Source organism: Haliotis rubra, unplaced genomic scaffold, assembly GCF_003918875.1.
Source record: "Haliotis rubra isolate DU_JTF1 unplaced genomic scaffold, ASM391887v1 Scf670, whole genome shotgun sequence".
In the NCBI taxonomy this organism is placed as follows: Eukaryota; Metazoa; Mollusca; class Gastropoda; order Lepetellida; family Haliotidae; genus Haliotis; species Haliotis rubra.
The window spans coordinates 84,955-157,043 of NW_025767380.1; the positions used below are offsets into that span (position 1 = coordinate 84,955).

Here is a 72,089-nt window from a genome sequence, read left to right on the forward strand (position 1 = left end):
TGTACTACAGTACAAAACTCTTCCGCAACCTCTTTATGAAACCGGTTTCGGTTTGAAACCAAAAACATAACAAAAAATACTCTATTTTGTCAATTTAATGCATGTAAGACGTGGGTAATAAATAAAATACCACACTCGGTCTCATTACATACGAATTATACGAAACTCGTGACCTTCCTATGTTATCTGACCTCTCTTTCGCTCGGTCAGATACCATAGGAAGGACACTCGTTTCGTATAATTCGTATGTAATGAGACCTCGTGTAGTATTTTCTATATATGAACTATCTTGTGTATTTCAGATAAAGGTTCTGCTGGTTGTGTGTTGTTTGGCCGTGGTTGCCATGGCGGCACCTGAATATTATCATATGGACATAGACACCATGATTGCCACAATCAACTCAATGCAGAAAACATGGAAGGTCAGTTTTAAATCTTGCAGCTGACTTTTAATTGCCGACACTTTGGTTAGCATGGAAGGCAATATAATACATTTCTTGATACATCAGAGCCCAGTTTTACACACTGAACTTGGTGCAAACATTATCATAACTTCAATACTTTACACTTTCTAAATAGCTTTATGTGTTCATAGCTTCATAGAGTGTTTCAGCTATTTCACTGCTGCTCCACTGCATATTTTTTCAGGTTGGTAGAAACTTTCATCCTTCTCTGCCCCAATCCTACTTCAAGCGTATGTTGGGCGTTAAGGACATCAATGGTGGGAGTCAGAGACTCAACCATATGCTGCCCAAGAAGACACATGACCTGTCCATTATCAGTCTGCCAGAGAACTTTGACGGTCGTGAAGCGTGGCCCAACTGTCCCTCCCTAAGGGAAGTCCCTGATCAGTCCAACTGTGGCTCTTCCTGGTTAAGACTGTGTAGTTCCTCAGTGCAGGGATTGTCTGACCTGGTAATACATACGGTCAAAATTAAGATAAAACATTTCAGAAACATGATTTCCTAAATTATGGCCAGTCAGCATGGTTAAGTGAAATTGAGAAAGTATGTTTTTGAAAATTTGTCCAAGGATTATTTCAATCAGAGACCATAACATTTTTATTGTTGCATAAGACAGGCTGTTGGTACTGTCTAAGCCCAGGTAAACTTCATTAGGAAGAATAATATTAATTGTAGTCATGATAAAATAAGGACCTTTTCTACAAACATAATCATCACAATGAACAATAATGGAAAAAAGTACATTTATTTTCAACTGATTAGACTTTTGTAGAATGATTTAAATATATATTCGGGTCATATTAACAAACAAAAGGAATGTTATGTCGTCTGCTACAAGGTAATTGAAATGTTCAGTATACGGCGCAAATATGGGTTTACGTCAAAAATCATAAAAAAATAAGATACTGATCGTAGCCATATAAATTTGGTACCAAGCAAAAAAGGAAATCGCCGTGAATGTTGACATGTTTATTTTAAAAATGCTAGTTGTAAACTATTCTTGTGAAAGCGTGCGAAAATCAAGTGTTGTGGAGTAAATATTTCGGAAAACATCATATTTCGTCGCATTGCAGGAGTCAAATTAAGGAATTACGCGACCGCCACATACTTATAAATACCACTAAACCAATCTTCATCTATCTGCTTTTATTACACCCCGGTAACTAAGGATTTGTATTGAGAATTAGTAGCCGTTATTGAAAATCAAAATCGGGACTTTCGCCGATTTTACACCTCCGCCATTGTTCTCACAGAACAACGAGCACACATGACAATATTTATCAAATACAAAGACAAATATATGCTTTAACACCCCTAATAAACCTCAGAAGCACTGTAAATATAAGTATATACATGAGAATAAATGAAAAAAAATTACATCTTACCTTTGCAATGAAAATACGCGAAATCGATGACTGTAGTGAACACACGTTTTCGCCAGCTTCCGGATAGGCTGCGCAGTACAAGCCGTAGCGCTGATGGTTTTGCGCATTGGCTCGAGGGCCGTCCCTCTATTATATGGTCTCTGTTTCAATTACCATGTGACCCTTGAGAAACTTGAACAGAAAAGGGCTGCCCTCATTTTCCTTTATATTTTTCTTGTTACAATATTTATTTCTAGATCTGTAGCCAATACCAATAATTCACCGTAAATTGTTGCCCTGTAATATTTATCTGCTGGGTGTTTGAAGTTATCTTTGTTCTATCACGAACCAAGGAATGGCTTAACCTTTTGTGACATTTGGCTCGGCATAATTTAGGAACTGATGTTTTCTTTTCTGTGGCTACATTTTTTAATTTTTATCCTTAATGCAGGCTTTTGGTGCAGTGGAGGCAATAACCGACAGAATCTGTATCCTGTCTAATGGAACAAAGAATTTCCACATCTCAGCAGAGTACCTGTTGACTTGCTGCAAGTTATGTGGAGATGGGTAGGTTTCATCACACACCCCACAGGTAACTTCAATCAGCAAGAGCAATGGACAAGTTTCAACACATTTATCTACATGTACGTCGTTTCATGTGTTTTGTCACGGTGTATAGAGTCATCTGACTGGGTTGATGGTGTAGTCCATTTTGATTTACAGGGTGTCATCCTTTGTTGGCAGATGCAACATTGGCTTCCCATCAGAAGCGTGGAACTACTTTGATGAAGAGGGCATCGTCACTGGCGGTCAGTACGGCTCCAATATGGTCAGTGATGCGTTTAATCTCTTTCTACATTGAGCTGTAACGAATTTATGAACAAAACTAGTGATGGTGGTAAGCATGTGACACAAAACACAACTGCTGTGAAACGTTCAAAATTGTCGAAATATTTTTAAATGTTAGTACAATTCTTGATGAATATTTTCACTGATAGCTGTGTATGTGATGTGAACAAACACTTTTTGCTCGTACTTTATAAAGAATGATAATAGCATTGGTGTGTGTCAGGGGTGCCAACCCTACAAACTGCCCCACTGCGATCACCATGTTACCGGCAAGTACCAGCCCTGCACCGGAGACTCCAAGACCCCCAAGTGTAAGAAGAAGTGTCAGGCATACTACACCATCACCTATGAAAATGACAAGCACTATGGTAAGTTTTTCATTCAAAAATCCTGAGCCTGTGCATATTTATTTTGTGACTAAAATACACAGTGGTTGTCTCCCTTGTGCAGGGTCCAGATCCTACACCGTGCGTGACGTGGACCAAATCATGGCCGAGATCTACAAGAATGGACCAGTAGGAAGCTTTCACTGTGTACAGTGATTCCCCCACCTACAAATCTGGTGAGTGGATACACCATATCATCACATAGAACCCTACTTTCATGATATAGAATAGGTTAGAACTAAGATGTGGGCTTGAGATTCTGTGGTTAACTAGGGGGTGGTGGGTGGTGGGTGGTGGTGGGTGGTGGGTGGGTGGTGGGGTAGCCTAGTGATTAATTTAGCGTTGGCTCGTCATGCCGAAGACTCAGGTTCGATTCGCCACATGGTGAAGCCCATTTCTGGTGTTCCCCGGCGTGATATTGCTGGAATCTTTTTAAAAAGCATAATTTTTCCTTTTCCTGACTCATGCTTAATTGCTTGTCTCTTTCTTCTTGCGAATGATAGTGGAACACTTGAATCCCCTTTTGAAGCTCCCTTAAAAAAAGCGGACGTAAAATCACTCACCCAGTGTTATCTCCCTTCAGACTCTTTTGGCGGGAAAATGTGTCACATGATCCGACATGCTTCGCCCTTGAGGACGGTTGTGAGAGCGCCTGGGTCCCCTATACGGCGTTATATCCTTTAATTTTTAGGCCTTTGCTACTAGCTGTATACGGCTTTAGGATTGATATACCAACATTATGGTTTGAAATTTTGTCCAAATTAACTGTATTTAATCACGTTGTTGACATGTTTTTTCATCTTGTTTACATTTGATGAAAACTTGCAGTCGTTGCAGATACCGGTTGTCGTTTGCTGATCCGCATTTAATATGTCCTAATTGTACTTCTCCATGTTCTTCCAGCTTTCGCTATCAACTTTGTCAGCATTTATCTGAATTTGAATTTAATAATTATTTATATTCCATTAGTAGGCGTGCCAAGGACAGGTCTAGACGACTTTAACAAGTCATGTCTAAACCAAATGATTGCGTTGATAACCGTTTGTTGTTGTCTGCTGACCATTCCAGTCTACGGAGCAGGTCGCTGTGACTGATGCCAGCTCCGGCTCCAAGAAGTGGTCGTCTACATCAACTATAACCTCATCGCAGTCGAAGAAGACTAGGGCATCGTCTTCTCAGAAGAAGACGTTGTCTACTAACAAGAATCCGGCGAAGTCTTTACATGGAGCAGCGCTTAAGATGAGGTCTTTCGCTACAAAGATCATCCCAGCAGATGAAGTAGACGTATATGATGAGCCACCCATCATCATCCCTGAAGTGCCAGTAAGGAAGAAGACGAGGTCTTCATCTACAGTAACATCAGCAGTTATCTCAACGCAGTCAGACATTTTATCAACGCAGACATCAGATAGAGATGGCAGATCGTCACAAGTGCAGCAGTCCTTGGTAGAAGCCTCGGTACTCTCAGATGCGTCGTCCGCAGTGCAGCAGCAGCAGTCGTCGTCGCAGAGGTTCAACCCCGGGGTCTTCATGCAGCAGTTTACACAGCAGATGTTGGACCTGATGGAACAGAGATTCGCGCAGGAGAAAGCAGCGACGGAGGACCCATCTACATCGAGCCTGCGCGAAGGACAAGCCACCTGCAGATCACATCCCACCGAATATAGCAGCCTGTGCGAAGGAGGGAGCCTGCGCGAAGGATTACACACTCTCCGACGTACAGCGACACCTTCACCTGAGGAGCCTTCATGAAGGAGCAGAACCAGACGTTCACCGGAGCATAGCAGATCATCCTCCTCCGATATGGACAGCCATCAGGAGCCTTCACGAAGGCACCATAGAAGAGAATCTACACCTTCGCGAAGGTACAGAGATACATCTCAAGACTCCAAGGAGGATCCTTTTCCGAATTTATCGCTTTCACGAAGGTCTCCGCGCAGGTCTCCACAAAGGTGTCCACGAAGGTCTCCACGTAGGTCTCCACGAAGGTCTCCACACAGGTCTCCACAAAGGTCTCCACGCAGGAAAGAGACAGAATGGCAACCATCTCCAGAACAAGAAGCCTCTAAATCCGAAGATGATAGGGAAATCATATTTTCCGATACAGAGATTAAATCTTGGATAGCAAATGGATTAGAACTTGCATCACCTTCTAAAGAGGATAATGAAGCATTTACGTACAGGATGTCTAACAAGGACTTCGATCCTGTCGCAGATGTACCAGGAAACCTCAGCACAGCCTTCAGGAAGACAACGAAGTTCCAGAGTCAGAGCGTCCCACCATTCAATGCCAAGAAGTTCTCTCTTCACCACATGGAATCCTTCACGAAGGCCCCAGAGATAGATGAGAACTACAAGATCATCAACGACTCCCGAGCTAGGACTTACAAAGTGGTGGATAAAAAGTTGGCACAACTAGACACAACTACCAGACGTACCTTCTTTGGCCTAGCCAGGTCAAGAGCCATCAACGAAACTCTCATCACGAAGTTTAGGAACTCGACCTCGGAAGAAGATGGAATGATCTTCTCGGCATTACTAACCCAAAAGAAAGATCATCAGTTCATGTCCGAACATCTGGCATCTACATCAGCAGGACTGACACTATTGAGAAGACAAGGATTGCTATCTTCCTGTACGTGGAGTGAACGCTTCACCAAGTCACTATACAGAGCTCCATGGTCAGCACCATCTATCTTTGCAGGGGAAATTGAGGACGTGGCCAAGGAAGTAACTAAAGAGTCAAGGGAGGTAATGATGATCAAGTCCATCGACACACTAGCCAGTGTTTTCCGTCAGACCTCGCGCAACGCTACTCCAGCAAGTCGAAGTTTACAGGAATACAAAGAGCTACGGAAAAGAAATACAGCAGCTCCAGAGGAGGCAAGGATTCTTTTCGTCGCCCAACCAGAGCTCCCAGAGGTTACCCCGGAAGAGGCAGGACATCCAGAGGTGCCAGGAACTTTAGATGCTGGAGGATGTGTTCGGAATGACTGGAATCTTCCACACCCAGCCATTCCCATACAACCTTCAACAGTGGGTGGACGTCTACAACGCTACTGGAAGAATTGGGAAATTCTTAAGGACGACTACGTATCCCAGATCCTACGCAGAGGATACAAGATAAAACTACAAGCAGTACGACCATTGACAAGCAACTCTCTGGCCCATAACTATGCTGCCGACCAGATGGAGAACCTACTCGATGCCATCACAACTCTACTTGAGAAGGAGGCGATCGAAGAAATAAAACAGGAGCTCATCACGCCCGGTTTTTACTCCCCAATCTTCTTAGTACCAAAGAAAAAGTCCAGGGAAAAGTTCCGACTTATATACAACATGAGGAAATTCAACCAAGATTATCTACGCAGCCCCCGAAGTTCAGAATGATACATCTGCCTCAACTGCGACAACTCGTACGTCCATTAGACTACCTCGCCAGCATAGATCTACAGGATGCGTATCTTCACATCCCAATACATCCAGACTTAAAGAAATACCTACGATTCCTCTTCAACGGAGGTCACTTCCAATGGAAGGTCCTACCATTTGGAATATCGACGGACCCCTGGTTGTTTACTCAAGTGACAAAGCCAATCATCACTTATCTACATCATCGAGGTCTACGCAGTGTGCTTTACCTGGACGACGGAATTCAAGCTCATCAAGATCCCAGTCAACTCAGACTTCAACTAGACTTCACAATCAGGCTACTCACACAACTAGGATGGCTAGTAAATCTCCTCAAATCGGAACTAGAACCCACACAGGATCTGCAATTCCTAGGAATACGGTTCATCACATCGCAAAATCGCATAAACGTCCCAGAGGAGCGTTGGGTCAAGATACAACATATGATATCTCAAGCACTACTCTCTCCGTTACCACTACGAAGTTGGCAGAGCGGACTACCGGATGGACTAAAGCCATATCTCCTATGCTGGACTGGGAAGTCGAATGTTTGTGGAGGAACTTACTTATCAGAGCCGGAGTACAACACTCATCTCTACGTAGATGCATCGCTTCAAGGATGGGGTGCCCACCTAGACAACGAAGTGGCAGCAGGGAAATGGTCGAATCAGGAGCAAAGTTTGCACATCAACATGCTCGAGATGAAAGCAGTAATAAACGCCTTACTACACTGGTCCAGCATACTAAGGAACGCACAACTGATGATCCATACGGACAACTCCACAGTGGCGTTCTACGTCAACAAACAAGGATCAACAAGGTCAAGAAATCTTCTAGATCTTAACTTTCATTTATTCAGCATAATAGACATTTTGAACATCGATGTAAAAGCATGTCATATTCCCGGAGCCAAGAATGTGATAGCAGACGCCCTATCTCGTCCAACACAACCATCCCTGACGGAATGGATGTTACACCCAGAGGCATGCAGATGCATCATACAGAGGATAGGATCTCCTCTGATAGACCTGTTTGCTACAAGGTTCAACAAACAAATACCAGCATTCGTCTCTCCGATTCCGGATCCACAAGCATGGGCAACAGATGCTCTAAGCATCTCCTGGGAAGGACTAAACGCATATACGTTTCCACCTCCAGCTCTAATACCGCAGGTATTTCAGAAAATCAAGCAGACGAAGAACCTGCAACTGATTTTGGTCGCGCCCTACCGGCCAGCGAGGGTGTGGTTTCCCATCCTCATACAAGAAATCCAACCCTACAAGTTCCAGAGTGGCCGAACCTACTAATTCATCTGCAAACCAAGCAAGTACACGGCAATCAAACAGTATTCCAACTACACGCATGGAACTTATTAAAACTTGCTTGAAGAAAAGAGGAAACTCCGCCAGAGCAGCGAACGCAGTCACATTAGCTCTCATTAGATCAACCCGAGCAAAGCATGCATGCGGCTGACAAGTGGCAGAGTTTTGAGAAATACGCTTTAAGGAAGGGCTTCATGGCAATGGAAGCAACACATCCTCAAGTGGCGGAATACCTTTGTCATCTAAGACAAACAAGGCGGTTAAAAGGTTCAACACTCTCTACATACCTAGCGGCCCTCAGTACAGTTATCACCATAAATGACGGGTGTGAAACTGACTAAAGTACCAGAGATACTAGCTCTACTACGCTCCTATAAGTTGGAAGACCAACAAAAGAAATTCAAAGCACCTGCTTGGGATCCCAACGTAGTCTTACAGCATCTCACCAGTGATGCTTACGAACCACTAGGAAGGACATCCTATGAGTTTCTAACACATAAAACTATGTTCCTGGTCACCTTGGCAACAGCAGCTCGGATGTCAGAAATACATGCTCTGGACTTTGAACGAATACGATTTGATGCACATCGCAATATCATACATCTGGGATTGAGATGGGATTTCATAGCAAAGAACCAATCGCCCGGTCAGCAAGACAGGCAATTCCACATCCCAATTCCACATCCCAGCACTTTCGTCAGTCCTTGGACGACAGGATACCCAGGATCTATCCTTATGTCCAGTCAGAGCATTACAAATTTACCTACAAAGGTCTAAGATGAGGAAACGAAAATTCAAGCGCCTTTCATCCCTTTATCTACGGAGACACCTACAGAAATCTTACGTACAACAATATCAATATGGATGAGAGCCGTCACATTGAGAGCCTATAAAGCAGCAGGACTTGAGCCACCACGAGCCTCCAATCCTCATGAAGTCAGAGCACTGGCGTCGACACTTGCTCTACATGGATATTGCTCAATCTCGACAATAATGGAAGGCTGCTATTGGAAGTCGGAGACGGTGTTTGCCAACCACTACCTCAGAGACATTGCTACCGAGGATGTCTCTGGTATCCACCAGTTTGGGCCTCTGGTTGTAGCACAACAATTGACGGTTCCTCAAAGACGCTGAGATGAATCTCACCCTTTATCACATGACACTCGGAAGAGTTGGAGCTTAGAGTCCGAGCGCACGTCTATAGATAGGCTAGCATGAGTGACAGACCCTATACTTGTAAGGACTTACTCGTATATGAAGAAGGGTCACTTCTCCATTGATGTGGAAATCAAGTCATGGAGTCGTATAAATCCACTTTTACTGTCAGGAGAAGCGGTTCCAGAGAAATCTGACAAGGACAAATCTGAAGGATCAGCATAGTACTATAAGAAGTTCCCTCAGGTGGGTATGCAGGACGTAAGTCAGCATGGAATCCAGAGTGGCTTGACCCACCACTGTTTCCGTTGGATTCTACAAGCAATTAAGCATGAGTCAGGATGAGGAAAAGTATGTAATTTTTTTATTAAAATTGATATTTTATACTTATCCTGACTCATGAGGAGAGAGTGAGGGGCATGTCGGATCATGTGACACATTTTCCCGCCAAAGAAGTCTAAAGGGAGATAACACTGGGTGAGTGATTTTACGTCCGCTTTTTTGAAGGGAGCTTCAAAAGAGGGATTCAAGTGTTCTACTATCATTCGCAAGAAGAAAGAGACAAGCAATTAAGCATGAGTCAGGATAAGTATAAAATATCAATTTTAATCAAAAAATTACATTATCTAAAAACCCATTCACTTCCTGTTGGTGGTGCTGCTGCCTGCAGATGGTGTCATATCCTGTGTGATGGCCTGGTGGTGGTGTGATGGCCTGGTGATGGTGTGATGGCCTGGTGATGGTGTGATGGCCTGGTGATGGTGTGATGGCCTGGTGGGATGGTGTGATGGCCTGGTGGTGGTGTGATGGCCTGGTGGTGGTGTGATGGCCTGGTGATGGTGTGATGGCCTGGTGATGGTGTGATAGCCTGGTGATGGTGTGATGGCCTGGTGGTGGTGTGATGGTGTGATGGCCTTGTGGTGGTGTGATGGCCTGGTGAAGGAGTGTGATGGCCTGGTGGTGGTGTGATGGCCTGGTGATGGTGTGATGGCCTGGTGATGGTGTGATGGCCTGGTGATGGTGTGATGGCCTGGTGGTGGGGTGTGATGGCCTGGTGGCCTGGTGATGGGTGTGATGGCCTGGTGATGGTGTGTGATGGCCTGGTGATGTGATGTGTGATAGCCTGGTGATGGTGTGATGGCCTGGTGGGGTGTGATGGCCTGGTGATGGTGTGATAGCCTGGCCTGGTGATGGGGGTTAATGATGGCCTGGTGGGTGTGCTGATGGCCTGGTGGTGTGTGATGATGCCTGACAGATGGTGTGATATCCTGTGTGATGGCCTGGTAGGGGGTGTGATGGCCTGGTGTGAATGGTGTGATGGCCTGGTGATGTGTGATAACCTGGTGATAGTGTGAAGCCTGGTGGGGTGTGATGGCCTGGTGGTGGTGATGGCCTGGAGTGTGATGGGTGTGGTGTGATGGCCTGGTGATGGTGTGATGGCCTGGTGATGGTGTGATGGCCTGGTGGTGGTGTGATGGCCTGGTGGGGGTGTGATGGTGTGATGGCCTGGTGATGGTGTGATGGCCTGGTGATGGTGTGATAGCCTGGTGATGGTGTGATGGCCTGGTGATGGTGTGATAGCCTGGTGATGGTGTGATAGCCTGGTGATGGTGTGATAGCCTGGTGGTGTGATGTGTGATAGCCTGGTGATGGTGTGATGGCCTGTGTGATGCCTGTGATGGCCTGGTGGTGATGGTGTGATGGCCTGGTGATGGTGTGATGGCCTGGTGTGATGGTGGTGATGGATGGATAGCCTGGTGTGTGATGGCCTGGTGATGGCCTGGTGATGGTGTGATGGCCTGGTGATGGTGTGATGGCCTGGTGGTGGTGTGATGGCCTGGTGGATGATGTGATGGTGATGGTGTGATGGTGATGGTGATGGTGTGTGATGGCCTGGTGGGGTGGTGTGATAGCCTGGTGGTGGTGTGTGATAGCCTGGTGATGGTGTGATGGCCTGGTGATGGTGTGATGGCCTGGTGATGGTGTGATGGCCTGGTGATGGTGTGATGGCCTGGTGGGTGGTGTGATGGCCTGGTGATGGTGTGATGGCCTGGTGATGGTGGTGTGATGGCCTGGTGGTGATGGTGTGATAGCCTGGTGATGGTGTGATGATGATGGCCTGGTGGTGTGATGGCCTGGTGATGGTGTGATGGCCTGGTGATGGTGTGATGGCCTGGTGATGGTGTGATGGCCTGGTGGTGGTGTGATGGCCTGGTGATGGTGTGATGGCCTGGTGATGGTGTGATGGCCTGGTGGTGGTGTGATGGCCTGGTGATGGGTGTGATGGCCTGGTGATGGTGTGATGGCCTGGTGATGGTGTGATGGCCTGGTGATGGTGTGTGATGGCCTGGTGGTGTGTGATGGCCTGGTGATGGTGTGATGGCCTGGTGGTGTGTGATGGCCTGCCTGGTGATGATGGGTGTGATGGCCTGGTGATGGTGGTGTGATGGCCTGGTGGGGTGTGTGATGGCCTGGTGATGGTGTGATGGCCTGGTGATGGTGTGATAGCCTGGTGATGGTGTGATGGCCTGGTGATGGTGTGATGGCCTGGTGATGGTGTGATAGCCTGGTGATGGTGTGATGGCCTGGTGGGGGTGTGATGGCCTGGTGATGGTGTGATGGCCTGGTGGGGGTGGTGTGATGGCCTGGTGGGGTGTGATGGCCTGGTGATGATGTGTGATAGCCTGGTGATGGTGTGATGGCCTGGTGGTGTGATAGCCTGGTGGGGGTGTGATGGCCTGGTGATGGTGTGATGGCCTGGTGATGGTGTGATGGCCTGGTGATGGTGTGATGGCCTGGTGATGATGTGATGGCCTGGTGATGGTGTGATGGCCTGGTGTGGTGTGGCCTGGTGGGGGTGTGATGGCCTGGTGATGATGTGTGATAGCTGGCCTGGTGATGGTGTGATAGCCTGGTGGTGATGGTGTGTGAGGATGTTGAACAGCCTGGTGGTGGTGTGATGGCCTGGTGATGGTGTGATAGCCTGGTGATGGTGTGATGGTGCAATATCTAGGTGATCACCACCGTGTGTCAATAATCAAGAATCAATATCTATAGGAACTGGATCACCATCGTGTAGTTATGATATCAATAATCAATAAGATTCAATATCTATAGGAACTGGATCACTATCGTGTGATTATATCAATAATCAAGATTCAATATCTATAGGAACTGGATCACTATCGTTGATTTACAATAATGATTTCAAACTGAGTTTGACAATGAAACAGCTAATTTTCAACTCAATCATTTTTAAAAATAAAAAGCCCAAACAAACTCAAATTGTCTAATATGTATATGAATAATCAAGATCAATTTCAGTTCACCTGATCTGCTAAATGCATTTTCTCTATTTGAGTAAAGTCAAAACTCAGACTTAAGTTTGTTTCGAGAAATCGGGGCCTGATATCTGTAAAATCTGAGATAACACACGCAGTGATGTTTGCATTATCAAACATCCGTTGCAAACTGAAGTGAACAATTACCAACGAGCCGTATTAAGAAAACGTGAGTTTCTTCAAAGATAATAGTGACCCGACCCTTTCGATAAGTCCATTGTACGATTCCGACTATATCTGAAGAATGTGCGCATGACTTGCTATCAAATAGTGATGCCACAAAGTGTTCACGAAAAGGGGGAGTGTAGCCTAACCCCTTGGCTACATCAGTAAGAAACACATGCCAAAGAAAGTCTACAAACAAGAGGAACAATATTGTAGTTCATATGGGAAACATAATCATGTTTTCCGATGACACTCGTGTTTTGTTTTCAACAGATAAATGTTGTGTTGTGACTACTGATAGTGAGTGTCCCTTTCTGAAAAGACATCAGTATATGTAAGATTAAGGAAATAAAACTGTTGTGGTATTTTGTTAGATGTTTTAACTTCGTCGCGAGTATCATGTTACTGGGAGATTTCTGCAGTATATTAAACAGATGGTCATTGTGTGGACACACGTAGATGTTTGAATAGTGACCATGTAGCAGTGATGCTGATGTAGTGTGGCGAAGCTGTACCAGTGCGTATCGTCAAATGCCCTGTCTTTTGTAATTTGTACCCGTGAAGGTCCAGTTTAGAATGAACCTTCAGTAACCTATGCTTGTCGTAAGAGGCGACTAACGGGATCGGGTGGTCAGGCTCACTGACTTGGTTGACACATGTCATCGCATCCCAATTGCGTAGATCGATGCTCATGCTGTTGATCACTGGATTGTCTGATCCAGACTCGATTATTCACAGACCGCCGCCATATAGCTGGAATATTGCTGAGTGCGGCGTAAAACCTAACTCACACACTCACTCACTCACTTTTGTAATTTCGTATCAGACAGAGAGGTCATAATGTCTGATATTCCCATTCTTCTCTATGGCTCCGAAATATGGGGAGTTAAAGATAATGATTCCATTGAAAAAATGTCCACGCTTTATATTTTAAATATTTTTTAGGTGTTGGTAAATATGCCTCTAACAAAGCTATTTTAGGAGAAACTGGTCGCACCGGTCTCTTTTTTTCATCTCAGTTAAGGGGTGTCAAATATTGGATAAAGCTACTTCGTATGATTTCAAACAGATTTACCGTTCAATGTTATAACATGTTAAAAAGATTGGATGAAAATGGGAAAGATTCTTGGGTGTCTGATATAAGAAATATTCTTTATGTCTGTTTTCTTCCCTTACTTGGATATCTCAAGATGTTGGAAATGACAAGTTATTTACCCTTATCCTTAAGCAGAGATTAAATGACATATTTTCACAAAACTGGCACTCTCAAATATCATCCTCAAGATTTCTGTGTCATAATGCAAATACATAATCATTACTTGTTCCTGAAAAATATGTATCCGAACTACAGGATAGAACTTTAAGAAGCGCATTCTGTAAATTACGAATATCCCTCAACAAGGTTAATGTGAAAAATCTAAGAAAGAAAAATGTACATGTTAAAAATAATAGTTTATGTCATTTTTGTAAAGAAGCCTATGTCGAGGATGAGTTTCATGTTCTTTTCATTTGTAAACATTACCAGTCTCTTAGAAGCAGATACCTCCCTATGATCTCAACTGTGTACACAGATGAACAACAAATGTGTTAAACTCAAGAAATATCAATATTATATTATCTGTTTAGCTAAAAAAATATTTGATTAGACGGTAACCTATTTCCACGTGACTGTGCAATGTAAAAAATATAACAACAACACAACTGTACTATAGGTCAGGCGAAATATTGAAAAGATGTTTGAATAGTGACCATGTAGCAGTGATGCTGATGTAGTGTGGTGAATAGTGCGTTTCGTCAATTGCCCGTCTTTTGTAATTTCGTATCAGAGACGTCATAATGTCTGATAACCATTGCTCCATCACATGTGTAATGGGAATATTTTCCAGTTTAGAATTTAGTACCCGGAATAAATTGAAATGCAGTTAAACTCTGGGTATATGCGTTGATCACCCATATCCAAACACTTCACTGGTAATCAGTTTTGCTTTAAGCAGTGGCGTCAACTAAGGAAATGTGCATAGTAATTCCTGACAAAAAGATACCTTTGTGTGAGTGGAGGCCAATTTCACCAATAGGATGTTTACATCTGATGTTAATATGTTCTTCACATCCTAAAAAAACTGATATCTTGCGAACTCCGCTTCTGAGTATTTGTGAAAAACAATGATTAACTTTTGCAAAAAAATTATAAACGTAATCTCTCAATCTGAGAAGAAAGCATGAATTAATATCACTATTGATTTTGGTACAGTCACCAAGTCATACGCACGCACGCACACATGCACGCACGCACGCGCGCACACGCACACACGCACGCACGCACGCACACACACACACACACACACACACACACACACACACACACACACACCACCACCACCACCACCTTTGCCATATTTTATGAACGGTCCCTAAGATGGGTTCAAACTACCCGTGACCCTTTTGAGTACAGTTTCATATGCATGTTATTCACTCCAAAGCATTCTACCTTAACTAAAGGGTAATAAGATTCCTTAAGTAAATGTGATATACTAGTATATAGTACAGGTTAAATAAACCTGTAGATGATGATATTCATTAAAATAAAAACAGGAGTTTGGTGAGTTTAGTTTTACGCCACTTTTAGCAATATTCCAGCATGACGGGGTACACCAGAAATGGGCTTCACACATTGTAACCATGTGGGGAATCGAAACCGGGTCTTCGGTGTGACGAGGGAACGCTTTAACCACTAGGCTACCCACTACCCAGCCAACCCAAATGCGTTCCAACAACTATTCCATGATTGATCCTATTGCCATGGCAACACCAAATGTATTTTCATGTAAATCCTGCGATTCATTCAAAACGTTACAGTAGACACAGTTTAGGCTTTATGGTCAGTTAGGTCAATGGCTCCACTTGTCCATGGCATGTCAAGGGTCGCGCGAACTATTTATCATTCTTTGTTTGTTGTTTAACGCCGCACTCAGCAACATTCCAGCTAATTAATAGGGCAGCGCAATATAACCGGTTTACCGGTATTTACCGGTTCAGACATGAAAACGATACGTATTGCGATACGCTGATCGAAAACCGGTATTTTGACATGCATTCGGAAAACGTCGTAACACTCGGAAATCTTCGGATATTTCCTTGTTTCATTTGTGCCAAATATTATTCACATTTTTATTTTATCATGATTAATATTTGTTATTAAAGCTTAATCAAGCATAGTGATTTTGCTGTGTATTTGCTCTATAAATCAAGCAGTAACTCGATTATAAGTAGTTTTTTGTTTAAAAAATACTTCATGCAATATATTGCAATGCATATCGCAATACATGCTTTCGCATCGCAATATATCCCAATATGAATATTCTCGGCAATACCAACCCCTACTAATTAAGAAGATAACGTCTTTGAGAGGCATTTTGGAAGATGTAAAGATGAAGGAAAACCAGATTCTATGGATAGTTAACTTCTTTATTGCAATGAGTGCTATGTTTCGGTATAGGTGTAGGTACTAACACTGTTTTCACTTGCATGCACGTGCGGCGTAGAGTTCAGCGTTACATGTATATAAGTAGCCTTATTATAACACCTCATAAGTAACAAGAAGTTGTTATCCATTAAATCGTTTGCTTTATTATTGACTGTCCAACTTCCAGAATGCCGATCAACCATCAAGATGGTCAGTGTAAGGGAGGCAACTCCAATACTAATCGTGTGCATGGTTGACTTCACAACAGAACACGCAGTACAATCCCCATGGATCCGTCAAGTTCAACGTTTTTCGAATCAAGTGGCGAGGTAAATATGTGAAGTGTTATTTTAATTGCCCTGCACTATTCATTTCATTCGTGTCGTGTCGTGTTAGTTTCATGTCCAACATGGTGAGGTGAGGTGAAATTGGGTTTTACATCGTGCTTGAGAATATTTCGCTCATATGACGACGTGCATGCGTGTGTATGTATGTGCGGCTGCTTGTACAAGCCCAGACTGAAGCTGGTTTTATAGTGCTAGCTCACTGAGATACCATGCCGCAGTGAAGCATGAATACCCCACTCAGACACATTATACTGACTCCGAGCCGACCAGTCCTTGTTGTACCCATTAATGCCGAGCGCCAGGCAGGGACCAACAAGTACCATAGTTTAACGTCTTTTGGTATGACGCGGTCGGGGATCGAACCCGCGACCTTCCGCTCTCCGGGCGGACGCTCTAACCACTACACCACGGAGGAGGTCATGTCCAACATGGAAGCTGCTTTGGTGGTTCACGCGGTTGTACGAAATACACAGGAACAAGGGTCTTCAGAGGTGTGTCATCCAAGTCGCTAGTCTGAGTCGAGTGAAAGATTTGACACATTCTTGATCCATTGTCCATCTGCTGCTCGTAATTACAAGTGGAATTTATACTTGTGTTTTTTATAATACGGCCCCTGGTGATTTGGCGACCACTCGATCTATGACGTCGCACAGATCATCATTGGCTGCTTAGGACAGATTATAAAAAACATGACGCCCCAAATGGCGAAACAGTCACAAACCTGTTCCACAATGCGATCCTATCGCTACGGTGATTGGAAGAATATATTAAAGTATAGAAGTCGAGGCCACCTAACGCTAACATCGCTTTGTGGAACTCGGCCCTGTCAGTGTTCTCAAATGCTTCTTTACTCCCTCGTGTCAGTAGCAGCAGCAATCCAACATCTCCAGCTTGTACAAAACAGAGCTGCCAGGATCATAACCAGGACAAAATGTCAGGAACACATCACCCCTGTGCTGAGGTCGTTGCACTGGCTCTCAGTAAAGAGAATACAGTACAAAATAATTTGCATCACCTACTCAACCCTCTATGACATCAATTCACCAGCTTACCTCAAAGACATCATCGGAATCTATCGTCGAACTCGTGTCTTGAAGCCTGAGAAAAGAGGCAGCCTGAAAATGTCAGCAACAAAAAACATCCATCGGAGACAGAGCTTTCAGTGCTGCTGCACCAGCTTTGAGGAAATCTCTGCCAGTTGAACTGAGATCAGTATCTTCCCTGGAAGCATTTAGGAGCCAACTAAAAGCTCACCTTTTTTAGCTATAGTCCGTTTGGCTCAAAAGCGGACCGATGAATTGCAATCTAACTCCAAAACCTATAAACATATAATACTCAATGAAACGCTGATCATAATCAAAACATCAGACCAACTCTGTGATCTGTTTGCAGAATTTATGTCCTAAAATTAAAAAAGTTGTTTAACAAACTATCATTAAAATTTTGACACAGTTCATTATTTGTTACGAGGGAGGAGTGCAGAGAAAGGGACAGCCAGGTGTTAGAGAAGCACGTGCACAAGTGCCGACAAAGTTATTGATTCATTAACCTGTGCTGTGCCGTCTCCTTCCATTCTCGCACACCTGGCTGTCCCATTCCCTGGTAACAAATAGTGAACTGTGTCAATATTTTAATGATAGTTTGTTAAACAACTTTTTTATTTTTAGGATATAAATTCTGCAAAAACCTCACAGAGTTGGTCTGATGTTTTGATTATGATCAGTGTTTCATTGAGTATTTTATGTTTATTAGTTTTCGAGTTAGATTGCAATTCATCGGTCCGCCTTTGAGCCAAACGGACTATACCTACTAGTTTCTCCACACAGCGCCACTGAGCAGCATTGGTTGGACATTAGGCGCTTAAACAAATGCATTATTATAGTTAATGTTTATTTACATGTACACCCAGGCTGAAAACGTTTGACAAGACAGGAGATCCCACAAGGTGCTCCAGACTGTACTAGTTAAGTGGAGCAGTAGGAAAAGAGTGAGTTTAGTTTTAGGCCGCTGGAGCAATATCACGGCTGGAGACACCAGAAATTGGAAAGGTTAAACGAGAAGTTTGACCTACATTCTGCCAACCAGTCTGGAGTGCGGAAGAGGGGTCACATGAGATGACAAGTGCGCATGCGCTAGTCAGACTTGAACACACTTGATGCCACGATATTTGGAGTGCCAGGGGTCACATGAAGGGGAGGGTCCCCAGGTACAGGCATGTGACCCCATCGGCACTCCAGACTGGTTGGCAGAATGTAGGTCAAACTTCAGCTTTGCCAAGGTAACTCTCGTTTAACCTTTCCATTCTACCAACCAGTCACGTGCCGAAGGTCACATGAGACTTCAAAGCAATATCGTGTCCAGGCCTTAAGTGAGCCAATAAAACAAGATCGACCAAGATCTGAGTAAGCTTTTGGCTTTATTAGAGTAAGCCAAAAGCTTTAACTCACAACCACATAAGACATTGTCCCTTGACAAATGTTCCAACCAACAACATATGGTAAAATCACTCAAAGCCATTAGCATACTATTGTGCCTGGACTGACCAGTTCACTTACTGTTTCTTGCTAGACAGAATAGCCTGTGAGAAATACTCTGAACTGCACTTAGCCAAAGGTGTATTTTAATATTTGGCAAAAGTTTTAGCTGATGACCAACCAGCTCTCTGCAGAATGTTTGAAACAGGTACGCTTGACCTCATCGCAGAAGACATTGAAACTGATCTCGTACTATGTGCTTTAAACCTATTTGTGTCTATACCAGCACGACTAAGACCAAGTTTAATCCATCTACTGACGGTAAAACTCGAGTATGAGGCTTGATTGTACTAATCAAAAGTCTTGTTTCTGAGCCTCTCAACTTTCCAGTTCTAGCAATGTACTCATTGAGAGATGTGATAGGACAAATGCTCCTACTCGGAGCATAAGCATGTACATCCACTTTGGGAAACGCTTTCCCACATCTTAACTGTTTAATATGTTCTTGCAAATAAAATGTCACTCTTGAACACTTGTTTCTGATATCCATGTGATCAATATCAAATAAATGCAATGTTTGCCCTCTCTGGGCGGTAGTTAATGAGACAGTAATACCAGTTTGATTGACAAATTCACTAATGAGAACTTACGCACAGGCGTCAACTTTCTCAAGTAATCCAATACATTAGCGTCCCATATGTCCGAATATCTAGAGGAAACGGGACGAGCTTGGTACACGCTCTTCATATACCTCTTCACTAGTGGGTGTTCTATCACCGGTACAACAGTAGAAACAATCAGCACAGATAAAGCACTTCTGGCTGTATTAAGGCTGCTATAACTCAAACCTTCTGAGTACAGTTCATACAGGAATTCCAACACCATTTCTACAGGGGGAGAAACTGATTCAACTTGTTTCCTAGAACAAAACTTAATCCATCTGTCCCAGTACGTCTTGTACTGTTTGCAAGTACTTCCTCGCCAGGACTGCAACATAACGTCGGCAACTTGCGGAGATATTCCTCTCTCTTGATTTCCTGACACTGGAAAAACTCATAGTATCATCTGATTCAACTGTGGATGAGTGTCCCGACTCCATGGGAGGTATAGGGCTTGGTTTCCCTGGGGATCATCCTGGGTCTGTCAAACAGAAGGTGCAGTACATGAGAAAACCAAACCTGCGTTGGCCATACTGGGGCTACAATGATACCAGTAGCATTATCAGCAATGACTTTCTAAATGCAACATGATATGAGAGAGGAAGGTGGAAAACAATAGAAATCTTCAGATTGCCAGTTCAACGTAAATGCATCAACATGAATTGCTCCAGGGTCTGGATGCCATGATATATATCTAGGGAGTTTATTGTTCAATCTTGTAGCAAACAAATCTATTTTGGGCACTACTGTATCAATAGACATAATATTTTCAAACACTGACATTTTAAGGGACCACTCAGTCCTGTCTGACAACCATCTAGAAGCATTATCTGTTTCACATTTTCAACACCAGCAAAATGAGATATGACAATCTTGACATGATTATCAATGCATTGCTGGGCTATGTCCCTTGCAATTTGATCACACTCACGTGATACCATACCACCCATTTCTCTTACATAACTAACAGCTGTAGTGTTATCACACTGGATGTGAATAACTTTCCCTGAAATTTGTTTTTGGGAGGACATAACAGCTAAAAGAATTGCTTTCAATTCCAACACATTTATGTGATTGTGACTTTCTGGTGGTGTCCATCTGCCATTAGTGGTGGCACCATTATAACAGGCACCCCAGCCTTCTTTACTTGCATCTGTCTGCAATGTGACACTTGGTAATAACATTACAATGTCTTTTTGTGAACCCTGGATAGTTTTAATCCACCACTGGATTTGTTCCTTACTAGCAACTGACAGTGTCACCAATGTATCAAAATTCCAATCATTCTGTCGCAAAGCTCTTACTTTATCTTTCGCAAGTTCTCTGTACTTTAATTTTCCATATTCGACCGCAGGAAAAGTAGATATCACCTTTCCAATAAAGACTGCCAATTCTCTAATTGTAATTGTCTTGTCATGTGGGACCTTATGTCCTAAAAACACCAAAGTGCTTGCCTTCTCATCATCCATGATTACTTTCATTCTGACAGAGTCAATGGTAAATCCAAGAAACTTGATCTTTTGACAGGGTGCATGTTGGGATTTGTAAACATTCACTGTGAACCCATGTTTTGTGAACAATGTGATGGCACTGAATCCATTTTCTCTACAAAGTAATTTATGTTCGTTTGAAATCAAACTGTCATCTATATAACCTACGCAATTTATGCCTTTCTGTCTCAGAGATGAATAAATTACTTTTGTCAGTTTTGTAAAGATACGAGGGGCCGATGCCAAACCATTTGGCAGACAGGTAAATTGATACAAATTCCCATTGAATCTAAATCTCAAATATTTTCTGTGTGAGTTGTGTATGTTCACAGAGTAATATGCATCCTGTAAATCAACAGATACCATGTATGTATCTTTCGTGACAAGTGACACAGCTGTTTCCAGTGAATCCATTTTGAAATGATGGTATTGTACATGTTTGTTCAATTCTTTAAAATTCAATATCATTCTAAAAGAACCATCTCTCTTGTCTCTCAAAAATATATTTGAACTTGAACAAATTACCCAGTTTCAATGTGAACTTTATCAATAACATTACGATAAAGAAATTGTGTTATTTGTTCAGAGACAAACTTTCTTTCTTTCTTACTGAATTGTATTGGTTTTGGTTCTGATTTTTGCACTGGTAATTCATTATCAATAAATTCCAGTTTTACTCCCGATACAAACTGTAAAATTGTCTTATCACTTGTCAGTTTAGCCCATTCATGGGTAAAATGTTCAAGCTGCCGGCCATATTTGTGTTATTCTGGCATATCCGAGGTACACTCACCTACCTGAGTGGCTCTATCCTCCAGCTCGCTGGGGTCGTCTACTTCCCCCTCCCCCTTTTTTGAAAGTGTTTCTTGAACCGGGACGAATTGAACTGGTTCGTTCCGTTCTCTAAAAAGGAGTTTGTCTGGGAGGCGTCCTGAGGGAAACTGTCATAGCTCTGTAGCCGTCTAAATCCTCTACCTCGTCCCCGAAAACCGAAGTTATAGGGTCGATTGCGATTGAAACCACGTACGGGTCCAACGTCTTCTCGGAAATCTTCCGGCTCTGACACCAAGACGATGTGCGATACCGAGATCTTTGAGATTTTTCACAGCTTCGTCACCAAACAGTAGTTCGGGTGTGCTGCATGATGCGGGCGAGCAAACTTGCAAAGCCCTGTATAATCCGCCGCAATGTCAAATCACAAAAACTCTTTGCGTTTCTGAACTGTAAGTTGGTATATCCCATAATGTTCAACACGTCCCCGAGTAAGGTAAGCATCTTCTCGAAGTGGGGTTTAGGAAGCTCTGATTTGTTTGTAAACAGCAATTCCATCGCGCGGACCGTAGCCGTCGAACTTTTGATAACACCATTTTGTAATTTTCTTCATTTTTTTGTCAACCGCAGCACGTGCGTGGCCCGAAACATTGTCCCATATCAGTTTATTGAGTTCAGGAACTTGCAGTTGCGGGCAATTCGCCGGCTTCAGGTAAGTTTTCATTCGCTCATTCACGGTAGATTCATTTTTGACTTCCTTGTTCGGTTGCAGATCAAATAAAGAGGACACAATGTCAATACGGTATTCTGGGATATTATAGTATGACCAGAAATTATTGAGAATTTTAGGAATATGTTTAATTGGATTTCTAGTATAAACAACCTTGACCAGCTATCAAGTGCTTGGTTTCATTCAAGAGAGACAACTCCGTTAATCCTTTTTCATAAGTTTGTGAAGAGTTATCCCCCTTTGTTTACTTGCTACCAGACGACATATGGTATGACATTGAGCACCAGGGAGGCCCAGAAAATTGACTGTCGGTGACAAGAGGCGGTTTGGTATTTTCTTGTTTCTAAAAACAAAAGAAGGAGTTTAGAAAACTTAAGGCTGGATATGATTGATAGAGGAACTGTGGCTGTCTGTAAGGAAACAATTAGAACTGAGCTGCATGCAATGGGTTGGCAGAAAAGTCGAGGAATTCCATCACCGATCATGAAACCTGAACAAAAGGATCGAAGGTTGTAATGGTGCTTACAGCATAAAACTTTTAAGTGGGACAATGTGATTTTCTCAGATGAAAGTTCTGTGTGGCTGTTTCCTAATACACTAAAATTCTGGTTCAAACAAACTGAAAAACCTTTGTATCAGCGCCAAAGTACAGTCCGAAATTTAACGTGTGGGGTGGCATATCTGTGTTAGGGGCAACGCCCCTCTGTGTATTTGAAGGGAATATGAACAGCGAGCGGTACACAGATATTCTCGAGGGACATTTACTTCCATCTGCTCACGTGTTCTATGGAAATTTTTGGATTTTCCAGCAGGACAACGACCCAAAACATCGTTCAAAGCATTCACAGGCCTGGTTTCGGACCCAAAATATGACATTATTAGATTGGCTAAGCTATAGCCCTGACCTAAATCCAATAGAAAGTGTTCAGGGACTGATGAAGGTAAGTGTCAATAGGAAAAATCTGGCAAATATTGCTGAAATGAAAGAAGAGGTGGTCCGATATTGGGACAGCATGGACCACGACTTTCTAACTTCTTTGATCAGTTGTATGCTCCGCCGCATTGAAGCCTGCATTGCTGCCCATGGTGACTTGACAAAATACTAACTGTTCACCTGTCTTTGAATCTGGAGTTATGTTCTGCTAATATTCACATTTAATACGCGAGTAATGAGTGAAATTTTTTTTTAAAAATTACAATCTTAAATTCTCAATAATTTCTGGTTGTACTGTATCCCCTTTCTCTGCAGCTAAACCCAGACTTTCTTTCAGAAAGCTGGTCAATGCCATTAGTATCACTATTTCCACTGCACATTTTGTTGGAATCAACATCATCATTGTGTTTGTCAAGGAAGCAGTAAAAAGGGTCTTGCGTGGAAGAGTTGACAGGTACTTGTCCCGAATCTAGACCATAACCATCATCATCATCATCATCATCATCATAATATTCAACTTCGTCACGACAGTTGTTGTTATAAAGTCCCTCACTCAGTTTAGTGAAATTATTTTCCATGTTACCACTGAGCTGGCTCAGACCAGAGTTCATTTTATTCATTTCCGACATGGCCATCATTGTCGTGTCAAGTGACACGGGGAGTGAATCGTCTTTAGATTGTTTTGAGGTGAACGCCTCTCAAGGCTCTTCGATTTCTCGTCAGATTTGGCGCTTTTCTTCCCACGTGGGGACGAGAGCATGGCGTCAGCCATGGTCATGAATCCGATTTCAAACGAAATACTTTCTCTGAATCTACACGATTCTTCCAAGATTCAAGTTTTGTTATGACACCTCGGGTCATAAATATGCTCGCTTCAAATACGTGATTATTTGAATCAAATATAAAGTCACCTCAGGTTTTTTTCATCCAAATACCAGCTCGCTCAAAAAGCGTCTGACCATAGCGCGAGTCGCGAGTGCTCTGACTAGCGTATATGCACTTGCCATCTCATGTGACCTTCGGCATGTGACTGGTTGGTAGAATGGCTTCACATGTTATACCAATGTTGGGGATCGAACCCGGGCATGAGTGAGTGAGTTTAGTTTTACGCCGCACTCTGCAATATTCCGGCTATATGGCGGCGGTCTGTAAATAATCGAGTCTGGAGCAGGCAACCCTGTGATCAACAGCATGAACATCGATCTGAGCAATTTGGAACCGATGACATGTGTCAACCAAGTGAGTGAGCCTGACAACCCGATACCGTTAGTCGCCTCTTACGACAAGCATGGGTTACTGAAGATCAATATTTAATGGACCGTCACGGTTTGAACAGTGCATGACCCAATCCAAATTAAAATTCCCCTTTAACAAAGTGAGACTTTCCTGTTTCCTGTTGACAATTCATGAAAATTCATTTAATACGTGTTTGAACAGTGCATGACCTAATCTAAAAAGTGACTGGCTTGAGCATGTGTTTATAAATCACTCAAAAAAAGAAAGAAAACAGAATAACATGTAAAAAGATGAGCCTATCTTGCCCCACCACTGGCACCAATCGTGACCAAAACGAAGGCTAGTCAAATGTTCACCTGAATCAATTCGGAACGTATGGCACAAGTCGAAGTAGGGAATTGCTTCTGACATCATCTTTGCGGCCGATACACTTTGATCGAATAACTTCTTAGTCGAATAAAAGAGCATGCTCAAATGTACCTCAAAATGAGAACCTGAACCCGGGCGTGACAGGCGAACGTTTTAACTACTTGGCTAACCCACCGACCTTTGGTACCTGAAAAGTGAGTGAGTTTAGTTTAAGACCGCTTTTAGCAATATACCAGCAATATCACTCTGGGGGACACCTGAAATGGGCTTGACACATTTTACCCATGTGGGGAATCGAACCCGGCTCTTCGGCGTGACGAGCAAACGCTTTAACCACTAGGCTATCCCACTGCGTTGGCTCATCACGCCAAAGACCCAGGTTTCATCCCCCACACAGGTTCAATGAGTGAAGCCAGTTTCTGGTGTGCCCCTCCGTGATATTGCTGAAAGTGGCCTTAAACCATACTCAAGTTTTGCACACAGGTCAAATGTAAACAAAACCCCTAAATGATGTGATTGTGGACGTCTTAATACACTCAACATCTTTAACAGACTTCAAGTATACAACACAAACCAAAAGATTTGGGATTAAATCAATATGTATTTCCAATTTTCTTCACAGAAAGATCAAATGGACTAAAGATTTACTGGTACATCCAAATATCCCTCAGGTGTGGCCATGCAGTTAACCATTCTGCTGTGAACAAAGCTGCGAAGTGGAACTGAAACCATTCCCACTCATTTAAACCAGACGTGGAAAACAGTCTATTCCGTTTCAGTTGATGAGTGGCATTTTATTTATCTTTTCTTTAACTGTTTGACAAGACTACATACAAAATGGAAGTTTTCATAATGGCATATTTTTATATTGTGATCAGATGCAGAATGTTCACTTCCAGGCATGAATATTACAGCTTCCGTTTTGTTAATAATCAAATCACTCAAAGAGTAGGATTTAACCCTGATTTGAACAGTATTTAAGTTAAAACAAGGCGTGTCAGCTTAATGAGGGCGAAAGCTCAAAGAGAAGCAGGTCTCAGGCGCATAACACTATGGAGAAAGCAACAAGCATAGGCATGGTGCTACAAACCAGGAAACAAAGATTCAAACTCAAAATCACAGGTTCCGAACTAGACTGCACTTGATTTCTGGTGCCTCATACTGGGAGTTCATCTTAAATGAGAAAAAAACACACAAAAAAACCTGTGCGCACCAGTAAATTTAGTGAAAAATACCACAAATTAAACGAGTCATCTGAAGTTGACAAATCTTCCCTTCTCCAACAAATGTGAAAGAACAAATCATCTGACAGTTACTTAACGTTCTTGATTTTTATAGACTAAGTCTATATCATTTCCATGGAAACAGAAAAAAATAAAATGCCAAAAATCCGCAAATAGCAAAGGCACCACTATGGGATCTATCTCATATCTACCAATTTCTGTTGAAAGACATTGAACAGTTCTTGACTTACGCTCCAGACAAAATGATTACAGACATAAAGACGAGGCGTTGACTATATTCAATCACATGCCTATCTGTATCACTGTAAAAAATATATATCTCAGGTCAAAGTACAGTCATAAACTCTGTACTAATTCGGGGGAATGATTTTTGGTACAAGGGAAACTTCAACCACAAAGCTAACCTGAAGTCCCACCAAAGACAGTCTCTTTAGATTTGTTCCCTGAAAGAACAAGTAGCCAGTGGTTACAACTACAAGCGAAAGTGGCAATAATCCTTGCCTCGGATAGATGAGATAAAACAGTTCCAGACTGTAACAACTGTATTCGGGACACATATCCTCCCTTGGAATCCTCATGGTCTCATCAGCATAAGGTTTACACCAAAACTTCACACAACATAACATTTTAAGCTTTATTGATCTTCCCAAAGCTTGCCCGTTGTGACATCTTTTGGAAATCGCATAATGTGAAAAGTTATACTGATTGCAATGTAAGATGTTCAAAATGTATGCACGGCCAAGGCTTGCATACGTAAAGCATAAAAATGTAGATCCCTTACAATAAATTATCTGTACAAATATTCAGTGACTTATATTTTGGCACATGCGATTTCTAAAAGATATGAGAGATAAAAGCAGACGACTGTGTTGGGCTTAAGTGTTCGCATGTCCAATGTCTGATGGCAGCTCTTCTGTCAGGGCGGCCATTGATGAGCTCCTTTATTTAAACACTGTCCTTGGTTACTGAAACATAAGGAAAAGAACCATAGGCACCTGATCAATGTCTGTGAAACATCACCTTGTAAGCTACATACAAAGAGCAACAAGCAATGATGTTTGACCTAATACTTTCCCCTACCATGCTAAACCACTGAGTGAATAAACAACACAAAATGGCTATCATTGGTGGGTATACTGTTTGTTGTTTAACATCCCTAATAAAACAATATCATAGCTGCAGTTTATTTCTCAGCAGCATTAAAAGTGTTATCCAGTGATTGGTATGACACCAGTTTACCAACTGCTTGACCCACACAGCCCACATCTCAGATACAGCATTACTTGTAGACAATGAGGTAGTAGGTTACAGACAAAGTACCCAGTTTGAGATTGAGAGTATTAGTTGCATGAAAATGGTGCAAATTGTAGTGCGTTTAGTTTTACGCCACACTCAGCAATTGTCCAGCTATATGGCGGCGGTATGTTAATAATTGCGTCTAGACCAGGTGATCACACAATAGGGATACAATGATGAACAGCGTGAGCCTGACCGATGAGCATTTGATCTACATATTTGGGATCACAGAATGTTGCTGATGTCAACTAAGCTTCCAGTCCGAGCCTGAGTGTAAAATACAAACACTGTTTTCCCATCAGTCACCTTTGGGAAGCGACGACAAGCAGTCCAGCTGTGACTGAAACCAATTCTAACCCGGATCTTCACAGGTGGTGCAAATTGTAAATTTCATCGCTTTACTTTGATATTTTATAATGGAGAAGACTGATTGTACACTAACACCCAAAGGGGGCACAGTTACATTGGAAGGTTATAAACTTGTTATACATAAAGTAACTCAGTATTGCTCTATATAGGACAAGAGATCAGATGCAAATTGTGTACTTCAACCATCAGAGAAAACACATTGCGAACAACTTCTAAGTTGATCCCTGATTCTACCAGACTTTCAAAATTGCTTATTAAAGTGGGCTGCAATGATTCACCCAGATCGCGATTCAATTTTCGATATTGGACCCTCGATTTGATCATTTTTTATTCGATTCTTCATACAAGTAAAAACATCAAATAATTTTCTGTGAAATCCATCGTCAACTTGGTGATGTCACTAACAAATGCATTGGTGGAAATAACCCATTGCCCGACGTCCGAATCCAGTGTTATTTTTTGTCGGGCAAGCAAATTTGTGTATCACACTGTACCAGCGTCCAGTTGACTTTCCAATGTTAATTATGCTGTTTATTGAAAAAATCAACAAGAAAACGGACAGTACAGTGGAAAAATTATCAGGGCAAGTGATTTTACATGTGCCAATGTACCGAAGTACATTAGCAATTTTAAAGTTATTTCCACCCCTGATTATGTCGTCCAATGCTGCAAACAAATCAAATCCTAAAAATAGAGCCCCAAAGGATAGAAAAGTACCTGTTCAATGTCTGTGAAACATCACCTTGAAGCTACATAGAAAGAGCAACAAGCAATGATGTTTGACCTAATACTTTCCCCTACCATGCTAAACCACTGAGTGAATAAATAACACAAAATGGCTATCATTGGTGGGTATACTGCTTGTTGTTTAACATCCCAATAAAACAATATCATCGCTGCAGTTTCTTTATTTCTCAGCAGCAATAAAAGTGTTATCCAGTGATTAGTATGACACCAGTTTAGCTAATTGCTTGACCCACACAGCCCACATCTCAGATACAGCATTACTTGTAGACAATGAGGTAGTAGGGTACAGACAAAGTACCCAGTTTGAGATTGTGAGTATTAGTTGCATGAAAATGGTGCAAATTGTAGTGAGTTAAGTTTTACGCCACACTCAGCAATTGTCCAGCTATATGGCAGCGGTCTGTTAATAATTGTGTCTAGACCAGGCAATCCAGTGATCAACAGCATGAGCATCGATCTACACAATAGGGATACAATGACATGTGTCAACTAAGTCAGCGAGCCTGACCACCCGATCCCATCACTCTCAGCTTTTTACGACAAGCATGTGTGACTGAAAACCAATTCTAACCCGGATCTTCACAGGTGGTGCAAATTGTAAATTTCATTGCTTTACTTTGATGATTTTATAATGGAGAAGACTGATTGTACCACAAATGAGTGAGTGACTGAGTTTAGTTTCGCGCTAAGCTTAGCAATATTCCAGCACACGGCGGGGCAGAAATGGAGCGATCGTGGCGACGGCGAACACCTTAACCACTAGGCTACATATTGTACCACAAACAAGCAAGCACAGTTACATTGGTGAGTGAGGAGTGAGTTTAGCTCTTCACGCCCGTCAGTTAATACTATAGCTGTTCAAATAATCAGTCTTCGACCAGGACAATCCAGTGCAGCATGATTCGTCTGCGCCAATTGGGAACCGATGACATAGGTCAATGAAGTCAGCGAACCACCACCTGCCGATTCCGTTGAGCCTTTTATGACAAGATAGTGCCTTTTATGGCAAGCACATGGGTTGCTGAAGACCTATTCCACCCGGATCTTTCGCAGGTAGGGGACACCAGAAATGTAAACTTAACACATTGTGCCCATGTTACTTCGAGCCGGGTTTTGCGTAAATGCGAGAACACCTTTAACCACTAGGTACCCCCACTGTTCCTATTGTACCACTAACCCCCAAAGGGGGCACAGTTACATTGGAAGGTTATAAACTTGTTATACATAAAGTAACTCAGTACTGCTCTATATAGGACAAGAGATCACATGCAAATTGTGTAGTTCAGCCATCAGAGAAAACACATTGCGAACAACTTCTAAGTTGATCCCTGATTCTACCAGACTTTCAAAATTGCTTATTAAAGTAGGGCTGCAATGATTCACCCAGATCTCGATTCAATATTCGATATTGGACCCTCGATTTGATCATTTTTGATTCGATTCTTCATACAAGTAAAAACATCAGATTTTTTACTGTGAAATCCATCGTCAACTTGGCGATGTCACTAACAACAAATGCAGGGGGTGGAAATAGCCCATTGCCCGACGTCCGAGTCCAGTCTTATTTTCTGTCGGGCAAGCAAATTTGTATATCACACTGTACCGGTGTTCAGTTGACTTTCCAATGTTAATTACGTTGTTTATTTATTAAAAAATCAACAAGAAAACAGTCGGTATATTGGAAAAATTATCAGGGCAAGTGACTTTACATATGCCACTGTACCGGAGTACACTAGCAATGTTAAAGTTATTTCCACCCCTGAAATGTCATTTTATAATTAGCCTGGCGTCAACCTATCACATTTCGCCTTATATCAGCGCTCGAAACTGCTTGATTTGGGAGTCAAAGTTACGTACAGGCTGTGCGGAAATAATTTAAATCGGTATTCAAATATCAAATCGAAATAGTGATAATGGTTATTGAAAATCAAAACTAAGGCGTCAGATTTGATTTTTGATGAATCGAACTGAATCGTTGCAGCCCTATTTAAAAGACCATTCATTGATAGCCTGAACAATTAGTGTCTGTGGAACATCAACAACTTGCAGCTGGGACAGACAAGTCTACAACAATGTTCACACAAGATTTTCTCCCCAACCATGCTAAACCACCGAGTGAGAGTAGAATCACAAAATGGCTATCATTGGTGGGTATTCCTGGTTCTAGAACAGAGTTTCCGCTGATTTAATTATTTATCGGACACTGTGTCCGGCGACCAAACATTTTACCGGACATGAATGAAATTTGCCGGTCATATCCTATTACCATACTGTAAGTACTCATTTTAAAGATATTTTTAGCCTGGGTAGTTCCAAAACATAACAATTTTTGCGACCATGAAAGCACAGCCAAGACTGTCATTTCGATTACCCATGATTTTTTTTATTTTAATACATGATTATTTACCGGACACAGTGTCCGGCTGGCTTTCAATTTACCGGTCCCTAACAAATTTTTCCGGCGTTTTTCAGGTATATACCGGAGAACGGAAACACTGTAGAATTTCAATGTTGTCAATGTGGATGTCAGTTTCGTGCAGACAACTCAGTGAATGACATGAGCATTGATCTACTAAGAATACAAATCAGAAGTATGGAGAGAATAAACACTTTAATGTTAATCATGTACTTGTAAGCTAGGTTAGAAAATCAAAACTACTTTCTACAATAATATTCAGTAGTTAAATATGTTATATTTGAATTTGAATCATGACCAAAAGGATTTTGCATGACAAACAACTTGTAACATACAACAGGTTGCGATTTCTTCCAGTCGAGAAGCAAGGTGGGGTTGAAGTGGCAATATTGTGTGATAACTTTTATTGCTAGCTCATTCACGTGAAGGTTCAGGCGTATCCACTCACCAGTATGTAGATACCAGTTGATCTTCCTGTAGAAAATGTACTTTCTAGGCTGATCATCGTTTTCACTATCACTAGCGTCTGGCTCAAACAAATATGGCTTAGCGATTGTTTCTTTATTGGTATCCGATAAACAGTCACTGCATGAGGACTGGCAATCCATGGAAAGGGAAAGATTGTCACTGTCTGAATTACTTCCGGACATGTAAGAGTCTGCTTTGTACCGAAATGCCAACCCACTGAATTAACCATATCTAAATCACTTGACATAAATGGTTTAATACCTGAGTAAATTGGGTAACAAAAGCCAGAGGTAGCCAACAGGTAACAGTTATGACAAGCGATTTTGACAGAATCGTCTATGAAAACAAGTTGTAGCTTGGAAGCTACAGAGGTACAGATAAGCTGCGTATCTGCGTAAATTACGCAAACATTTATGTGAAGACCCAATTCCCATTAAGTCTTTTGCGTACAAGTACGCTTGAAGTTTTGTAAATACTCAATAAATGTGATCTTACATGCGTACACACAAAAATGTCAAGTCGTAGCTTGCGTACCGGTAGATAGATAAAATAGCTGACATATTGAGAGGCTCTATTTTAGGACATGAGCTTGACATATTGCAGTCTTTCTTATCGTTTCTCATATTAGATATCAAAGGTAAATCACAAACACTATTATATAAGCTATATTATATTTTTAAAATTAATGGAAAATGGCAAAATACCCAAATGAGTTTGATTGAGGTGAGTACAATTTATTTGGTTACTCAAAGGAAAATTAGGATACCCAATTGAGATGAACACAAGGGAGTACATAACTCAATGACCCAAAAAGTTATCTGTAGCTCTGAAGCTAGGTAAAGCAGGTGACAAGATTAAATGACAGATTGTGAAAACAAAGCTTTCGTTTTTCACAACAATTGTCACGATTTCAGGTTTAGACAAACCCGTAAACAAGATAATTTACCCCCGGAAATATACATGAATTCTACAGTGCCCCTCGTATGTATACCTCACATTACGCCACGCCACGAAGACGAGCCCCTCTGATTGGTTGAAATTTCGTTCACAGGCGACAATTGTGCACTGTTGTCAAAAAGGTCGATTTAAGTTAATTATGTGTCGATATGAGTAGTTTTAATGATGGGGATTCATTTATAACGATGCCAATAAATGATTTATGTATTTGTACCCCTTAAAGTATATGTGATCTTTAACAGGGAGTGAGCGAGTGTAGTTTTATACTGCTTTTAGCAATATTCCAGCAATATCACGGCAGGCGACATCAGAAATGGGCATCACACATTGTACCCATTTGGGGAATCGAACCCGGGTCCTCGGTGCAAGGAGCGAATGCTTTAACCACTTGGTTACCCCAGGTCCCCAGACACTCAGCAGGTTGTAGCATGTACTTACACATTTCTCTTCCTTGAGTCCACGTCGGAAGAACCACATGGTGATGGCATCTGTGTCCTTGTCACGATGAAGGGGAATAACATAGCCAGTGATGTCTTTGGGGTCTTCATAATCTATCGGGACTGCAAATAAACAAAATATACCATTGAAACAACCCTATAAAATTAAGAAATGAATAGTGAATCTGACATGTCTAAGGTAATTTGCTTTCTTTTTTCTTTGTTTATTGTTTAACGGACAAAATCAGCGATATTCCTGCTATATGGCAGTGGTCAGTAAATCCCCCGCCAGTGTTCTGTTCCTATTTGGTTCCTGTTGTTTAACTCATTCACGACATTCATCTCCTGAAAACACATACCACATTTGGTCTCCCTATCAATAACGGTTACTGAGAAGATCTGTCCCCATTGGGGATACCACGCACTGAGTCAAGAAATGCATGACAAGGGCCATAACTCTGTAAAGTATCATAACATGGTTTCTGTCTTCAAACTCCATTGAGGTATTTGTGTCCTGAAAATACATGCCAGTGTTCACGAATGGTGTTTTAAAGTAACAGGACATTGGGTCCTGTAAGTTTCAGATGTCTGTCTGACCCATTGAAAATTCACAGGACCCATAGAATAAAATTAAACACACATTTCAGATTTAACATTTCTTATAATTGGCAATTAAAATATAAACAAACATAAGATTTATAAATAGCAAATAGGTGTCACATGTCCCATATGACAACTTCAGTCAAAGTAATTGTGAAATATACAGTCAGCCACTGGGGCCGGCGGGTTGTAGACTTCTATCGGACGTTGGCAAATCTGCCGGATTTGTCAGAGGGTCAGACGCTATTCGTGAACACTGCATGCCACAGTTGGTTTCCCTATCTATACTGGTTTCTAAGAAAATCTGTCCCCTTTGGGGATACTGTGCATCTGTCCACATTATCTCTGACGGGCGGAGCTCAAACCTATATCCCCCTCCCACTTCATGGTGGGGGATAATAATACAACGGCCATCGGATATCCTTTTTATACAGCCATCAACTATCATGCTTTTTCCAAGTCAGCCTCTGAACATATCTGACGAAGTAGTTCATTTCAAACATTATTTGAAATGATACACTTGGTCATCTTAATGTCCCATCAAAAGCGCGACCATTTAATCAATGATGACAAAATGGCTATCAGAGATGGTAACCATGGTTACAGGAGGTACTACTGTATATCCAATGTAAGTATGACCTCTGACAATAATTCATACCTTTTCCCACCTGACAAAACTATTATAACTAGTTAAAGTACACACAATATCCCTCGTCACATTTGTTAGTTGTGGTGTGATGACTTAGATCTGTTAGTTAACTCTTTCAACACCTGTCAGTCAACCAGAGGCGTTTACTGCCATGACACCGAGTTCCCAGAGACTGAGGTCATAGATGGAGCCTATGTTTATCAAGGAAAATATCAGCTACATTACTGCTACTACATATCATACACCATTTGAAAGGTCTAATCCTACAGTTTATAAATATGAAATCTACAACTACAACGTAATTAATTTAATTTTTAATGAAAATGCAAGCTTAAAAATGTATGTCCAGATAAACCACGAAGGGAGCAAGAAAATACGACAATTTTTTCCACTTGTAACATGGCATAATATCCCCTTACCTTTTTCTTCTACATTTTTACGTAATCAGAAAAAGATTTTCAAAAAGATTTTTCAAATAATGTATGGTGGTCTATTTCCCGATATCAGTGACTTTCCGCTCACTTATGTGATACAACAGCAGGAAATACCTCGGTTTGGAAGCTTTGTATGAATAACATGTGAGGCGATTCGTTTGATGGCGGGTATCCTTTGAAAGCTCTGAACATCAACAAGATCACTGTACCCTTGCCGAGAGTATTTTCACAGTTGTAAGAAGCGATTTTATTGGATAAACATTGGTTTCTAATAACGCTTTTTTGCCACAGTCTGCTGTAAGGATCGTGATTGGTCAAAATCGTACATGTGACCTAAGGCAGCCAATCATATTACAGAAATGGATGCCGTCCTCGTAAACGAAAACTAATGATTCAGACGAAACTTGTGGGTAAAATCACGCTATTCTGAACGTGTTATGCAATAAGTCACCGCCTATACGTATATTATGGAACTTAGTGGACGTATGGTGCTAGGTTATGACCTGTGCCAAAAATGCTTCATGCATATATTTTAGCATTAAACATAGTGTCCGAACATGAAGTTCGAGGCGACGAAAGCCGAGATGTCACTTGAATTACATTACACGATCGCTCAAAAAGATAAGCAAGTTATAATGTACGTTTGACAACTTTTATGAGTACTGTCCAGTTTATTTAATTATTTGCTCGAAACATCGTTACTTTGGTCTTTGAGAACTTTGCTGTGGACCCTTGCCGAAGCGTGTGTCCTAGAATTGTTTTTTTTTCTCAATAACAATGTGAAAAATAGTTTATAATGCTAATCCTGTCGATAATATATGGTCATTTGAAATTTAATAAGTGTTTTCAGACATTGTGAAAGGTGATAGATTTGATAAAAGAATCATATGTTAGTTACATATCATAGATAATTTTGATGCGACTACTGCCTGGCCGGTTTACCTGCCTACGGTGTCTGTGGACTTGTGACGTCTCGGCCGGTTTTCCGGCCTACAGTGTTGAATGGGTTAACATGGTTAACACATCCACAAGGGTGGGACTGAAGTGAATGTGTGACATTAACGTGACATTGTTAACTAAAGGATCAGCTTTTGTTCTGTTTAGTTCCATGCCACACTCAGTAATATTCCAGTGACATGTAAACAAAGGAGTCTGGACCAAACAATCTAGTGATCAACAGCATGAGCATCGACCATCAAATGCGATACAATTAAAAGATAAACATTATGTGTTGGCCAATTTCCGGGTGTTATTGAGTATTTGAAGCACAGGAATCCATTTGGAACCGACGGTGTCAGCCGGAGGTTTCAAATGAAATATTCCTGTGCTTCAAATACTCAATAACACCCGGAAATTGGCCAACACATGTTTATCGACATTGTAAACACAAAAGTAAACCAAAATGGTCCACACGTTTTTGTCTCTGTACTCATTGACATCGAGCACGGGTACAGCAGTGAAATGTCATCAGCCAGCTGTTTCCCATGGTAGCATCTGGAACTGCTCATTTGTGACGTCATTCAGACTTTACGTCACAATTTGATTTGAATGACGTCATCACAGCTGAGGACGTAACAATACAATGGTGTGAGTGATGTTTGCACGTATTAATACGCAGCGAATTTCCGGGAATCGAATACCATTCAATCATGTTTTTCAACCAATCAGATTAAAGAACACAGTGACTTTTGGTTTACAATGACATGTAAACCAAGCCAACAATCCTGTTACAAGCATGGGTTACTGAAGATTATTTCTAACCATGATCTTCACAGGTCTCAAAATGCAGTGGCCCTGAGGTGTATTCAGTTTTGATAAAACATTGGAAACCATATTTTGCCAATCCAAATTCAAGTTTACTATTCACTTCTCAGGTCAGACTTCAGGCATAATGAAAACCTTCCAGACTGGTGAACCACACTACCATAATTACACAGATTACTACACAAATGTTCAGACTTTTTGAATCAGCAAGTTGTAAGATATATTAGTATCTGACAGATAAGAGTATGTACAGTAATCTGTTGAATACACAAACCAACTTCAGTGTCAAATAGATTAATATCTCATATTTTCAGTCTCAGATACACCTGTGCATTTACAAGGCCATGATGATGATGCAAACTTGATAAGATCTAAGAAAATTAAAAGCTCTAAAATGACAATGTTGCAACATAGATGTAGGCAAGTATAAAACAATTGAAAGTGTGAAGTCATTGTAATCGCCTGGGATGTTCTCCATGATCAAGACATCCACCAACACTGACAGACATCAGTCAAAGAGCTCATGGCACTATATCTTACCTCACACATAAATCATGTTGTTTTCAGTTTGGCTGAGCCAATCAATGTACCAAGCTTTCAAGGAAGTAACATTTTCTATGTTACCCGCTGGGAATGTCGAACTGAGGGAATTCATTTGGTACTTCGTGTTAGTAGTGTTTTGGTTGTTGTCGGTATTGGCTAAATGCCTAACTCTGGTACTCCTCATTCTGATCCGATACCATGTGCTTCAAACAGTTCAAAATTAACATTAAGATGTTCGGTAAGATAAATACCTGTACGTCGCTCACTGGTCTCTCAGGGCCCATGGGTTGATGTACCCTCTGTTTGTTCCCCTTGACCTTTGGGCTCGGGGAACAAAGAGAGGGTACATCAACCCATGTCCCCTCGTGACCAGTGAACAACTATAATGTAACTAGACTTTCATCCATGCGAGCTTAAATTTTAGTTAAAAGGAATCTTACATCTGAAGAACTGGATCTCATCAAAATTCTGCTTCACTATGGTAGTAAATTTCACAGCCTCCTCCTTGAAAGAAGTAGTTTGTGCTTTCTTCTCTTCATCACTCAAGTCTGATTCCATGATTGACTTGACAATTCTGAAACATGAGCTGTCAGTGAAGTCATTTTACACAATTTACATTTACAGTTTATACACATGCCAACATTTACAAACTACATGTCGTCTATTGTAATGGTCTTTCAGTCGGGACAAGAAAGTACTGTAAAGGAAAATCTACAATGCTGTAGAGTCTTGTTATGTTATTCAGGAAATGCCAGCGTTAACAGTATAGCACTTCAGGGTGGAATGACCACCTGGCTTTACACTGGATTTTATCTACAGGGGCTGTGGGCACAAGCAGTGAGATAGGAGAGGGTCCTGTGTCCCATCACCAGTGTCACAACGGGACGTCATCTACAATGTTGTCAGGGGAGATTTGGGGAGGTAGCACCCTCCATTGGTAGAGCTTTTGGGGACCACATGCAGGAATATTTCCGCACAAAACAGGTGTGTGGTCGAAGCAAGCCCTCTGATTGGTCAACGCTTGTAAATCTGCACATTCTTTATAACTTTGTGGGAATTTTTACTTTCATAGACTGCTCGACTTAGAAATGTAAGAATTTGTTTTCCAGCAATGGCTTCTCAAAAGAAAGCATCAGCTGTAAATGTCTCCTTAACAAGCGTCGACAAATCAGAGGGCTTGCTTGACCACACACCCATTTTGTGCGGACCTATTGTAATCCATTTGTGACAAGATCGTTTAGTTTAGGGTCAAAATTAGCTTTCAATCGACTTGCAGAAATAACAATAAAGAATTGGTAGGCGTCATGAGTGGTGATCGATAGGCCAATCATCCATGAATATGTTTACATTACATTTAAATTGATTGCATGCAGTGGTATGTTTTTAATCTTTAATCCTCGCAAAGACACAAGGGCCTGTGCTCACCCCCTGAAGATCAGCATAAACATTAAATGCAAGGAGGAACACTTTGCTTTTCAATGTCTCACTAAGCAATATTCAAGCTATATGGTGGCACTGGTCTGTAAATAATCGAGTGTGGACCACACAATCCAGTGAGCAACAGCATGAGCATAAATCTATGCATTTGGAATACAATGTCATGTCTGCCAAGCAGACGACATCCTGTTCATCCCCTCTCACAACTAGCATGGCTAGATGAAGACCCAAACCAACCCCGATTTTCACAGGTCTCGAAAGACATTTTAGTTGCCAATTCAAAGAGAAACACCCACCTTTTGCAGTAGTCCCTTAAGAATAAATTGAAAGCTTTCACGGAATAATCATGAGTGCATTCTTCCAGGTGCTGGTTGAGGACAATGTCAATGCCTCTTGTAACGCTCTCCTCTACTTCTTCTGCTGCCTCTTCCTGACTGGCATTTGCACCGATATCGAAGTCCCCAGACTCTTTTTTAATTACCTCCTGTACAGTTTGAATGACATATTTAGAGTTTTATCTTTGTATCATACAATGTTAAATTATACACATGTAAATGCAGAATTCAGAACAGTAAAATATTGAATGACAAGGAGAGTTATAATAAGGGTAATTTCAAACTATACATATGGAAGGCGACATTACTAGTATACGTGAATGAATGACAGTACAATGAGCAGTAGAGAATGGATATGAAAATCTGAAAAGAGAACTGTTTATTGGCATGTGGAGAAGACGAAAGCAGCCACTAATCCATTATTCCAAGAACATAAGAGAAATGGTTGTTTTACATAACAATTACTCTGAAATTATCAGACTGGGTGAACACAACCCTCAGTGCCTTTGGGTACTTGATAGCAAAACTTCATTTGTCCAGAGAAAGTCTAATAAGCCATTATTTCGAAAACAGTGAAAATCTAAAAGAAATGGTTGCCTTACATAACTACTAGTCTAGTAGTGTATAATACATGCAGAGTGTTTTGATTATTTCCTTTCCAATATAGAGCAACATTACCACGAGGATGTAAAACCAGCAATAGCACTGAAATTGTTTTCCTATTACACCATCGGATTATTAATGGTTTCCTTACTTCTGGCCTCACACACTGTCACTCTCAAAGTTCTTTCATCAGTTTCTTTCAGTACTGTTTACATAAAGTTTGATGATATGATTGTGTGAATAGATAGGCACATCACACAAACCTACCAATATTTACGACAACCATGATCTGACTCCCACTGACACCTTGAAATCAATCTTAGTTGTCAAGAATGGACAGGCAGTGAGTTTTAGATTTACGCCACTTTTAGCAATATTCCAGCAATACCACGGGAAGGGACACAAGAAATGGGCTTCCTACATTGTACCCATGAGGGAATCGAACCCGGGTATTCGGCGTGACATGCATTTATGATGCAACCCCTAATGAACAGACAAGAATACATCAATACCGCATGTAAAGCCTCTGACTTCTTAAACCATTGACTTCATTCATAAATTACATACCCATCTAGTATTTTTCAATCATAAAAAAACAGACCATGTAAAGCCTTGAACAGTGACTCATACCCATTCAACCCGACCTGGGAGAAAAGTGTGAACAGCTAATTTCTATTTCTGGCTGTTACAAGACATCATATTCACATAAAATGCCAAACAAAACAGGAAATGTAATTTCAGTATTCTCAAGCCGCATACACTAGATAAAAGGTGACAAAATATAATAAAATAATATTTTAGAATACAGCACCACAAACTTTATTGACTAAATGGCGCCTTGTTCTTGTCTGCGCTCATAATACCCTTTTGATGAGGCGTAATGTAATGTGATTTTGTTGCCGATCGTAGAATAAGCCCATTTGTCGTTTTAAAATTATGTTTCGTGATTTTTGGAGAAGCTTGCCGGAAGTGTTTTGAGTGTGGAGTCAGGTCGGAGGTTAAAGGTCACAAACAATGCCTTGATGCGTATAATCGCAAAATCAAAAGTGCAATATTTTGTACACCTCCCTCAGAAACGAAGCAGCCGGGGCAGTCGAGACACAAGTGTTGTCTGTCTCAGCTCATTGTATGTGTGTATATATAGAGATGTTGGGTTTTGTAAATACATGCTCGTATAACATTTTGCAATCAAAGCATAACATGTCATGTGCAAAGTATCACACTGGTGTGACAGAGACCAAACTTCATCTCTATGGTGTATAGCTATGTCATTGCATAAGCAGTTGTGTATTGAATATTGACATTAGCAGACAGGCAGGCAGATTACACGATGTTGAGAGTTTCCAGTAGTGTCAACGCTAAATAATATTGCTTTTAAAGTATCAGAACTGAGAAAGTGCGGTAAGAAGAACGTGTGGTGGGAAATAGACAAATGAAATTATATAAACAGTTTATTTACTGTCATAACATATAAAAATATTTTGCAAGCACCAGTTTGAAATTTATTGCGCACGACGCGGAGCGCAGCCCAGCTGTTTTTCACTGGGAAAATAGAAACGTTTGAACTCCCGATTTCGCGCGTTTTTCATATCGCGTTATTTTTCCAATTTATTTGTATTTGTTTCGCTATGTCCATACCGAAAGGGAATCTGCTGAGGTGTTATAACGGTTTTGTGTATACACAGATTTGTATACAGAAACGTACCCGGTTTTAATTACTCTTTTAATTTACATATATATATTTGTCATTCATCTGTAATTTGCACCATTACATAGATCCAAAAGTGCGTTTTATTAGCCACCCCTTTTATATCCGCCCCTGTACGTATACGTATTCTGATTTTGGCTAGGGTGTGTTTCTGTATATGCATAAACTTACCTAGGGTTTATAGTACCAAATATCTACAGGAATTGGTATTGGTACAGGAATATTCCTTTTGCTCTAATGAGTTTACTAATGGAACATTTATCAGGAGTATTACTTCCTAATAACTTTTATGTGAAGAATATAATATTAAAGTTGACAAAAACTATGCATTTATGGCATGTATTTAATCATATCAAATAAATTGGGGCAATTTGACCATCCCCGGGGCATTTTGACCAACCCCGGGGCAATTTGACCATTCCCGGGGCATTTTGACCATCCCCGGGGCATTTTGACCAACTCCCCGGGGCAATTTGACCAACCCTGGGGCAATTTGACCAACCCTGGGGCATTTTGACCATTCCCGGGGCAATTTGATCAAATTTGCTGGGGCATTTTGTAGCTGGGGCATTTCGACTGGTACTCGTCACGGGTACTTTTCTTAATTATCCGTGACTTATCACAACCTTATCCCCCTACTGGTCAATCCATCAGATGGAATACACCTACTATAGACACACAAATGATGATCCACAACTAAACTCATGGGCAAAAGAAACATCACTTGATGTTGTGGCTCATAAAGAAGACACCAAGACATATATGATAGAAATATTGTTTATTATACAAAATTTAACCATTTACCAAGCATTAAACAGAATCACCAATGTCCAATCGATAGTAATCTGGTCACGGAATCAAGCACAAGAGACGTGGGGTCAAAATGAACTGTTACCAAATTACAGATCATTCACAAGATGTGTTTCATGTCACATTATGGAACTGTCCAAGCCTTCAGTAGCGTGGGTGACTTCCTCTTGAAACGATACATGCCAAAACACGTCTCCTCATGGATGACGTTAGTCGCCGGATGACGTCAGCAGGAATTCTGTGCCACAGATCCAAGAGAACTTGTTCGATCTGCTGTCGATCTGCTGGTGGAGGTTGCCGTTGTCTCTACTGTCTATCAAGATGATCCCAGAGATGCTCTATCGGATTCATATCTGGAGATCGTGCTGGCCAGGGCAATACGTTTTTTTGTTTTTTTGTTTTTTTTATTCCATTTCAAGTCTCACATAAAATACATATGGCAAAGAGGACAACATCCAAATATATATGTATATAGCTTCAGTGATGTTTTGCAAGGTTATATATGACATAAAAGACAGTATTGCATACATATACACACACGCGCACACATACATATATACATATACATACATATGCACATACATACACGCATGTATACATATATATAAATATAACATCATGAGATTACAACAATTATATAGATACATAAGATGTCATTAAAGTTTCTGTGGAGGGAATATGAAATTGGAGGGGTAAGGTTGAATAGTATGGTTGTAGTGAGTAGGGTCTGGAGGTCTCAGCTGATATAGTAGAATTTAATGTTTAGCACATAGTAAGGTATATAAATGTTTCCATTTCCTTATAAAGGGATCTAAGCTATTGTTTTTCTTAGCTATATATTTTTCAGTTGTATATATACCTTTTAATAACTTAAGAAATCCCTCAAGGGAAAGTGTTTGTTGTTTTATACTTGAAACATAAATGAATCTTTTGGCAAGAAGTATAATATGGTTTAGTATTTTATTGTTTGAGAACATTTCAATCATGATAGTGAATTTTGTAAATGTGACATCACACTGGAGGTGGGCATTTAGAAATTGTTCTACATTTCGCCAAACGTTTTTAACTAAATCACAGTAATAAAATACATGCAATATGTCTTCTGAGGTATTTTTACAAAAAGTACAAGTATCATTATCAACTAGCTTCATTTTCAATAGTTCTTTCTTTGTATAAATTATTCTGTAAATAAATCTGTACTGAAAATCTAACAGCTTACAATCATTTGTGCATTTCCTGTAATATCTGAATACATTACTCCACATTATATCCTGCTGAAAGACAGTTTTCCAATACTCTAGTACTTTAGGGGTATCGTTGTTCTTAATCAATTTATCATAGAATATCCTTGAACCTTTAATATTTGAGATCATATCTAGGTAAACTCTATTAATGTTTAATTGATTTAAGCAGAGTCTAAGTCATCGCTGTCAAAGGTGTGTTTTTTTATAAAATATTCTCCATGCAGATAAAACATCTCTCCAATAGGGATTATCTTTGCCAGATAAGCAATCAACAGCATTAGAACCTAGAAAGTACAGTTGACTTAAGGGAAAAATGCTATTAAAATCTGAAGTTTTCTTTAAGTGACAATTCAGTGATGATAATTTCGAAGCGTTAATGAAACATTCAATGTCAATCATTCTGAGGCCTCCATCTTCGTAAGTTCTACTGATATTAGACCTTTTAATCTTATCATTTTTATTATTCCATATGAATCTATAGATTATTTTATTGAGTTCATCGATGAATGTTTTTGGCGGCTTAGGAAGTGCTGAGAAAATATGTACTAGAGTAGAAATTGCTAGAGTTTTGATAACAGTGATTTTCCCGATTAGAGTCAGGTTTCTTCTTCGCCAACTAGCAAGTAATCTATTAACATGTTCTAGGCGTTTTCTTGTGTTAATTACCCAAAGGTCTTTCAGAGAAGCATTAAGTGTTATTCCTAAGATTTCAAAGTCTCCACTGTGCCAGTCAAGATAAAAGTCATTGGCTAAAGTTATATTTCTACCTGTCATTGAGCCTATCCAGATAGCTTTTGTCTTGTTTATGTTCATTTTGAGTCCAGACATTTGATAGAATTTATTCAGTGTTTCAATTGCAACATTGAGACTTATTTCAGATCCATCTAGAAATAGCTGTGTATCGTCCGCATATTGTCCGAGTTTCTGTTCTGTATCATTAAGTGCTATACCCTTTATATTAGGATTCGACCTTATCATAATACCTAATATTTCTACTGCAAGAATAAATAAATAAGGTGAGACCGGATCTCCCTGTCTACACCCCCGTTCCTGATGGAAAAAGGAAGAGATGTGTCCGTTTTGTATCACAGCTGCTGTATTATTACCAGTTAGAATTTGAATCCATTTGATAATATTGGGCCCAAACCCAAACGCTTTCATTACCTGTATTATAAATGTTTTGGAGATAGTGTCAAAGGCTTTTTCAAAATCTATTAGTAATAATAGGCCGGGTTTATTTAACCTTCTTGTTTCAAAGACAATATCATATAGAAGTCTTATATTTTCACTCATACATCTCCCAGGTATAAAACCTGTTTGATTTTCATGTACAATTGTATCTAATATTGATTTAAACCTGTTTGCAATACATGTGCTTATTATTTTGTAAAGGGAATTTAGTAATGAAATAGGTCGCCAGTTCTTTAGGAATTTTCTGTCTCTATTTGGTTTTAGGTAAACAAGTAATAATTCCCCTGTTCATTGTAATAGTTAATTCATTATTTGTAAAGGTTTCTTTTATAAATCTATAAACCCAAGGGCCTAAATCTCTCCAAAAGAACTTAAAGAATTCAATGGGGTAGCCATCAATTCCTGGGCGTTTATCATTCTTCATGGATAAAACAGCTTTATTTATTTCTTCTAAGCTAATTTCTTTTTCCAAATCCTCAAATTCTTTTTTAGTTATCTTTGGAGTGTTAATAGAACTTATCAATATCGTTTTGTTCCTCATGTTGGTGAATATCTCTATACAAATTACTGTAAAATTGTTTCAGTTCGTCTAGAATACCACTACCATCAGTTATCAGATCGCCATTATCTTTCATAACACTTCCTATAAGCTTACTGGTAAAATTTCTGTTTTTCAGGTGACAAAAATAGCTGGTGGTTTTTTCTCCTTCTTCATACCATTTTGTTCTTTTTAGAAATTGAGTTCTTCTTACAATACGTTGATATTCACGCTGTTGAGGTAGTCCTGTACGAGCCTGGCAGTAAGCGGACGTGCATTGTCCTGTTGCTAGATCAAACCCCTAGGCTGTTGGCGCACAAATGGTAACACAACTGGTCTCAAGACTTCGTCTCTGTACCTTTGAGCAGTCAAATTTCCATGAAGGATGACAAGTCGTGTTCTCTGCTGACCACAAATCCCACCCCATACCATGACACCGCCTCCACCAAAAGGGTGCACCTCTTGGACACAGTTTGGCGCCCGTCGCTCACCCCTACGTCTGTAAACACGAACTCGCCCATCATTTCGGAACATGTTGAAGCGACTCTCGTCTGTAAACAAAACTCTCTCCCGATCGAGTCGCTGCCACCGACGTACAGTTTGTGCCCACTGTAACCTGCGTTGACAGTGTTGACGGGTCAAGGCCATTCCACGAAAGGGACGGTGAGCTCTGATGCCAGCCATGACGTCGCCGTGACGAATCTGTTCCGCAGGTGTATAGTCCGGATGTAGCGGTATTCAGCTGGCGTGGTAACCCTTGGTCTACCCGTTGGACGGTCTTGTGTCTGGCCTGTCTGTTGGTAACGGCTCAACAAGTTGCTGATGGTTGCTCGACTGCAAGTGAAGACTCTTGCGCAATGTGACGTTGTGAGGCCCCCATGTCTGCCATACCAATGGCTCTGTCACGTTCGGCTTGTGAAGTCTCGGCATTTCTGTGATGTTCTTTTTGATACTGTATGGTTGCACTGTTCCACATCGGTATTGTGCATGAGTATTTTCAGCAAAGTCCATTTATGCTGTTCTTTTTAATTTTTCATGGTGCACTTGTGTCTAATCCCGTTGTCTTTTGGACAATAAAATATGTTTAAACCAAAGTTGACAAAACTATGCATTTATGGCATATATTTAATCATTTTAAATATATTTGACCAAATTAGAATGAATGACCAAATTTGCTGGGGCATTTTGTAGCTGGGCAGTTCCACAGGTACACATGAGATATATATTATCAAAATCAGTAACAGATTTCACATGAGCTTGAAAATGTTTCGCTGTGACGTTCTTTTCTGTTTGGAGCCCTAAATGCTGCAGACTACCCGAAACATTGCCGAATACAACGGCAAAAAATGAAGTACTTGTTGCTTTCATTGTTTTCCATTTTGTCCAATTACGCACGTCGGCATCAGACTCGCTATTTGTCAGTAGTGTGTGCCGTGAAAGTTGTTCTGTGTTCACATTGGCTGACAAGATGCCATTCTAAGGCTATGGCCGAGTACCATAACTATTTCCATAACCAAACACTGGGGAAACATACATTGTCCTGACAAGTATTTTATAATTCACCAGTTTTCGGGGAATAACTTATCTGCGTCGCGAATATTATCTCTGCTCGACCAGGCTGGGATTTTGTGTGGAGACTTGCTACGTTATTAATGAGAACTAGGATCCTAATGTTTTTCCAACAAAATAACTTCAGTGTAATTTTTGAAGCAGATAATTTCTATTTTCCCCCGTCTGAAGCATAATTATTGTGTTTTTAAATCCCAGACACCCTACAGTCAACCATTTGACAAAAAGAACTGCAATCACATTGCAAAAGATATAATTCTTAGGGACTGGTCATATACTTATAGGGGTGGGTTTGCTGGTTGGAACTGTAACACATTTTGCTGTCAAATAGTATTCTTGTTAAATGATATGGTATATTTAAAATTTATTTTGAACTCAAGCGGTGCCTCCGTTTCGCTTGATTCTACTGCTTCATCTTCACTGAAAGATTGTCTAGCAAGATGTAAAATCGGATCGTATTGATACGGTCTAACATCCATTTCAGAAATGACATCAGGAACACCTTTTACTGCTTCAGAATCCATGGACACTGTTAAGTTGTGAGGTAAAATCAAAGAGGCAGCCATCAGCAACAGGCACATATGACGTCATGTCACGTGATACCCCCCGGCTCATTAACTGTCGGGTGTTTCCGTAAAAGGCGGAAATACGAGTACGTTTTTGTGTTTTTATTGCTATTTTACAAACTTTTTGTTCAATTTTAATCACGGAAGGTGACTTTTAGAATATCCTTTACAATATATCAAAAGTTTTGTTTTCGTTCGGATTCTCCTTTAATCACGGACATGCCTTGCTACTCGGCCACAGAATGTGTTTTGGCAAATGTTTTCTGAAGACATTTAAATTTATGGCAGTATCTGTAATTGCGAAAACTTTAATTTAAAAGTGATCAGTTTCTTTTGCCCGTTAGTTTATATCCCAAAGCAATGGTACATAACAGTGTGTGAAATAGTTTCCAAACTTTGCTGGCCAGTCGGGCTAGCTATGCCGGAATGTTACTAGCCCACAAAATAATTCACAGCCCGAAATTTAAATGTAGGCACGGGTTTCATCATTTAGCTGCTAATATGATGAACAATTTTATCAGGCCATAACCTTGCATGATTTACAAGTGTATTGTAACTTAACAAGTCAGAGAGAGTGATATATTTACAAAATGACCCCATGAAAATTCACTAGCCAGTCGGGCCAGTGACTGTTGAGATTTACTGGCCCGAATGGATTTTTACTAGAAACGGGCTAGCGGACCAGTGGCTATTTCGCACACTGGTACATAATCAATCACGGGGATGGAATGTACCTACTGGACATCAAAATAGCAACATCAGTACGATACAATATCCTCATCTACCCGGTTGGAATGCGTTTACTGGATGTCAAACCGACACAGTAAATAACCTTATCTTGAAACTGAAAATGTGTCTTCTAGGTCTCTATAAAATGAAAACAACAACAACAACATAATACGACTAACTGCCCTGCCCTACCTTACTCTGCTGTAACCTGCGGCTGTATATATATATAATATGAATATATATGAATTTTCAAAAGATAAATTTCAAACAGTGACAATTGCCGAAATCTTACTTTGAGATGATGTCTTTGAAGACGAATGCACACGCGAAAAATATATTATGCTCCTATTAGGAAACGTTCCATCATTGTTCGTCCAAATACAAGTTGGTATGATGATGAAGTCAGACACTTGAAACACCTGTGTAGATCTGCTGAAAAATCTTGGCGCAGGAGCTAACTCGAAGTTCATCGCCAGATTTATAAAGTAAGCAGAAATAAAGTGAACTCAGTCTTGTGAACAGCAAAGCAAACGTTTGTATCAGATGGTATAACCACAAATAAGAACAACTCAAAAGAACTGTACAAACTGTTGAACCAACTTCTAAAGGGTAACTTTGCACACAAGCTTCCAGAGCACAGAACTCCAACTGTTCTGGCTGAGAAATTTGCTATATTCTTTCAGGACAAGATACATCGGATAAGAACCAATCTTGATACAGGATACAGTCAAACTAGCTCCACTTCTGATGAGAGCAAGTTCTCTGGTAATGTGCTTGAAAGCTTCGAACACGTTTCTGCCAACCTTGTACTGGATATCATGAAGGATGCACCATCTATATCTTCACCACTGAATCCCATTCCTACTGACTGTTCAAGTCTGTGCTATACTATATAGCACCTGCAGTTTGGGACATTATGAACTCATCTCTCTCCTCTCTCATTCTATACAATATTTTAAATGCATACCATTCTAAAGCTGATTTCTTCAAAACTTATGTATTAAAGAACAATAAAAATAGAACAAGAACAAGAAATTTATTCAGTATCAGAGGTCACTTGGCCAAGAGTACAAAGCATTGGATCACCCATGTGCACAGGGACAGGTGGGACAAATGTTATTCCATCTTGATGCAGTGAAAATGTATAGCTTTTAAGATATGGCATGTTTTCGTATATAATGCACATAATAATTAATAAAACATTAGTAGACCAGCATTTGTGCATTTATTGCTTACTATATTTAAGATTCTTTTTTTTGTCAGATAATCTCTACAAGGCTAAATATATTTGGGTATGACATGAAGCAGCATAGTGGCACATATGTTACTGATATTGAATATCTTAAGATATTCGGTAAAAGTGTAGGTCCTGGATGTGGGATTTTAATTGTTTCTCTTACAATATAGAAATCTATAAATTGTGAAAGAATAGTGATAATGAGTAGTTTGGACTGCTCGGTATTCTTCAATAAAAATATTTGTTATGCAGATCAGGAGCAGGTATGTGGAAATATATGGGATATCCAACTTATATCCAGTGCAAATCATCAACCATAGGAATGTTCAGTAATAGACCGGTAGAAAAATGCCTATATATGGGTTCGGTCATAGAAATACCAGCACGTATATATGTCTAAAAGTGAAATGGTGTGTGAGCATGCGCTTATGATTAAGGCACTTAAGAAGAAGAGCGAGTGAGTGAGTGAGTATGGTTTTATGTTACTTTTAGCAATATTCCAGCAATCCACAGCGAACCCGGGTCTTGGGTCTTCGGAGCCTTAACCACTAGGATACCCCATCTCGCCAGAAGAAGAAGAAATTATTTTCTCCAAAGTGTCACATGCTGTGGTACAAATTGTACAGACATAGTATGATACATTAAAAAGAAGCACCAGCCAGTTGGCCTACGAGACACTAATTACTTGCTACACAAATAAAATAAAATATAAAAGTGAATAAGAGTTATAGTTATAACCACACACACGCACGCACGCACACACACATGCACGCACACACACGCACACACACACACACACAGTAGGTAGGTTGTGTCAAACACCAATAAATGTTACAGGTTTTTAAGCAGCTATGAAGATATATGTGACTTGCATCTGCATGCATAATGCAGCTTATCCAATACAACAAAAGAAACCATTCTTTCTTCCCCCGCCCCCACCATCCCACACCCAATTCACAGGGTCATTTTGTAAATATTTCACTCTCTCCGACTTGTTAAGTTATAATGCAAACCCATGCGCCATGCCGACATTATCTTATTCTCATCTATTTTTTGGAATCTTTGCTCAGTTTCTACATTCAAATTTCTGGGCTAGTGAATTATTTTGTGGGCTAGTAACTTTCAGGCATAGGTAGCCCGACTGGGAAACAAAATTTGGAAACCAGTTCGCACACTGACTTGTAATATACTCATGCCAATAATGGTTGTCACCCCTTTCAGTTTTTTTAATTGGAGAGAGGGTGTGGGGGGTTGGGGTGGGGAGGGCCATCCCACACACAACACTGTGTACATACAGATAACCTATATCTGGTAGACTACTCCCGCCATCCCACACGCAACACTGTGATATACCGTTCCCGTCTTTCATTCTGTGTGGGTTAGTTGTATATCCGATATACCCTTCCCGTCTTTCATTCTGTGTGGTGTAAGTTATATACCCGATAGACCCTTCCCGTCTTTCATTCTGTATGGTGTAAGTTATATATCCGATAGACCCTTCCCGTCTTTCATTCTGTGTGGTGTAAGTTATATATGCGATATACCCTTCCCGCCTTTCATTCTGTGTGGCTTAGTTTTTTTATCCGATAGACCGTTCCCGTCTTTCATTCTGTGGGGGTTAGTTTTATATCCGATATACCCTTCTCGTCTTTCATTCCATGTGGATAAAGTTATATATCCGATATATACTTTTCCGTCTTTCATTCTGTGAGGTGTAAGTTATATATCCGATATACCCTTCCCGTCTTTCATTCTGTGAGGTGTAAGTTATATATCCGATAAACCCTTCCCGACTTTCATTCTGTGTGGTGTAAGTTATATATCCGATATACCCTTCCCGACTTTCATTCTGTGTGGTGTAAGTTATATATCCGATAAACCCTTCCCGACTTTCATTCTGTGTGGTGTAAGTTATATATCCGATATACCCTTCCCGTCTTTCATTCTGTGTGGTGTAAGTTATATATCCGATATACCCTTTCCGACTTTCATTCTGTGTGGTGTAAGTTATATATCCGATATACCCTTCCCGTCTTTCATTCTGTGTGGTGTAAGTTATATATCCGATATACCCTTCCCGTCTTTCATTCTGTGTGGTGTAAGTTATATATCCGATATACCCTTCCCGTCTTTCATTCTGTGAGGCGTAAGTTATATATCCGATAAACCCTTCCCGACTTTCATTCTGTGTGGTGTAAGTTATATATCCGACACATACCCCCCTTGCCTTTCAGCCTGAATGATATTACAATATTTTGTTTTCAACACTTTTATCTACGGGATAGTTCATAACTGATGGGGTGTGATGCTGATCTTTATGGAGAAGCATGTGCAACGTGAATGACCCACTCCCCTTACAATTTATGTACAAAGTATGTGACACCCCCCATGCAGCATGTAAAGTAAAAAATCAATGACCGCCCTCCCCGGCCCTCATTATTCCCATAATGTTTAAGCACCGGTTTCTCTCAAATTTAAAGTAAAGGATCATTTAAAATGCAGCAAATTCGGTCACAAACACCTGAATACGGAAATGTTTTCATAGTTACATAGCTTATTACGACAGAAATCAGAATTATTTCAGAACACAATGGGGTGTTTGAACTATTTCCATTAACGTGGCCGATTATATGATATTTATTACGCTATGTAAATTACATGATGCTTGCATTATAAAACAACACAGTTAATGAAAATGAAACGTCGATTTGGTGTACACCATGAGAGGTTTGCTGACGCAGAGTGGGAATTGCCCACACGATTTAAAACGATTGAATAACTGACGAGTACAAAATAATTAGAAACTCTTAAGGCTCTTCCAACCTATATTGGAAAATTAAATGTGAGGCTACATATTTGCAGAGAATGTTATCGATATGGAAAAATATGTAACTGATAATTTTCAGTGTCTCCTCACAAAAACATTAACTAAATCATATTCCGCGCATAGATCGCCTTAAGTTTTAGAGTTAACCGGGAGCAGTACTGCAGTAAATAGGGTTTTACGAAATTGTGGACTGTTTATCCCAGTTCTGGTCGTATCCCAGTTCTGGTCGCTACATTTGTACAGTGTCAGGTACATTTGTATAGCGTAATGTACATTTGTACAGCGTCAGGTACATTTGTACAGCGTCAGGTACATTTGTACAGCGTATTGTACATTTGTACAGCGTAATGTACATTTGTACAGCGTCAGGTACATTTGTACAGCGTCAGGTACATTTGTACAGCGTATTGTACATTTGTACAGCGTATTGTACATTTGTACTTCGTCAGGTACATTTGTACAGCGTATTGTACATTTGTACATCGTCAGGTACATTTGTACAACATAATGTACATTTGTACAGCGTCAGGTACATTTGTACAGCGTCAGGTACATTTGTACAGCGACAGCGTCGGGTACATTTGTACAGCGTCAGGTACATTTGTACAGCGTCGGGTACATTTGTACAGCGTCAGGTACATTTATACAACGTCAGGTACATTTATTACAGCGTCGGGTACATTTGTACAGCGTAATGTGTACATTTGAAGAAAGGCACGTCAGGGTACATTTGTACAGCCTCGGGTACATTTGTACAGCGTCGGGTACATTTGTACAGCGTCAGGTACATTTGTACAGCGTATCGTACTGCTATCGTACTACTCTAACGGTAATCAAATTAACTTTTTTCTCAAAATACAAATATGTCATGGTCCCTTTACGTAGAGACAATCTTGATTTACATTCTTTTTGTAATATTCCAGGAAATCCAAAGCGGCATACACCCAAGGGCTTCGGTGTCGTTCCATATAGTTGAATCGATCCGTAGTCCTTCGACTTCGCGAAGCGAAAGCTATAACCACTGTCCCACCCTGCCGTCCTAAATAATAGGTAGATGATCTCTTATTCAGCTTTACAAATGTAAAGTCAATTTTGAGATTGTTGGAAACATCTTCTCGTTACCAGAAAAGGGTACATATTTTATCAATGATAACGTTTTATAAATGCAATATTGAATTGTTTATTCGCTTTCATCGTACAGGTGCAGACGCATATCCTGACACCCTTCAACGTAGATGGTGAAGCTCATCTTGGACAACCAACATCTTTATTGCTGCACCTGTATTTGTGGACAATAACTTTTGAAAGATCTGAAGGCACAGCCGTCCTGCAGTGTATATCGACAAAGGCAACTGCCTAAGTAATAGGGCAGGGTATATATCTTTGGATAGAGATAAAAGTGAGGGAGGGACGTATGTGGCAGTCATAAATGAAACAAGGGCAGGCGATGAAGGAGAAGGAGATGTCAGTGTGGCATCCAAGAGGCCAAAGAGGCCACGCTACGTATACAGCGCACGACATCCATGGATCTGACTATATAGAACCCATGCGTGGTTATCTCATTTCACATTTACGGACATTCACGCTTCAGGAGTCAGTGTGTCAAGAGCAGAACATGGGTCGCCAAATATTCTTTACTCTTTTTAACTGTTTTGTATTAAACATTTCTATCAACACAATTTCGAATGTTAATGTAGATGAATGTAGATGGAAAAAGAATTGGCTTAAAGGTTGCACAAAATGTACCAATTAAGTAAAAAGACACAATTTACAGAAAAGGTATGGGACTTGTATGGAGTTCACTAAAGATAACTGTTATAAGTGTAGATAGTCCATTGTTATAAAGTAATAGTGATCAGTTTACGTATGCTTCCTCACTTCAGGGGCAGCTGCTTATCCTACCCTAAACGTTGATGACAGTCCAATCCTTGGACAACCAACATCTTTACGCTGCACCTGTGACTGGCCAATAACTTTGAAAGATCCTGAAGGCACAGCCGTCCTGCAGTGTATATCGACAAGCAACTGCCTAAGTAATAGGCCAGGGTATATATCTTTGGATAGAGATAAAAGTGAGGGAGGGACGTATGTAGCAGTCATAAATGAAACAAGGACAGGAGATGAAGGAGAATGGAGATGTCAGTGTGGCAACCAAGAGGCAAAGGCCACGCTACGTATACTTAGAAACGTGCAACAAATGACTTATTCCAATTCTTGCTTTTGCTTTTACCCAAGTTTCCGATTACTAATATTCGTACTTCTATTAGTCTGTCTGACCTGAATTCAACAAGACAGGAAATATGACAGGATTACATTGGACTGGACCAAAATCCAGAATATCTAAGTTTATCACCGAACATGTTCCAGTAACAAGCCCGATAAAAGAAAAAGAATAAAGTAAGATCTTTTGGCTACAGAACGTTTCTACTCACCCAAACACCCTATAGCTATCTATGTCCTGCTTTTTCATTTCTTAAATTTATCTGTATCACTTCCAAGTGCCCTTCAAAGACTTTGTGGAATTCCCGACCTCTTGTCACGAAGTAGTCTCAATCGCTTATTCCAAGCTGAACTCAAAAGTCACCAGATTAGGTGATATTTTATCACAAAGATTTAAACTAGTCAATGTTCGGATGATCCTGACAGCCAGGGTGGTTAGGCTCACGATCAGATCAGGCCTGGCCCACCCTACAAGCAACTAAGAAAGCAGATAGGTCTTCGCCATGGGAAGCAGCCTAGTCCGAGCTAGAAAAACGTTTGAGAGAATGTGAATCAAACACTGAAGGCAGAGTGCCAGAAGGTGTTGTGTTCCTGCTAGACTAATGCTGCTTAGTCCCTGGAAATATATAATTTCCTACAGTAACACTGGCAGGGAGAGCAAGGTAGTAGGTAAAATAATGTGGTTCAGGGACTGTGAGACAGAGCATGTTCCTGGCAGCAAACCCCGTGTGCTCTCAAATGGGTGTCAGGAGACTGGGAGGTACCACACCCATCGAAAACAATGGGAGTGGGACAAATTCGTGTGTATTTATATGATACCGGAAATAAACGTATTTGATGTATCAATAACATTCTTCCCATTCTTATTGAGTTATATCTTTTAGCAAGTTCCCCCATTTGTTTAGGATTGTGCTTTAATCTTTAACGGAACGATGGACATCCGTGTATTAATGAAACACGTTGAAGTCAAGGGTACTTATTGAGGTAAGTATTTAAAGTACCGTTGATGCGACCGAGGACAGAGATTACGAGTTCCAGTCTTAGTGTTATGTCATGTGTCTACTTTACATACATTCACTTACACCCGTAACAATTTAAACGTTAACCATCCGAACCGATGCTATCAAGAGTGAATTCAATAATAGATGTTTGCACGGGGACATACAATTCCGGGAGCTGCTCAGACAATCGGCATACAATGTGGCATAGGTGTTCAGTTGATAATTTGCCGTGACCAAAGGTTTACAAGTCCACTTTGAACCAGCAAAATAGAACACAGACAAGTCTAAAATATTCAATAATATATTGAACAAACAATGAGCAAACTGCAATGAATGACAATACAGATTCCTAGTACAATGCAGTTGAGTCACAAATCTAAAATATTGGGTCACAAATATAAAATATTAACTCACCAGAGTCTTGACATTTACAGTGAAAGCAGATATACTGATTGAAGGTTGTTTACAATGACACTAGTTGATTAGACAAGCACGGTCTTGAAATGTTGACAGACCTGACGACGGTAGGCAGATGTGTATCAGCTTGATGACGGCAGACAGATGTGTATAGCTCCAGTCATGTGATAGATCCGTGTCGCACTACTCGACAACCAGCCTCTATATTGCTCTTACACAGGTCTCGAGCATTCTAGCAAAGCTAGGCAGCATCATTATCCACTCAGAATGTTATCGAAATCGGTGGAAAACTCCATGGCAAGTCAACAAGTTGCCAAAGGAGGCAACTCTGAGGTGCTAACAAAAAGGCGTACAGCTAAAAATACTAGTAAGGTTGCTTTGTACAACGGCACCCAGATCCAATCCAAAAACCAAACATGTGGATGCATGCCTTCATAGGCCAGAGACCAGTTAACGGCGTAACGATCCGCAGATTCTTTCAGATGACGAAGTGATGCCGCCTTGCTGCAACCAGGTGAAACCTGTCTAACCCCTTGACGGTTGAACGCTGTCGCCCACCTGCACGTCACTGGGTAACTGATCCCGATACGTTTCATCGTCCGCAAGCGTCACACCCGTGCTTGGTTAGTTTTTTTCTCCAAAATGGCAAACTGTTAAACCTGCATTACTTCGGGCGTTCCTCCCACATTAAGCAGACACGCGGCAATATGACTGGAGTATCGTTCAAAGGAGCGTTAAATCCCACTAATAAACTCCCTGGGGTGACACTGGCCCCATGATAAACATCCGAAGTAAAATGGACGAATTCCTATTAAACCCAATTGTAGCGTGTATGAACGTCTGAACAATACGTAACATGTACGATCAATACACTGATGAGAACCAACATTACCAGAAGTATACAAAACTAGGAATAAAATCAGTTTGCAAATTCTTTTAACGAAAGTCGGATTCATACTCACCCTAAACGAACAAACGAAACATACACGGTGTACAACCAACCAAATGCGGGCAGAAGTGTAGAATGTCTGACTACATAGAGAGCTCAACATAAATATCATTTCACATACTACCCACCATCCTCCCCGTCCCCCTCCTCGGCGTGAGGGTCGTCTACCCTAGTGTTGTCTCTATTGAGATCCGGGTATTGTGCAGCCAAATAACCGCGTTCCAACACGGAATGGGATACTGCGCTCTAGTTTTTCTTTTGATTCCAGTTAATCTCCATAGTCGCAGATAGAAAAACATGCTTTTTTGGAAACGCCAAGTCACTGCTTTGCCCACTGATTAGGATTTTGAGTTTCAGCTGAAGATTGAGACGATAGGAAACACTGGACATGGCCTCGCCTGTCTCACAGTCCCTGTTCCATAATATACTGAGGGAAACAAATAAGGGAACACCACTTCATGGCAGTGTTCCTTTATTTATTCTCAGATGCTCCCCCACAGCGCTATTCAAAGCTGGTGATGAAAACTGGAAAACATCAAAGGAACACTTGAATTTTCCTGTGTTCTTTTATTTGTTTCTCTCAGTATATGTTTCCTTCCGCCTTGTCTGTAATGTTATAGTCATGAATGAAGCAAGTCTAGATCTCCCATTTCACTGGGCCTTCTTTTCAGTTCGAAAGGCGTTATTTCTATACAATATATGTTCAGAAACTTAACAGTATTTCAAAAAGGGACGGACAAGAATGATGGTATTGTTTTACACACTTGAATGTTGGGTCTGTTTAGATGTAACTGTTTTGCTAGTATTATGTTGTTAGTTGTTGTTGTTGTTGCTGTTGTTGTTGTTGTATATCAAACTTCAAACGTCCGCTGAACACCTGATATCATCATTATTTCAGTGCCATTCGCAAACACATGCTTATAACAGTGCATCGTCCCATCAACTGTGCTTTTAACAGCTGATCGGAGTATAGAGTTTAACAGCCAAACCTCGTCATTAATCCGGAAAGGTTCCTATTTCGTTACAGAAATAATTAATAACAAAATGTAACTGGTTGTAAAACTGCAAATATATATTTACTGGTCAGCTTTCCCTTTGCGATAAAAATCAAGCTTGTGAATCATATTAACTTTATACATTCTTCCTGTGTCAGAACAGAAAATCTTCCTTTAAACTTAAAGTGAAGACTGCTAAATATTCATTGTTATAAGTCGTTTTTGTGGGGTGTTTGGTAGGGGAGGGGCGAGTTGTTGCTGGTTTTTTTTGTCTCACAGCAACATTAACTGCCTACAAAAACATAAAATCACGACAAAGTAAAGTTGAATTGATTATCTTTAATTAAGCAGTATTTCTTATATATTGAATACGGATGAGATATTCCAGAACTGATCATCTGAAGATATTTTGTAACTGTCCTTTAGATTTCTTCAGATTGTTTCTTTTGCTTCTTTGAAACAAAAATGTGTCTTAGTACTTTCAACGTTTTGACGACACCTGCAGGTATCTTGTAGCTTTTCATCAAGTATCGTTGGAACCATGGACACATTTAATGAGATGTTTTTTTCAAAAGATACAAGGGAGGTCGAGATACATGGAATAAGGAGGGGGTTCGACTTAGTTGTTCATACCTTGGGATTATGGAACAACATCTATCAGGAAAGTCCGTATAAAACAGGTTCCAACTGTGAAAAAACACATCACGTCACAAAAGTATGTTGGTGAGTTGGTTGAAAATACAAGGTCACCAAGGAATAAGAAACACTTAAGAAGGAAACACGTTATTATCTTCTCTGTTGTAAATTGGCACTTCCTACGCTGAATTTGGTTGTTGTTGTTGTCGTCTTTGGTGCTATTGGTGGCTGTGGCGGTGGCGATGTTTCTGTTGTATCACCTGAAAATAAACGACGAAAAATGTATAGAGTCTAACTAATAATATAACAACGCTGAAGGTGAAAAAACTTCTCATTTTCATAATAGTCTTCCCGTCGTATTTCGTTGCTATCGTCGTCATTAAGATGATATTGACGTCGTTGTCAGCGTTATCACGTCAAGTCTGATAGTCATACAACTGTTATCCTCATAAACATTCATCACCATTGCCGTCTTTTTTCGTCTTAATCTTCGTTACAGCCTTCGTTGTCGTTGACATCAGTAGAACTTTTTTCATTGTGATCGAAGTCATTCATCGTCATCGTCAACATCCTCATTTACAGTAAGGCCACCGTGATCATGGAATAGTCTTGCGGTTAGACAGTTCGCTTGTACCATCTAGGTCTGGTTTGGATTCATGAAATATCTAGAAGGTGCAAGGTGCATTGTTGTCATTGTTATTTCTTTATATTTATTAAATATATTGCACTGCATCCATTATGCTCCATTACAGTTGTGTTAAGGGTCGAAATGCATGGTTTGCAGCACCCACTGGCGTACGTTATGCCGATACCACATGCCGATACTACCACACACTGACAATGTTGTGGTATGGACATTCGCATTAATTGTTACGGTAGTGACACAATAACGGTAGTGACATTTTTAATAATAGCCAGTTTTATATGTTTACTGTAAAAGATAATTTAATGCAATTTGTCAGTCAGATATTTCAGAATGTTTAAAGAATATATAATAGGCAAATGATTTACTTATGGATGCCCCTGTCATGTAAAAAAAACAAAACAGGTAAAGACTGCATGTTACGGCAGTGGTATTGTGACGGTATATAATGTTCCCGCCGTAATGGCCCAATCACAGCCGTGTTCTTCTACGCCAGACTCTACGGGTGCGACAAGACAGAAGTACAGCAGAGACGGAACCGTCCACATGCTCCAACAACAGTACAGAGTGACAGGGTTGTGACTGTCAAATGTTCGGGTGAAATCTTAGACACGCAAACCGAAACATTAGTCTCACATTAATATTTTCAGACAATGACCTACTTTTCAGTAGATCCGAATTTTCCCGTGTGAAAGTGAAAAGAGACATCACAAATAACTATGGTTACACTGCATTCCAATTCCCTGCTTCATAAGAAAATGGTGTTGTTAAATTAAGTTTAATATTAAACTTTAATAACATCGTATTTCTATATTTGTTGGAGAGGTGTTTGCAGCATGACCTTAACTAAGACGTCACAGACTGCCCCTGTTTGATGAGGTCGTAAAATGATTCACAATTCATCTGGCTCACTGGCTACACCTGTTATGTGGTTTGTACGACAGAGCACGCTGCACGACGTGTTTGCAAGGATTAGAAAGGGCGTAGTGTTGCAATATACAGAACAGAACAGAACAGAATTTTATTTCAGTAACAGGCCTCCGGCCCAAAATACATGTACATAAATTGATGATAAGTAGAGCACATATATATTTCATTTAGATTTGTGTTTCTTGTCAACAAAGTATAAAAATAGACATACATCCTTGATAATATTAACATTTTTACTCTGTAATATTGATATAAAATACAAGTGCTTAGATGTATCAAATAATACTGATTAATAATTATGTATCCAGTTGAATGAATTGGTCCCACAATTCTGGACTGGTTATTGTACTAAGTTGCCCAATAGGATGGAACCCAGTCAACAGGAAACGAGACTGTTGTGTAATCAATGTTTTGACTTGTAGGACATAAGTTCTATGTAAACGTTCTACATAGACAGTTATATGTAACTAGAAAAGATATGTATTTTTGTTAATAACCCTGCCTTAATAAAATATATGATCTATTCTAAAGTGATTGTTTGTATTCATTACTGATTAATGGATTAAACCATTACAGACTGGGGTAGTCAGTATACTACTGCTTGACTCGTATTAGATGAGCCTGCGCAGTACACGAGTTTGTGACAAGTAGGCGGGGCAGGGAATCTTGACGAATACACTTGGCTGCTACAGGTAGACTGGCGATTAAGCAAGTGCAATACATGCTGACCGTGGCGTGAACTCAATACCGCTTCTGTTTAACACGTGTCTCGTAGAGCGATTTAGTTCAGCAAGACACCATCTGGACACGAGTCAATTTTGAATGTTTGCAGATTTTAATTAATTTAACATGTCCAAGTTAGGGAAGCAAGGGCAAATTGTTCATTCTCAGGCAAGGGAGTTAGCCTACAATGTTATTTATATGAAAAAGATGTGTGCAACCAGGGAAGACGCTATGTCAAAAAGTAGCCTTGCTACTGGTCTGTCCAAGGCAACTTTAAAACGTATTAAAGCGGAAGGTGATATGGGGGCGAGTAAGCCTACTTTTATTAGTCCAACCAAGCTGCCCAAACCCAAAACTTCCAAGCACAAACTTGATGATTTTGACCGGTGTGCAGTCCGTCAATTTGTTTATATGGAGTACACAAGCAACTGTCTACTCTAGATATGATATATTATATGGCAAAAAGCCAATTGCAATACCAGGGTTCAAAAGAAAGTTTTCGAAAAAAATTTGAAAGACATGGGGTTTAGGTGGCGAAAAACGCAGTCAAGTCGTAAGGTTTTAATGGAACGAAAATACATCGTTGCAAGCGCATGCAATACTTACGTGCAATAGAAAAAATGTCGAGATCAAAATCGAACAATAATCTTTATCGATGAAACATGCTTGCATGTACACCTCATTGTCCCAAAATGTTGGCAGCTTGATGGTGAGGTTGTGATAAAATTAATGAGCTTCAGCCTCCGTCCGGTACGGGACCTCGGCTTATTGTTAGTTCATATAGGGTCCGAAAACGGTTTTGTACCAAATGCTTTACTTTTACTTACTCAAATCAGCAGATTATCATGACGAGATGAATTTTGATAATTTTTCCAAATGGCTGCAGGAAGAATTGATCCCACACATTCCACCCTACTCCGTCATTATTATGGATAATGTGCCATTCCACAGCAAGCAAGTGGGCAAATGTCCAACAACGGCTAACAGAAAATATGATATCAAAGCTTATTTACAAAGGCACAATATTGCATTGGACGATAAAATGCTCAAAGCCGAAATGTTGTGTCTGGCAAAATCCAACAAATCAGGCCCTGTCTATAGAGTAGACACTATGTTGAAACAACATGGCCATGATGTACTACGTCTTCCTCCTTACAACGCAGAATTCAACCCAATGGAGTTGATTTGGGTCAATGTCAAAACTTATGTTGCTAAACAAACTTGCAGTTCACAAAAACTTCGCTAACATTTGCCATAAACGAGAGAATGTCCGCAATTGGTGCCAAGGAATGGTCCGAATGTTGTAAACATGTGAAAACCATTGAAGATGGCTAGTGGCAACGGGAAATTGCAGTAGAAAAAGAAATTGACAGAATCGTGATCGAAGTAGGACTGGCAAGTGATTCAGACACCGAGACCGATTCGGAGAGTGACGACTAAGGCCCGAAGTACGCCTAAATCAGTAAATTCCATAATGGATCTATTCGGTATTTTTTACCCTGTGTGGAGAGGATGCACCAGAATATATGCCGATTATACATCCGTTTGTAAACATAACAAATGTTCTTTCCTCTAGCTCGTGTGTTGGGTGTTTTGTAAATAAAGTTATATTTGTCTTGGTTCAGTTCTAAAGATCTTAGCTGTACACATACTTAGTATGACATAACAATCACAAAACGATTCGCACGAGGAAATTGAACTTTTCAAGTTTTAGACGACAACCTGTTTCCCTCATTTTTCAAATGGAATGTTCTGGAGGGCGTTCCATATATGCAAATTGGGGTCATTTGTCAGGTCGCTCATCTGGCTCATCAGTAATAGTGCGGTCAACCACAGTGTTGTTGTTATACTTGGTGTTTGTTCATTCCGGGTTGATTCCTCTGTTTGGGCTGAGCCTTGTTCCCGCTCGGCCCCAGGAACTCTGGGACATGTTTGGGATTTTGAACAGCGCTCTCACTGCCGGAACTCCAGGAGTGTCGAATGCCTCTGGTGGGTCGACCAATAGGTGGAGCCACATCCCAAAGAGGATCTACAACTTTGCGGGGGGCTGCCTGCAACACCACTAGGTGTAGACAACAGAGGAAGATCAGTACCAACATGCTGCCTGAAATGTCAAGATCAGTTGTATAGAAAATAGCAACTGGAATGTCTGTTAACATTCTAAGCAAAAATTATCACGAGCGATTATACAGCAGTTATTCCTGTAATAAACACAGAATTGATTTGTTAGAAACTGTTGTTCTGCTCTACAGTTAGTAATACATATTCCAGCTGTACGCTGTCGACCACCTGCACGTCGCTAGGCAGCTGATACAAAGACGCTTACAACGTTACCATATGCCGATTCCGTTTTACGAGGGTCGGTCAAAAAGTAGTATATTCTCCATTTCCAATGTTTGAAAACCTTCCATTTTATTTTGAAGGAATCATAAGAAAAGCCATATCCAAAATTTTACATATGTGGGTAGTGTGGTTAACGAGATATTAGTCATCACCACACATTGGGGAAAGGGTTTCTAAAAGATTTGCAGAAATGAAAAACGATCTGTCATTTGGTACTCTTGGATAATGGTATGCCCTCAGATAATATCATATAAAATATGTTCAGTATAGTATTGGATGACTTCCCGTCAAAGATTTGGATTGCTTGATTTAGATTTAGAGACGGTCTGTTTTTAAGGACACTCCCATTTTAGTCTTTCAAAAACATTGTGTCCAGATATTCAAGCTGGCACTGTCTCAATATATTGAGAGCTGACACTTGTGTGACCATTCAGCATTTGTATGGTACTGAAATATATATATATCTGATACATGTAACAAGCATGCATGTCTGTAGGTATACAGTACCGATAGGAAAGTAGGTGAGTCTCTTCGTGTTTACCTGCGAAATTAAGGCAAATAAAACTATTTTTGTGTGATTGCTTTTTTCAAAGAATTGGGAGGGAGAGGATTTTATTTGGATTTTTAGTCAAGGTTGTATGGTTTTTCGTCACTTTCAGCAATATCCAAGCAATATCAAGACGGGGCAAATTGGCTTCACACATTGTGCCCGCGTGGAGCATCGAACCCGGGTCATCGGTGTGACAAGCGAACGCTTTAACCACTAGGCTACCCCCATCGCCCCTGATTACAGAGGATGAACACGATCTACGGTGCCATAATGCTCTTTTCACGGAACCTTTGACCGAGGGTTCGAATTCCGGTTCTTCCCTATGCGTGTCTTGGTCTGCGAGCGTCATACCCGAGCTTGTTGATTTCCCCAAGGTGACAAACTGTTGAAACCTGCATTACTTCGGGCGTTCCTCCCACATTAAGCAGACACGCAGTAATATAACTGGAATATTGTTCAAACGAGCGTTAAATCCCACTAACAAACTCCCTTAGGTGACACTGGCCCCATGATGAACATCCGAAGTAAAATGGACGAATTCCTGTTAAACCCAATTGTAGCGTGTATGAACGTCTGAACAATACGTAACATGTACGATCCACTCTCCTACCCAGAGTTCCATGCGGCCAGCCAGCATAGTACCTCTGCCAGAGGCCAGAAAGATGTGACGATTCGTCACATCTTGCACTGTAACGTACATATTTCTTAACTCTTTTATTTTTGACGAGTCTACACATCTAATTAAACATCTTTGATAGAATGGTTTAGTTTCACTGAGAAAATATCCTAAAACGTGTAACACTATTTCGATTTGCGTAGCGATCCTTTGTTTACATATGTACTGTCATAAATCATACTGTCGAAGTTGGGGAAGAATATATATGTAACAATGTAAAACATTGTGAAGGGCGCATCGAAAACTTGCGTAAGGCTGGTCTCTTCTTATTATGAATACGCGCGTTTGTTTAAGAACAACTTTTGCGTTTTCAATGATGATAGTTTCTTAAACAACTTTTTTGGTGCAGTCCGGAAAATTTTCAAATATAAGAAAGCTTTTGGGTATTAGTAAATGATAAACATGTGTACTATTTATATTTATGTGGCAATTTTGTACAATGATAAAATTTGCTATTTCATCGGTCCGTTTCTGATTCAAACGGACTGTAGGAATCAAATCAGTTTTCAAATTTTTATACTCACCCGAAACGAATTATCGAAATATACACTGTGTACAACCAGCCAAATGCGGGCAGAAGTGTAGAATGTCTAACTTAACTGGCGAGCTGAACACAAATATCACTTCAACACACTTCCGGGTATTGTGCAACCAGGTAACTGCGTTTCAGCACGGAATGGGTTACTGCGTTCTAGTCTTTTCTTTTGATCCCAGTCCACGTCTGTAGCGACCAGAACTGGGATACGACCAGAACTGGGATAAACATTACACAATTTCGTAAAACCCTATTTACTGCAGTACTGCTCCCGGTTAACTCTAAAACTTAAGGCCATCTATGCGCGGAATATGATTTATTCAAAGGTCACATGCAACCAAAAAATCAAACATAATTAAAACACAATTATCACTTATTCATGACACATTATATACATTGCTGATTATGAAAAAACATATTAACAAAATTATAAACGTACAATCGCAAATCAAAAGTGCAATATTTTGTACTTGGTTTTACTTCCCAAGAAACGAAGCAGCCGGGATACCGAACCCAGTCAGAGCGGGTGGGTGTGCACTCAAGTGTAACGGCTGGTTCATTTGCAGATGCCCTCACGGCTCATTGTGTGTGTATATATAGAGATGTTTGGTTTTGTAAATACATGCTCATTTTTTGTGTATAACATTTTGCAATCAACAGACATCATAACCTGTCATGTGTTCAAGTATCACACCTGCCTGTCTGTGTAATTACATAATGTGACAGAGACCGAACTCGGGCCATAAATCAATGCGTTTTGTTTATGGTGTGTATAGCCTGATAGGTGTTAAGTTCAAATTGCATGTGGTCAGTGATCGAAGTTGTGTATTGTATATTGTCATTAGTAGACAGGCAGGCAGACACATAGGTGTCAATAAAACAGACATTGAGTTTTGTCTGTGACAACAGTTAGAAATTCTGTCAACGCTAAAAAATGACATTGCTTTTAAGTATCGAACTGAAAAAGTGACTCGGAAAGAAGAACGTGTGGTGAAATAAACAAATGAAATTATATTAACATTTTTATTCATATCAGTCATTCATAATCGATAACAAAAACAACCAAAATACATATGTAAGCACATTTTTGCATATATAAATATGACAATTGCACATTTTCACATTTCACATTTATGAATCATTCATGCATCAATACATATATAAATATGACAACAGCATATATTTTCACACATTCAGACATATCTATGACTAAACATCTTGCCACATTTCAACAACGCAAACAACGGCCGACGCCCTGGAGAAAGTCCTCGAGTGTCTTTCCTTCGCTGCGTAGGTCTTGCACAGACCTTCAAGGCGTTCTTGGAGACGTTTGGTGGTTGTTCTGGTTCTTTTCTTAGGGGGCTGACCTCTTTCGGACCTGTAGATGGCTGTACACGCAAGACCGTTGTCTTTTCTCAGACAGTCGATGTCCAATCAGTTTCTTAAACGCGTGTTCGAGAACCACCCTCAAGAGTGATCTCATGGACGTTCCAAACTTGTGGAGGATACATCGGCTTGATGCGGCGGAAACACAGTGATGATTGTCCTGGGCGGCGAATCTGGTGGTAGGTGCCTGAGACGTACGTCTTGTCGAAGTAGTCAACCAGTGGCTCAAGGTCCTCGGAGACAGTGTCTTTTTAGGTAGGCCATTCCATCCTCGACGTCGGTGACAGGCAAGAAAGCAAGCCCATCGATCATAGCACAGAACTCTCTTGCGTCTTCGTTGTTGCGATAATGGGAAACTATACCTAAGGATTGAATCTTACGCCACGTACTTTGGGTGAGATGATAGAAACACCCATGAACAATTAACATGAGAACCTAACACAACAGATACAGCCAATTAGGAAAACGTAAATGCTATCAAAACAATGCTTGCAATGCTTGAGAAAAACAACTTGATCAAAGATCAGGACACACTAAAACTTTTAACAATAGCAATTTGAGAAGGGTGGATTTTGTCCATTTTTTGGTTAAGAAGAGGTGGATTTTGTCCGGGGTGGCAATTTTGGGGTGGATTTTGTCCGTGTGGATTTTGTCCGGGTGGATTTTGTCCGGTCACCACATACAATATCTACTTTCGTATTTGTGCTCTTCCTTTCTTGAGTTACATGTTATTATAAATGAGTCATTTATGTTATTTAATTTTGCAGCAAAAGAATTTTTCATGTTTGGGTGCAGCTCAGCATGACAAAATGTCGGAGCGTAAGGTATGCTTTCATATAGATATAATGCTTTAAACAACGTTGAAAAATCTGTCTGTCTACTCTGCACAAAACACGTCAGGAACAAAAATAGATAATCCACGTTCTCTGTGTGAAGCAATTCTGTTTAACCACGTAACAAAATGTGTTTTGTCAAGGTTCGATAGAGCTGGTGTATCGCCATGGACCAGCTGACAATGACTGTACTACCTTTGAACGGAATACGTGTCAGGTTACAGCTTTGAATGAAATCCACTCTCTTTGTAAGAAACAGCCAACATATAATTTATTCACATTTATACTGAATTCACCGAAAGGGTAAACGTCTGGGCATTTCCATTCAAATCTTTTCGTCAAATTGTTGATTTGTCTCGACACACAGAGTTTCCTTGTGAGATTGTGTAGTTGTATGACAATGTTAGTATCTAAAGTAGTGTATAGTGAGTGAGTATGGTTTTACGTCGGTTTTAGCAATACTCCAGCAATATCACAATGGGCTTCACACATTGTACCCATGTGGGAATCGAACCCGGGTCTTCAGCGTGACGAGCGAACGCTTTAACCACTAGGCTACACCATCGCCCATTAAGTAGCTCATTGGCAGAATGCCAAGAATTGCATGCAAATACAGCACATATCTAAATACTGATAACCTCTGCTGAAATATACTCTCCCAAAAAAGAAACGCATCATGAAAATAGCAATTTAATGTAGCAATGAATTGAACGTGATTCATTTTACAAAAGGTTTTGCTCTGTTTATGAGTCATATGGTGTTTATGTTTTGAAACATCACAACAAAACGCACCATCCGTAAAATACCCGTATTTAGCAGCATAATTTTCAATTTCGGCGTGTAGTGTCACAGAATACACAATTCACATGCAATGCACGTGAAAGTTGGGGATCAGATAGTCTCAATGATGGGTATAAAAGGTTGATCGCTGTCTGTCGATTATTCACTGTATTTCGAATATTGTTGACGAACGCAAAATGCCACGTCTAAGTGAAGCCAACCGCCATATCGCCATTGGTTTGCTTGAAGCTGGCCAGTCTCAACGTGCAGTTGCCCGACGCATGAATGTTCACCAAAGCACCATTTCTCGGCTCTCGGAGAGAGATATCGCCGGTAGAATTCGGTAGCAGATGCCCCTCGTAGTGGGCGACCTCGAGCGACCACTGCGGCGCAGGATCGCTACATCCGGGTACATCACCTGCGTCATCGAACAGCTACGGCGACCAGTACCGCTCGACAAATACCCGGATTGAGGAGGCTTTCTGCACCGACCGTCAGGAACAGGTTGAGAGAGGCTGGTTTACGTGCCAGAAGACCTTATTTTGGCCCTGTGCTTCGACAACAACATCGTCGACATCGAGTTCAATGGTGCACCAACGTTCAGGCCTGGAACCTACCGAATTGGCGTAGAATCTGGTTCAGTGATGAATCACGATTTCTATTGGAACGACGGGATGGAAGAATGCGGGTGTACAGACGTCGACGTGAACGTTTCGCCGACGCTTGCGTTCCCCAGGTGGACAGATTCGGGCAGGGCAGTGTTATGATGTGTGGAGCGATCACCTGCCGTAGAAGTTATTTGGTGATGATCCAGGGCAACCTGACAGCTCAACGGTACTGTGACGAAATCCTACGCCCACACCTCCTTCCAATCATTGATCGCCAGAGGGAGTTGTTTCAACAGGATAATGCCAGGCCCCACACAGCAGAAGTAAGAGGTTTTGAATTTCATGCAAAAAGTACAATGTCACAATCAAGTACATATTAAACGGTGTAACCGAATGTAAGGGTGAGTGAGTTTCTCTCTCCCCGTCTCTCTCTCTCTGTCTGTCTGTGTCTCTCTCTGGCTCTCTCTCTCTCTCTCTCTCTCTCTCTCTACCTCCCTCTCTCTCTCTCCCTCGAGAGAGAGAGAGCGTGTGCGAGAGAGTGTGTCCGTGAGAGAGAGAGAGTGTGTGTGTGTGTGACTGAGAGAGTTTCCGTGTCGTCGTGTGTGTGTGCGTGCGTGCGTGCCTGTCTCCGTGTCACATGTTTACCCTGAACACCACATTAAAAGTGTAACCTATGTACAGAAATACCACTTGACAAGATAAGGCCATTCAATCGGCATTAAATCACCTCATTGTGGCCTGAAAGGAAAGGCGCATAAAGATATTGTGGGAGGGTTGAGGTTTATACGAGATAAGAGATAAGACAGCACAAGAGGTTGCCAACGTGAAACCGATATTCTCTAGCCGTGTCATGGGTCCACTGCTCCCATTTTCTCATTTGACATCATTTCTACCATGGATGCGTCAAACTTGGAAATGCCATATTGTATTTCAATTTTGAACATATGGTTTAAACATATTTATATTCTCAGAGAACATTGCTTTTATTAATACCTCACCAGTACATATGTAATATAACAGAATACAAAATAACTGGATACACAAAAACGTCAAATTAATTCCTATCATAAGTAGTAGCAAACTGTCGCTGACGCCTTCGGCTAGGTGGATACAACGGGACCCAAAAGTCCCCGTATACCCCGCATCACAATAGTACACAGAATTTATCTTAACGAATGTTTAAAGACAGACAGACAGATAGACATAGTTTATTAAAGTGGCCCATGTATGTAAACAAGATATATAATACATATAAAATAAACACATAATGTTTTACATACATCCAGCCTTAACAGGCTTATGAGACACTGTTATCTAGAGGGTCAAAATATAATAATAATAATAATAATAATAATAATAATAATTATGTGTCCAAACACCATTACTACACTGTTTCAATACTCTCGTGGACACAGGTGATGTTCCTCCATGGTTCTGCAAAGGTCGCACAATACTTCTCCCAAAGAAAGGAGACTTGACTGATCCCAAAAACTTCCGCCCTATCACATGTTTGAATACACAATACAAAATATTCACAGGGTGTTTGACAAACCTCGTGTCATCTTACTGCTCTTCCAATGATATAATTTACAGACAGCAGAAGGGAGCAAGAAAGGGATGTTGGGGGTGCAAGGATCAACTTCTTGTACAGAAAATGATTTTGGAAGAGGCTAAAACATATCACCGCAACCTCTCCATGTGCTGGATTGACTGCAAAAAAGTATACGACTCTGTCCCTCACGAATGGATTCTGAAGTCTCTGCGTTGTATTGACCTCCCGGAGCGACTACTTGATTTACTCAAGTCATTAATGAGTTGCTGGTCGACTCAACTTGAGATGTACTCGCAAGGGCAGGTGCAGACTTCAGAATCTATTCCAGTAAGAAGGGGAATTTTCCAGGGGAAGTGCTTCAGTCCTTTGCTTTTTTGTTTGTCTCTAAATCCTTTGAGCTTTCTGCTCAATAAAGAGGAGGGTTACCATCCCACTAACACCACTTACTCATCACCTTTACATGGATGACATCGGGATCCTTGCCAAAGGAGATACCAATTTGAAAGAGCAGGTTCTCCTTGTCGAGTCCTTTTCTAATGATATTGGCATGACATTTGGACTCGACAAATTTAATACTCTTCATTTGAAACGTGGCAAGGTAGTTAATGATCGATCGGTTAAGTTACAGAGGGGAGGAGTTATTGAGCATCTTGTGGAAGATCAGGCCCACACCTATCTTGGAATGCAAGTTCGAGACAAGCTCCAGAATGCCCAGATTCAAGACAAACTTCGGGCCGAGTACAAATCTCGTTTAAAGAAAATCTGGAGCTCAGAGCTAAATGCTCGAAACAAGGTCAAAGCCACCAATACTTTTGCTGTGCCAGTCCTTTCCTATTCCTTTGGAGTAGTTGATTGGACAAAACAAGACATCCAGAGTCTTGACCGTCTGACCAGAAGGATCATGTCTGATAACAGAGCCCACCACCCTCGTTCCTCTCTTTAACCGTTTATACATGCCAATCAATTCTGGAGGTCGGGGTTTGATTAATGTGGAGGCTCTTCATGATAGAATTTTATTGTGTACTTTTGCACATATTTATTTATCGGATGATCCTCTGGTGATGCATGTGAAGACTCATGATGAAAGCAAGGAAATTCCACAGCTATTTTAAGCGTGCCAAGGTTGTTGGACAGAATCTGAAATTTGAGGTTGATTTTGTTGATGGCGATGTACCGCTGGACGGTACAGTGATGGGAGTAAACCAGGTGAAGTCCTTCACCAAGTCTGCCCAGAGTCGGTCTTTTGTGGAGAAGCTTTCTGAGAAGCCATTGCATCGTGTGTACATGCAGTGTGTTGAACAGAATAGCAATCCCACCGACTCCTTCGCCTGGATGAAGTCGGCTGGTCTTAAATGTGAAACTGAGGGCTTCCTTTTTGCTGCTCAGGACCAGTCACTTCCCACTCGCAATCGCCTAAATGTGATTCTTAAAGAAAATATCAATATGAAATGTCGACTTTGCAATGAATTCACGGAGACTGTCCAACACCTTGTCAGTGGATGCCCTTCCTTGGCACAAACAGCATATCTTAAACGACATGATGGCATGGCTCGTTGCTTTTACTACCGTCTCCGCCATGCCTGTGGCTTTGACTCCGAGGTCCATCCATGGTACGACCCTGAACATGTCCAGGGCGTCATGGAAAATGATGCTTTCAAACTTCTCTGGAATAGGCCCATATACAGCCTCAGAAGAATTCCAGCCAACAAACCTGATCTTGTCCTTTTTGATAAAGCCAATGAATTTATTTATATCATTGAATTTTCTGTCCCTTTTGACACCAATGTGATTGGCAAGATTCAGGGAAAAGCATGATAAATATGCGGACCTCGCCTTTGAAATGTCTCGCTTGCATCCCAAGTACACTGTCGCCAGGCTCCCCATTGTTCTCGGTGCCCTTGGTTTGGTACCCCTGATCTCTTGGCACAGATCAGAGAGTGCCCGGGTTCTCCACCGGGAGTACAGCCCTTCTGACACTCTGGGTAATGCAGAAGGCTGCAGTGTTGGGGAGCCTTCATATTCTCCGGAAAGTTCTTGGTGGGTCTGACTAGGCAGCGTTTCCTGGGAGAAGTCCCATTCGCTGTCTGGGCTGCGATAATAATAATGGATATTTTTAGCGCGCCATTTTCCACCCACTGATACATGCTCAAGGCGCTACATAAAAGCATACATACAATGCATACAGAGGATAAAATAGTAAAATAAGTATACATTGAAATTGATGACAGAAAGATTGATTTTAGGGATAGGCTTTGGAAAAAAAGAAAGTCTTCAACTTAATTTTGAAAGTTTCCAATGTGGGAGACTGCTTTATGTGGAGAGGGAGAGAATTCCACAGAGTAGGACCAGCGTACTGGAAAGACCTCTTGCCAAAGGAAGAAAGGAGAACTTTGGGAATGGAGAGAAGACATTGGTCTTGAGATCTGAGAGTTCTGGTAGGGGAGTACACAGTGAGAAGTTCAGAGAGATATGAAGGAGCTTGATTATGCAAACATTTATACACAATGCAAAGAAGTTTGAAGTCAATCCGGAACTTGATTGGAAGCCAGTGTAATGATGAGAGTACAGGGGTGATATGGTCTCGTTTAGTGGTAAGGGATATAATACGTGCTGCTGTATTTTGGACTTTTTGTAGTTTATTGAGATGTCCGTTGGTGAGTCCGT

The 72,089-nt window shown here is 40.8% G+C and overlaps 1 protein-coding gene across 1 annotated transcript; it reads right to left on the reverse strand.

Annotated features, from left to right (window-relative positions):
• Positions 1-26,794: 26,794 nt before the first annotated feature.
• LOC124257730 lies at positions 26,795-38,795 on the reverse strand. Its single transcript, XM_046691865.1, has 4 exons — positions 38,588-38,795; positions 37,295-37,428; positions 32,866-32,987; positions 26,795-27,139 (listed from the first exon to the last, which is right to left on the reverse strand). Exons 2-4 carry the CDS (start codon positions 37,410-37,412, stop codon positions 27,137-27,139), a joined length of 243 nt encoding a protein of 80 aa, XP_046547821.1. The 5' UTR covers positions 37,413-37,428; positions 38,588-38,795; the 3' UTR covers positions 26,795-27,136.
• Between the last annotated feature and the right edge of the window lie 33,294 nt (positions 38,796-72,089).

Bases quoted from the DNA above. Each gene is read 5' to 3' on its own strand.
- LOC124257730 (XM_046691865.1), bottom strand. From the start codon at position 37,412: ATGGAATCAGACTTGAGTGATGAAGAGAAGAAAGCACAAACTACTTCT. The intron at 32,988-37,294 runs GTAAGATTCCTT...GTTTATTTGCAG, and splicing joins TGAGATCCAGTTCTTCAGAT to TCCCGATAGATTATGAAGAC.